The sequence below is a fragment of the Lepisosteus platostomus genome, chromosome 5, assembly GCF_059453375.1.
Source record: "Lepisosteus platostomus isolate fLepPlt1 chromosome 5, fLepPlt1.hap1, whole genome shotgun sequence".
In the NCBI taxonomy this organism is placed as follows: Eukaryota; Metazoa; Chordata; class Actinopteri; order Semionotiformes; family Lepisosteidae; genus Lepisosteus; species Lepisosteus platostomus.
This window is the reverse complement of record NC_142615.1, coordinates 6,080,716-6,150,049: the sequence shown is the minus strand read 5'-3', so window position 1 is coordinate 6,150,049 and position 69,334 is coordinate 6,080,716. Positions and strand designations below refer to the sequence as shown.

At 42.8% G+C, this 69,334-nt stretch overlaps 1 protein-coding gene, 5 non-coding genes and 1 pseudogene across 6 annotated transcripts; 5 read left to right on the top strand and 2 right to left on the bottom strand.

Annotated features, from left to right (window-relative positions):
- Positions 1 to 8,743: 8,743 nt before the first annotated feature.
- Positions 8,744 to 8,815, top strand: trnaa-cgc (transfer RNA alanine (anticodon CGC)). The gene has a single exon. It is a non-coding gene; the product is annotated as a tRNA-Ala (tRNA).
- Positions 8,816 to 19,416: 10,601 nt separating this feature from the next.
- On the bottom strand, positions 19,417 to 19,489 carry trnak-uuu (transfer RNA lysine (anticodon UUU)). Its single transcript has one exon. It is a non-coding gene; the product is annotated as a tRNA-Lys (tRNA).
- A 1,317-nt stretch (positions 19,490 to 20,806) lies between these two features.
- On the bottom strand, positions 20,807 to 20,878 carry trnaa-cgc (transfer RNA alanine (anticodon CGC)). Its single transcript has one exon. It is a non-coding gene; the product is annotated as a tRNA-Ala (tRNA).
- Positions 20,879 to 51,209: 30,331 nt separating this feature from the next.
- LOC148662714 (uncharacterized) lies at positions 51,210 to 57,550 on the top strand. The gene is made up of 2 exons (XM_088632205.1): positions 51,210 to 51,652; positions 55,313 to 57,550. The coding sequence occupies exons 1-2, from the start codon at positions 51,265 to 51,267 to the stop codon at positions 57,307 to 57,309; spliced, it is 2,385 nt and encodes a 794-aa protein (XP_088488331.1). The 5' UTR covers positions 51,210 to 51,264; the 3' UTR covers positions 57,310 to 57,550.
- A 4,280-nt stretch (positions 57,551 to 61,830) lies between these two features.
- Positions 61,831 to 61,903, top strand: trnaf-gaa (transfer RNA phenylalanine (anticodon GAA)). Its single transcript has one exon. It is a non-coding gene; the product is annotated as a tRNA-Phe (tRNA).
- A 109-nt stretch (positions 61,904 to 62,012) lies between these two features.
- On the top strand, positions 62,013 to 62,085 carry trnav-uac (transfer RNA valine (anticodon UAC)). Its single transcript has one exon. It is a non-coding gene; the product is annotated as a tRNA-Val (tRNA).
- Positions 62,086 to 67,554: 5,469 nt separating this feature from the next.
- On the top strand, positions 67,555 to 67,673 carry LOC148662711 (5S ribosomal RNA; annotated as a pseudogene).
- Positions 67,674 to 69,334: the final 1,661 nt, after the last annotated feature.

Here is a 69,334-nt window from a genome sequence, read left to right as displayed (position 1 = left end):
CAGGTGATGTCACCGCCCTTCCCTGTGATAGCAGGACTACAGCTACTGGGCTAAAGAGAGATCTTTAGCTCACGGGGCTGGGTCGCTGCAGAGAGACGCGGGAGTCCCGGGTTCGAGCCTCAGTCAGGATGGGGCCGACCTAATGCGGCAAGGGCGCCTGCCTGAGCCCCCGTTGCGTTACAATATCGTTTTCCTTGCGGTTTCCCCTGTATTTCATTAAATGTGGCATTGTGAAATCAGCCTGTAGCCCTACGGAATGCAGCCACTCTCTCGGTGACAGCGGCAGGAGCCGAGAGGATTAAATCAGAGCTCGAACCGAGAGTTAAAAAAATATGGGCAACTAGAACATAGATCATAGAACATTTTTATTAAACTTTCCTATCTGCTCGGCCTTACTGAAGTATTTTAGCTGCATTTTAGCTTCTATTTATATACTTTACAGTAGATAGTGTTTAGTAAGAGAAGAGAGATACAAGCGCTAAACCCCCACAATAACCAAACCTTAACTAAAGCAGGAAGATCAGTTTCTGCTCGAGACAGCCGTTTTCTGAACTGTAAACCTTCAACACTGGCTGGAGACGCTGTGTGTCCGGACTCAGAGGTTGTATAAGAAAAGACTAGGAGAGCTGCAGTCGCGGCTCATTGCTCTGCGCTCCCCGTGCGGATTGCGCGTGTCCTCCCTCCTTCATTACCTTCATACACTCCTCTCAAACCACAGCTAACTCCTGAAATATTTCGGTGAACAGATACTGGGTCTTTCTTTCCGAGATATCATAGGCAGAAACAATAAACACGGTGAAAACAGGAAGGTATTCTGATCGTATAGAGAAATGCGCAAAAATAAATTTCCTAAAATCCAATAAAATCTAGTTACATTCTGATGCTATTCTGATGTATCTGAATAGTTTTGGCACAGTTGTTACAGCAAAGAGGCAAATAAACTTTTTTTTTTAAATTTCATTCGAGCTGTAGTTTTGAAAATGTTTTTTTCAATTCTCTAAATAATACAAACACCCGTTGTAAGCGTCTGACCATTGATATTCTTGAATTACAGTATAAGCCCGTACACACGCTGGCAGGCAGTTCAGCGAATATGATGCCCCTGCAGGGGCCGAATATTAGACAGACGTATACATACAGTCATCGTGTGGAGTTTATTCCTCTTCTGCCGCAGTCTTTGCCTCTTGTCACATTTGCGCTTAATTGTCGATTTTTTGTATAGAACACCGAATATCTTGAGGAAGCCTGTCAAGCGAAGACTGATGGATTATTGAGGTGCAAACACTGGTTCAAAATCAACACCCTCTGCTATTGCCGTTGTTTCTTTGATAATTTCTTCAAATTCATCATCTGACCTTCAGATCGAGGGATATTGAGCATAATACCATACAAATTGTAACTTTCTTTTGATTGCCAGTTTTATTAAAATGCCATCCCCTTTTACAGTTATTTTAGATGTTTGGCAAGGCGTAATATCCCCCCTCTCACCCTCAGCTAAAATATTTTAAAAGTACAACAACATTACATTATATTGAACAGCACTTCGGTTAACATTTATATTCAAATTAAGGTAAATATAAGAAAATATTAAAATAGAACTCCAGCGATCTGTTGTTTTTGCTTGTCAAGTTCTCGAACAATTTTGCATTGTTTTTTAAATTACTTTAGCTGAAGATGCAACGGGAGCATAAGTGAATTCTCCCGCCACTCACTGGAACATATAATTCCATGCGTGAATACTAACTGCTTGCAAGTTGCCGATGTCGGTAATTATTGGAAATTGCCGGTAATGTTGACTCTGGTACTCAATTGTTTACTACTGCAAATATCAAAATAGTTCAGGTTTTGCGGAACAATTAAATTTTTGCGGTGATGATGTTTACTATAGGAAGAAGTGCGTCCCTGGGTGGGATCAAAAAACCCACCTGGGGGTTAAAAGCCGAAAACGCTAACCGATGGCACACAGAAATGCTTGTACCTTGCTTTTTGTCATTTACATACTTTTGGTGAACAAAAAAATTCGCTCGCATTTCATCTTTCGCAAGCTGTATGATTTAAAAAAAAACAAGTTGTTCTGCAAAGGAAATGAATAAACGCATTAAACCAAATCAAGACCTCTTTGAGTGTCCCAAATTACATGTTCTGTAAAACAAGACAGGAAAAAAGAAGGTACCGCTGGAATTCGGATCCAGTATTTCCTCTTTATGAAACAGGTCTTTAACCAGCTTTACCACAGCACTGGCAGAATACTATTCTTATATAGGTGGGTACCCACCCTCAAACCTTTGTTCTCTCGCTATTTTACCTTTGCCTACTGCCCTGTCTCTCTCACACCTGAAGAAGGCTCCACGGGCGAAACGTTGTGTTCTCGTTCTTCTTTTTTTCAGCATGGAATAAACCTATTACCTATTCTTATACAGCCTCTTGGACACACCGCTCTGAGACATCTGAGGTCGATGTGCGCTGAGCCTGGTCGCCGAGCAAAATCATGCTCAAGGGGGGTCGCTTTTATGACGAGGTGGCCGAGTGGTTAAGGCGATGGATTGCTAATCCATTAATCCACGCGTGGGTTCGAATCCCATCCTCGTCGGTTTATGTTTTCGACTTGTGATCCGTTTCTAAGTCGGACTTGCTTTCTTTAGCTACTGTAGTAGAGCAGTAATATTTCTAGCGTTGGCTGAACATGGCTTACAGCAGTAGCTGACAGATATAGTCTCTTAATATTTAGGTTAAATTTATGCTTTGTACTGCTTTCACCTGATATTAATAGTAGTCCTGATGAACAATGTAGGGACATGGCGCATCTTGAAAATGTTCTTGTTAATTTCAGTTTGGAAAAGATGCACTCACCAGAAGCAGAAACTGGTCGTATCTGCAAAATGCGCAATGCAATAGCAATGTCTTGCTATGAGTCCTTACCTGTTACAGGAGGCGCTGTAGGACTTTTTTAGTTTAGAAAAAGCTATCAATTCATCTTACATTTCTACTCCATCAATATTAGCAATGCTATCTTTACTAAGCTCTAAATATAGCTCTAAATAAATGCAAATTTTAAAATACATTTTAAAATAAATGCTATTCCATATGTTGTAACTTTGTGGTATTTAGAAATTTTATCTGTGGATGCAAGGGAAAGTATTATACAACTGTGAAAGAGGCTTGTATTTTAATACAATTTTTGATCAAAAGAAAACCAAAGTCCCTATGATATTACCGTCAATATCCCTTGATATCAACGTTCAGTTGAAAGATTTGAAGAAACTCTCAAACAAGCAACTGCAGTAGCAGAGAGTTTTGATTTAAACCGATGCTTGCAGCTAAATACTCCATTCATCCTTGAAAGAAGCAAAGACAGGGATGTTTTGAGTGTCTCCATGATCCTCTTCTCAATCCAAAAGAAAGGTTTTATATGATCCTGATCCCACTAGAAAAAGGGTCAATTTCAGCCTGCACTGATGTCCCTTCAAACGTTTTATAAGAACTCTGGACGTTTATACAGTGGAAGCCTGGTCCATTTCTTCTTCTGAACGAGACTATGGGAGTGAGTATTTTGATGTCGAACTGGGATTTAAATAGAGGAACACTACACTACATTGGGCTACACGTGTGACAAAGCGTTTACTTTCTGACTTCTCGATAGCTCAATTGCTAGATCTTAAGATTGTAGATAAAAACAGTGGGCATTTCTTATGTCCCTGGTTTGAATCCAGCTCGAAGGATGGTGTTTTCGTGTTCCTTAATCAAAAAGTGAAAATTGCGAATTTGTCTTTCACTTTGATGTTCACCCGAAAGCTCAGTATACAAAGAAGTAAAGGCTCCTGTTCTGGATAAACCTCACGTCTGATTGTTTTGCTTAGACCTTTAAAATGTACACTGTGGACTGTTTGCTCTTCCTAACACAATTAAAAAGCCGCCGACAAACTTAACGATCGGGAGTTTAGTTCAGTGATAGCGCGCACTTAAGACGCTCCGTTATCTATCGCCGGCATCTATTCTTTTTAAACGCGATATTTTTTATTCTTCGTGTGTGAATTTCAGGGAGACTCATAAACCCTTTGTCTGTTTTAAAGATACATTATTTTAAACCAGACATAATGAAAGACGTAGTAATTAGACACACGTACAAAACACATGAATCTAATTGAGAAAATTTTGACCGGGGCGATGTATTTCTAGTAGCGGCTCTGAACTCAATGTGGTGCTGTATAGGATTGCAATACAAAGCCAATGGCACATTGGATAACGTGTCTGATTACGGATCAGAAGACTTTAGATTTCTACTCCTTCCTGGTTCGTGAAGAAGCTTTTAAACCACACTACTCAACACTGACATCGAAGTGTGTGCGGTCCTACACAACCTTACTATCGACTGGATGAGTCTTCTGTTCAATCTCCGATTCTTTCCGCACATTCCTGCTATTTCACCACCGTTATTGTAGGATAACAGCCACAGACACGAGAAGATATACTATTCCGAACAAATGTCTTAAAAAATCACGTTGAAAAAGGTGACAATACGTTTTTGTTTCTTTAACGTAACCTAACTTTTGCCTGTAAAGTTCACATTATTTTCTGTAGCCGCAAATCCCCAATATTTCAGCTGTCTCCTGAGAAACACAAGCGTGGAGACAAATCATATTAAATAACACAACACATCTATTAATTTAACACCCAGATGTGACAGAACACATGTAAGACTTACACACAGCTTTTAATATGCTCTAGTGAATTTGCAGGTGTCCTGGGGAGGGAAGAGAACTGATATTAAGGAAATACATATTTAAAGGGGATGTAAGTCTTAAATGTGTTTTGTCACATCTGGGTGTTAACTGAATAATTTTTTAGCATTATTTATTGTGTTTTGACTCTATACTTGCGTTTCTCAGGAGACAGCAGAAATATTGATGTTTACATTTCAATTCACATTCCCGGTGATATTGACTGAGGTAATGCAGAAGCATGTTCTCTATAACAATAAACGGTGCGAGAAGACAGGAAGAAAGGCACCGCTATGATTTGAACCCAGGATCTCCTGTTTACTAGACAGGCGCTTTAACCAACTAAGCCACGGCGCCGGCAGAATCCACCTCTTTTACTGCGACTTGGACACACCGCTCTGAGACACCTGCGTTCAGTAAGCGCTGAGTCGGCTGGCTGAGCACGTTGCCTCATTTACATTCAATAGGAGCCCCGACACCAAGAGAAACGTATAGAAATGGGTTTTATCCGGCACTTTTCATGTCCAATGCGCTTGACATCTCCCACGGGCGACAAAGTTCATTTACGACACCTTTCTTTCTTTCTTCTTTCAGCAGGAGTACAATAATGGCAAAAACATGTTTGGAGTTCGGCATTTCATTTAGTCTGCGGAAACATCGTATCGGAATGAACTGCCTGAGATAAAAGAGTAATTGCGGCTTCAGATCGTTTTTACAGAGCATTGCGTTGTTCTGCTCATGCTGACTACACGCTTTAGATATGTCATTTACTGCAAGCGTTGCTTTTCCAGGTTTTTCTGAAATTCCTCGCATTTGAGCCAGCACTAAAACATTTCATTCCCGTCGCTGAATACATCGTGGAAACGGTATTTGCAACGGAATGCTGTCACACATGAAACCTTTTCGTTATTCGGTTCTGAAGTTTGAAAATGAAAATAAAACGGGGTCACTTCATAGGCTTGAAAGAAGTCCAAGCAGCATAAAAACCCGCAAATTCTTACAAAGGCTGCACCTTTCTTCTGCTGCTTTTATAAATCAGCCTTAAACATTTGAATGCATACCTTACTGCTGCTAACCACATTCACGTGTTTACGAAGCTTTTTTCTGTCCGTTATGTTTTTGCTAAGCAGTTTCTCAGTTTTCCTCGTACTGTGATTGTCAGCGAGCACAACAAGACTGAAACAGTGTAAAGGCAGGTAAAAAAGTCAGGGTAAAACGCCTGATTGTCGGGAGTGTGATTTGAACCCGTGCCTCTATTTGGAGAGCGAAACACAAAGCTTATAAGACACGAATCTGTAAATTTGCTGTTTTAAACCGCTCAACTATCCTGAAGAAATGGGGGCGGATTGTATCAGTCACATCCGATTTTCCGTAAATTTAGGACGATTGATACAACTGGACGAACAATTTGTGGCGTTTAGCATGACATGGAAAACGGCACCGGAGCGTTCGGGTCCGGACTACAAGACTCAGAAACAGTTTTTACCCCCGCACTATCAAACTATTAAACTCCCAGCCTCTCTCACTCTCTCCTCACCTCTCACCTATGATCTGAACCTCACAGTGCCTTCTTTCTTACCAAAAACCCAAACACACATTGAAAATCTACCTCTACCATACATGTCAAAAGCTCACTCCCCATCATTTCTATCCCTTTATTTCATTCTTTTGATGCATGTTTTTGCACATAACCTGTTACCTTTTTGTTGTTTTGCACACTGCCCGTTGTTGTTTTTTGCACATCGGCTGTTGTCTTTCTTTTGTTATACAATTGTATTGTTGTTGTGTTTTTTTCTTTGTACTACTTATGTCCGAGAGCTAGCTAAATAGCATTTCGTTATACCATATACCTGCGTATGAGTATAATGACAATAAACTTGAACTTGAACTTGACATAGTCTTGCAGGCAGTATATTATTTTATATTATTTTATTTACTTGTTTAAAAAAACACGGTCTTCTCGTTCCTAAGTCAGATTCTTAGTGCTTTAGTTACTTCCAACCTGGACCGACAGCTCACCGGATCTGTTTGTGATCAGACCATGGAGTGGGGGGCTGTACCAAGTGCACGTTCCTTCCCAATGCTGAGGCGATCATTCGGAAGATGGGTGTGAAGAGAGACAAGCTTTGTTGACTAAAAATCAAGGCAGGATATGCACTAATCACTGGCAACAGTTATGTTCTCTTACTATTGAGACTCACACACTGCTAGTTTTTTTGAAGACTTTGAAACAGGCACAGGTGGGGTTTGAAACCACAGCCTTTGGTTTACAAGGCCGACACCTTACCACTTGGCCAAGGCACCTTAAAGCAAATGTAGGAATAATGTTGTTCAAATTATTTTTTTTCTGAATCTGGTTTACATCGCCTGGAGGCAGCAACAACAATAAAAGGGATACTTAACAAGGAGATACGCTGTAGCAGTGTGACTCCAACAGATGCTCCTGAAGAGGCTCAAGGTTTAAGCCAGCTCCTAAGAGCGCTCGGCCGTGTTACTTTCAACAGCGGCTCTTCAGCTCTCTTTTGACCTAGTGGTTTTATAACGTGTGGAAACGACCGCAACTTCGTTTTCTGAGATGCTTTCTCTCACGTGGTGAAATCTCGACCTCTTTGGCATCTCTGGCTTTTGTTCTTCTGTAGAGCAGGCTTTCACACCTCTGCTTATAGTGCCCTTGAAGTCATTTTATTTTGAAGACGCATTCCCTAACGATCTCTCCTGTTTTAGAAATGTTTCATAAGGCGTGTTTGATTCAATGGACAAACAGTATACTAATTGTACAATGCAGATCTATGCGGCATTCGTACTGTCTTTGACTGGGATTCTGAAATACTTCTTGAAAAGGTATTCAGATTTTCTTGAACCTATAATAAAAACACAGACCTGAAACTCCCTAGCTTCCAATCTCTGATGTTGCTGTCCTTAAACTCGGACGTGATGTTCTGCAGACGTGCAGTGTGCCTTTACTCTCGTTGTTTTCAAAACGACCTCCATTGTCGGGCGCAGTTAAAGTGGAACTGGCCTGACTGCACAGGAAAGTACGGAATGATAAAATGTTTCTACGGCTCAAAATGTCCCCGTAGACCCTCGTCATGTCTCTGTGAGGAACGGGCAGGTAGAGAGGTTTAACAGATGCTCATGATGTTTCACACGGGTGTTACCTGTTGTAGTGTTTCAAAAGATGTGTTAGCGGACCACAGATTATCTTGAAAAGATTTGGGTTTGCACTGGCTGGGATTCAAACCTGACTCAATTATTTGGAAGGCGCCTGTACCACCAACGCACTTCCGAGAAGCACCTGCAAATTATCACACTCCTCTCTCTCACCTACAAAGTTATGGAGACACAGACGTCCAATGAAAGCTCAAGGCTCCACTCAAGGCTTTATTCACTCAAGGCTCCACTCTTTTGTTGTGATGTCATTTTAATTAATATTAGCTTTGATAGGGTGTCATTTTTGCCTCTAAAAAGGTAAAGTCTGCTCCTTTCTTCCTGGTATAGAAAGAACGTGTTCCATCTTTGTTTAAAAACACCACTAAAAGTAAATTATTCAGCTCTACCGCCTGTGTGCATTGACAAGACACCTCAAAAGGACATATTAAATAAGAACACGATCCTTCCTGTTACCATTCCTGTGGTTGGGGCGTCGTTTCACCCTTTTACATTAAATCATCAGCACTGCTGTTTTTCTATGCATAGTTTAATCAAGAGCACTTAAAAGATGCAAAAAGCTTACAAATAAAATAGAATTGAAAGACAGTCGAGTAAGGAGGTAGAAAAAAAGCACTCCCCCGTCTGGGAATCAACCACCGTCGCCCATGTAACTGGATGTAAAAATAACAGATTAATTTGTGCACAGTCTCTTGAAGCTTCGATGCCATTATTTTTCCTTCCTTATTTTTTCATTCCTATGAATTTACTCTGTAGTAGAAGAAACGCGAAAGTGGGAAACTGCAGGCATTCTTCATGAGTGGTGTGATCAGTGAGCATTAGCACATCTCTTAGTCTGTTCCGTAAACTTTTTCATCGGGGATGTAGCTCAGTGGTAGAGCGCATGCTTCGCATGTATGAGGTCCCGGGTTCAATCCCTGGCATCTCCAGGTGCTTTATATTACAGTACTCACATCGCAATCTTCTGGTGAGTGAGAACTCTTTGCTTGTGTTCAGAGAGAGCCAGGTTTACACAAATAAATGCAGGCACACTCGACGTGCTGCAGAGTTGCGCTGCTGTTTTAAATGTACCTCTTTTAGTTCTGTTAAATCCTAAATTATTTGAACTAATAATTTAGTTCAAATTCAGGAAATCCTGAGATTGCTTCACACTTGTCATGGCTGTTGCAGAAAACACCTGTTGAATCTCACCCGGGATTTCCTGAGAGATCATTCAGCGAGCGAAAACTCCTTCTGAACTCCGCATTAAACTGAAAGCTTCAGGAACTCCTCACTGCGTGTCCTGTACTGTTACGGAGTAAAATGAAAACGGAGAAACCGGCTTGCGGGCACATGAGGGGCAGGGAAAGGCTTCGTGAACACTTCAATGTGATTAGCAGAAAGTCAAATAGGCTTCGATTTCTCCCTTAAGAACTGTTTGGGGTGCCTGTAATCGAGTAAAGATTTACGGTCAAGGTATGCATTCAAAGGTGAAAGACCGAAATATAAATCCAGAAGAAGATGTATTAAAACATATTGTAACGCTTACGGCCGACAGGCACTGTGTAAGAGCCGGCGTACCAGAGCAGGTGATGTCACCGCCCTTCCCTGTGATAGCAGGACTACAGCTACTGGGCTAAAGAGAGATCTTTAGCTCACGGGGCTGGGTCGCTGCAGAGAGACGCGGGAGTCCCGGGTTCGAGCCTCAGTCAGGATGGGGCCGACCTAATGCGGCAAGGGCGCCTGCCTGAGCCCCCGTTGCGTTACAATATCGTTTTCCTTGCGGTTTCCCCTGTATTTCATTAAATGTGGCATTGTGAAATCAGCCTGTAGCCCTACGGAATGCAGCCACTCTCTCGGTGACAGCGGCAGGAGCCGAGAGGATTAAATCAGAGCTCGAACCGAGAGTTAAAAAAATATGGGCAACTAGAACATAGATCATAGAACATTTTTATTAAACTTTCCTATCTGCTCGGCCTTACTGAAGTATTTTAGCTGCATTTTAGCTTCTATTTATATACTTTACAGTAGATAGTGTTTAGTAAGAGAAGAGAGATACAAGCGCTAAACCCCCACAATAACCAAACCTTAACTAAAGCAGGAAGATCAGTTTCTGCTCGAGACAGCCGTTTTCTGAACTGTAAACCTTCAACACTGGCTGGAGACGCTGTGTGTCCGGACTCAGAGGTTGTATAAGAAAAGACTAGGAGAGCTGCAGTCGCGGCTCATTGCTCTGCGCTCCCCGTGCGGATTGCGCGTGTCCTCCCTCCTTCATTACCTTCATACACTCCTCTCAAACCACAGCTAACTCCTGAAATATTTCGGTGAACAGATACTGGGTCTTTCTTTCCGAGATATCATAGGCAGAAACAATAAACACGGTGAAAACAGGAAGGTATTCTGATCGTATAGAGAAATGCGCAAAAATAAATTTCCTAAAATCCAATAAAATCTAGTTACATTCTGATGCTATTCTGATGTATCTGAATAGTTTTGGCACAGTTGTTACAGCAAAGAGGCAAATAAACTTTTTTTTTTAAATTTCATTCGAGCTGTAGTTTTGAAAATGTTTTTTTCAATTCTCTAAATAATACAAACACCCGTTGTAAGCGTCTGACCATTGATATTCTTGAATTACAGTATAAGCCCGTACACACGCTGGCAGGCAGTTCAGCGAATATGATGCCCCTGCAGGGGCCGAATATTAGACAGACGTATACATACAGTCATCGTGTGGAGTTTATTCCTCTTCTGCCGCAGTCTTTGCCTCTTGTCACATTTGCGCTTAATTGTCGATTTTTTGTATAGAACACCGAATATCTTGAGGAAGCCTGTCAAGCGAAGACTGATGGATTATTGAGGTGCAAACACTGGTTCAAAATCAACACCCTCTGCTATTGCCGTTGTTTCTTTGATAATTTCTTCAAATTCATCATCTGACCTTCAGATCGAGGGATATTGAGCATAATACCATACAAATTGTAACTTTCTTTTGATTGCCAGTTTTATTAAAATGCCATCCCCTTTTACAGTTATTTTAGATGTTTGGCAAGGCGTAATATCCCCCCTCTCACCCTCAGCTAAAATATTTTAAAAGTACAACAACATTACATTATATTGAACAGCACTTCGGTTAACATTTATATTCAAATTAAGGTAAATATAAGAAAATATTAAAATAGAACTCCAGCGATCTGTTGTTTTTGCTTGTCAAGTTCTCGAACAATTTTGCATTGTTTTTTAAATTACTTTAGCTGAAGATGCAACGGGAGCATAAGTGAATTCTCCCGCCACTCACTGGAACATATAATTCCATGCGTGAATACTAACTGCTTGCAAGTTGCCGATGTCGGTAATTATTGGAAATTGCCGGTAATGTTGACTCTGGTACTCAATTGTTTACTACTGCAAATATCAAAATAGTTCAGGTTTTGCGGAACAATTAAATTTTTGCGGTGATGATGTTTACTATAGGAAGAAGTGCGTCCCTGGGTGGGATCAAAAAACCCACCTGGGGGTTAAAAGCCGAAAACGCTAACCGATGGCACACAGAAATGCTTGTACCTTGCTTTTTGTCATTTACATACTTTTGGTGAACAAAAAAATTCGCTCGCATTTCATCTTTCGCAAGCTGTATGATTTAAAAAAAAACAAGTTGTTCTGCAAAGGAAATGAATAAACGCATTAAACCAAATCAAGACCTCTTTGAGTGTCCCAAATTACATGTTCTGTAAAACAAGACAGGAAAAAAGAAGGTACCGCTGGAATTCGGATCCAGTATTTCCTCTTTATGAAACAGGTCTTTAACCAGCTTTACCACAGCACTGGCAGAATACTATTCTTATATAGGTGGGTACCCACCCTCAAACCTTTGTTCTCTCGCTATTTTACCTTTGCCTACTGCCCTGTCTCTCTCACACCTGAAGAAGGCTCCACGGGCGAAACGTTGTGTTCTCGTTCTTCTTTTTTTCAGCATGGAATAAACCTATTACCTATTCTTATACAGCCTCTTGGACACACCGCTCTGAGACATCTGAGGTCGATGTGCGCTGAGCCTGGTCGCCGAGCAAAATCATGCTCAAGGGGGGTCGCTTTTATGACGAGGTGGCCGAGTGGTTAAGGCGATGGATTGCTAATCCATTAATCCACGCGTGGGTTCGAATCCCATCCTCGTCGGTTTATGTTTTCGACTTGTGATCCGTTTCTAAGTCGGACTTGCTTTCTTTAGCTACTGTAGTAGAGCAGTAATATTTCTAGCGTTGGCTGAACATGGCTTACAGCAGTAGCTGACAGATATAGTCTCTTAATATTTAGGTTAAATTTATGCTTTGTACTGCTTTCACCTGATATTAATAGTAGTCCTGATGAACAATGTAGGGACATGGCGCATCTTGAAAATGTTCTTGTTAATTTCAGTTTGGAAAAGATGCACTCACCAGAAGCAGAAACTGGTCGTATCTGCAAAATGCGCAATGCAATAGCAATGTCTTGCTATGAGTCCTTACCTGTTACAGGAGGCGCTGTAGGACTTTTTTAGTTTAGAAAAAGCTATCAATTCATCTTACATTTCTACTCCATCAATATTAGCAATGCTATCTTTACTAAGCTCTAAATATAGCTCTAAATAAATGCAAATTTTAAAATACATTTTAAAATAAATGCTATTCCATATGTTGTAACTTTGTGGTATTTAGAAATTTTATCTGTGGATGCAAGGGAAAGTATTATACAACTGTGAAAGAGGCTTGTATTTTAATACAATTTTTGATCAAAAGAAAACCAAAGTCCCTATGATATTACCGTCAATATCCCTTGATATCAACGTTCAGTTGAAAGATTTGAAGAAACTCTCAAACAAGCAACTGCAGTAGCAGAGAGTTTTGATTTAAACCGATGCTTGCAGCTAAATACTCCATTCATCCTTGAAAGAAGCAAAGACAGGGATGTTTTGAGTGTCTCCATGATCCTCTTCTCAATCCAAAAGAAAGGTTTTATATGATCCTGATCCCACTAGAAAAAGGGTCAATTTCAGCCTGCACTGATGTCCCTTCAAACGTTTTATAAGAACTCTGGACGTTTATACAGTGGAAGCCTGGTCCATTTCTTCTTCTGAACGAGACTATGGGAGTGAGTATTTTGATGTCGAACTGGGATTTAAATAGAGGAACACTACACTACATTGGGCTACACGTGTGACAAAGCGTTTACTTTCTGACTTCTCGATAGCTCAATTGCTAGATCTTAAGATTGTAGATAAAAACAGTGGGCATTTCTTATGTCCCTGGTTTGAATCCAGCTCGAAGGATGGTGTTTTCGTGTTCCTTAATCAAAAAGTGAAAATTGCGAATTTGTCTTTCACTTTGATGTTCACCCGAAAGCTCAGTATACAAAGAAGTAAAGGCTCCTGTTCTGGATAAACCTCACGTCTGATTGTTTTGCTTAGACCTTTAAAATGTACACTGTGGACTGTTTGCTCTTCCTAACACAATTAAAAAGCCGCCGACAAACTTAACGATCGGGAGTTTAGTTCAGTGATAGCGCGCACTTAAGACGCTCCGTTATCTATCGCCGGCATCTATTCTTTTTAAACGCGATATTTTTTATTCTTCGTGTGTGAATTTCAGGGAGACTCATAAACCCTTTGTCTGTTTTAAAGATACATTATTTTAAACCAGACATAATGAAAGACGTAGTAATTAGACACACGTACAAAACACATGAATCTAATTGAGAAAATTTTGACCGGGGCGATGTATTTCTAGTAGCGGCTCTGAACTCAATGTGGTGCTGTATAGGATTGCAATACAAAGCCAATGGCACATTGGATAACGTGTCTGATTACGGATCAGAAGACTTTAGATTTCTACTCCTTCCTGGTTCGTGAAGAAGCTTTTAAACCACACTACTCAACACTGACATCGAAGTGTGTGCGGTCCTACACAACCTTACTATCGACTGGATGAGTCTTCTGTTCAATCTCCGATTCTTTCCGCACATTCCTGCTATTTCACCACCGTTATTGTAGGATAACAGCCACAGACACGAGAAGATATACTATTCCGAACAAATGTCTTAAAAAATCACGTTGAAAAAGGTGACAATACGTTTTTGTTTCTTTAACGTAACCTAACTTTTGCCTGTAAAGTTCACATTATTTTCTGTAGCCGCAAATCCCCAATATTTCAGCTGTCTCCTGAGAAACACAAGCGTGGAGACAAATCATATTAAATAACACAACACATCTATTAATTTAACACCCAGATGTGACAGAACACATGTAAGACTTACACACAGCTTTTAATATGCTCTAGTGAATTTGCAGGTGTCCTGGGGAGGGAAGAGAACTGATATTAAGGAAATACATATTTAAAGGGGATGTAAGTCTTAAATGTGTTTTGTCACATCTGGGTGTTAACTGAATAATTTTTTAGCATTATTTATTGTGTTTTGACTCTATACTTGCGTTTCTCAGGAGACAGCAGAAATATTGATGTTTACATTTCAATTCACATTCCCGGTGATATTGACTGAGGTAATGCAGAAGCATGTTCTCTATAACAATAAACGGTGCGAGAAGACAGGAAGAAAGGCACCGCTATGATTTGAACCCAGGATCTCCTGTTTACTAGACAGGCGCTTTAACCAACTAAGCCACGGCGCCGGCAGAATCCACCTCTTTTACTGCGACTTGGACACACCGCTCTGAGACACCTGCGTTCAGTAAGCGCTGAGTCGGCTGGCTGAGCACGTTGCCTCATTTACATTCAATAGGAGCCCCGACACCAAGAGAAACGTATAGAAATGGGTTTTATCCGGCACTTTTCATGTCCAATGCGCTTGACATCTCCCACGGGCGACAAAGTTCATTTACGACACCTTTCTTTCTTTCTTCTTTCAGCAGGAGTACAATAATGGCAAAAACATGTTTGGAGTTCGGCATTTCATTTAGTCTGCGGAAACATCGTATCGGAATGAACTGCCTGAGATAAAAGAGTAATTGCGGCTTCAGATCGTTTTTACAGAGCATTGCGTTGTTCTGCTCATGCTGACTACACGCTTTAGATATGTCATTTACTGCAAGCGTTGCTTTTCCAGGTTTTTCTGAAATTCCTCGCATTTGAGCCAGCACTAAAACATTTCATTCCCGTCGCTGAATACATCGTGGAAACGGTATTTGCAACGGAATGCTGTCACACATGAAACCTTTTCGTTATTCGGTTCTGAAGTTTGAAAATGAAAATAAAACGGGGTCACTTCATAGGCTTGAAAGAAGTCCAAGCAGCATAAAAACCCGCAAATTCTTACAAAGGCTGCACCTTTCTTCTGCTGCTTTTATAAATCAGCCTTAAACATTTGAATGCATACCTTACTGCTGCTAACCACATTCACGTGTTTACGAAGCTTTTTTCTGTCCGTTATGTTTTTGCTAAGCAGTTTCTCAGTTTTCCTCGTACTGTGATTGTCAGCGAGCACAACAAGACTGAAACAGTGTAAAGGCAGGTAAAAAAGTCAGGGTAAAACGCCTGATTGTCGGGAGTGTGATTTGAACCCGTGCCTCTATTTGGAGAGCGAAACACAAAGCTTATAAGACACGAATCTGTAAATTTGCTGTTTTAAACCGCTCAACTATCCTGAAGAAATGGGGGCGGATTGTATCAGTCACATCCGATTTTCCGTAAATTTAGGACGATTGATACAACTGGACGAACAATTTGTGGCGTTTAGCATGACATGGAAAACGGCACCGGAGCGTTCGGGTCCGGACTACAAGACTCAGAAACAGTTTTTACCCCCGCACTATCAAACTATTAAACTCCCAGCCTCTCTCACTCTCTCCTCACCTCTCACCTATGATCTGAACCTCACAGTGCCTTCTTTCTTACCAAAAACCCAAACACACATTGAAAATCTACCTCTACCATACATGTCAAAAGCTCACTCCCCATCATTTCTATCCCTTTATTTCATTCTTTTGATGCATGTTTTTGCACATAACCTGTTACCTTTTTGTTGTTTTGCACACTGCCCGTTGTTGTTTTTTGCACATCGGCTGTTGTCTTTCTTTTGTTATACAATTGTATTGTTGTTGTGTTTTTTTCTTGTACTACTTATGTCCGAGAGCTAGCTAAATAGCATTTCGTTATACCATATACCTGCGTATGAGTATAATGACAATAAACTTGAACTTGAACTTGACATAGTCTTGCAGGCAGTATATTATTTTATCGTTTACTCGTTTAAAAAAACACGGTCTTCTCGTTCCTAAGTCAGATTTTTAGTGCTTTCGAACGTTACTTCCAGCCTGGACTGACAGCTCACCAGATCTGTTTGTGATCAGACCATGGAGTCGGGGGCTGTACCAAGCGCACGTTCCTTCCCAACGCTTAGGCGATCATTCAGAAGATGGGTGTGAAGAGAGACAAGCTTTGTCGACTAAAAAACAAGGCAGGATATGCACGGATACTAATCACTGGCGATAGTTATGTTCTCTTACTATTGAGACTCCTACATTGCAAGTTTTTTTGAAGACTTCGAAACAGGCACGGGTGGGGTTTGATAAAACGATAGTCGATTTACGAGACTGACGCCTTACCACTTGGCCACCGCACCTTCGAAAAAACGTGGGAATAATGTTGTTCAAATTATTTTTTTTCTGAATCTGGTTTACATCGCCTGGAGGTAGCAACAACAATAAAAGGGATACTTAACAAGGCGATACACTGTAGCAGTGTGACTCCAACAGATGCTCCTGAAGAGGCTGGAGGTTTAAGCCAGCTCCTTAGAGCGCTCGGCCGTGTTACTCTCAACAGCGGCTCTTCAGCTCTTGTTGTTTGACCTAGTGGTTTTATGAGGCGTGGAAATGACCGCAACTTCGTTTTCTGAGATGCTTTCTCTCACGTGGTGAAATCTCGACCTCTTTGGCATCTCTGGCTATAGTTCTTCTGTAGAGCAGGCTTTCACACCTCTGCTTTTAGTGCCCTTGAAGTCATTTTATTTTTACAGGAAGACGCATTCCCTAACGATCTCTCCTGTTTTAGAAATGCTTCATAAGGCGTGTTTGATTCAGGACAAACAGTATACTAATTGTACAATGCAGATTTATGCGGCATTCGTACTGGATTTGAGTGGGATTCTGAAATACTTCTTGCAAAGGTATTCAGACTTTCTTGAACCTATAATAAAAAAACAGACCTGAAACTCCCTAACTTCCAATCTCTGATGTTGCTGTCCTTAAACTCGGGCGTGATGGTCTGCAGACGTGTGCATAATGTCCTGTTTTCTTACAGTGTAGACATTTTGCTGTTCACGCTCCGCATTCATCTGCGTTGTGCATTGTTAGTCCGCACCTGTAACATGTAATGTCAGCCGTCCCCTGTTCTTCTATATCTCTAGCATGACTGCGTCCGGCTGCACGGCTTTTGTTTGTAAAGTTTGAGCGAGCGCCCCGTTCAGTGTCACTTTGTCACTGTGGTCAGAAAGCATTCTTGATTCTGCTTGAGCTGCTTCATGAATTCTAGCGACTGTAAGAGCTCAGCCCTGTCAGCCCTTCCTCCTGCAGCAATTTATAGTCTCTTATGTGCACATTTTTCCACAAGTTGATATCTTAACATGTCAGTTTCCAATACTCCAAAGTCACAAGATTTAGCCAGTTCTCTTAGTGCAGTCACAAAAGCAACAACAGATTCGTCCTGAGACTAAGTTCTCTGCCTAAATGTATGCCGTTCCAAAACCACATTTCTCCGCGGTGTAAAGTAAGCGTCTAAGGCAGCTACAGTCTGTTCATATGTACCTTTTTCTCCAGGGAGGTTGGCGAAAATCCGCTGCACGGGAGCCCCGATACAGTGCAGTAGTGTAGCCCGTCTCACGGCATCCTGAGCTTCTGTAGATCCACTGGCTATCTGTACGACTCCATCCATATCTTGTATTCCGTATACAAATACGGAGGTCCGAGGTTCAGTAGAAATGGTGGAAAAAGCTGAGCATAAGCAAAGCTTCTCGGCGCGGCTACCATATCTTCCATGGCGAAAGCTAAACGAAAAGTCCGAAAATTCAGAAGTTCGTTTCTACCAGCAAGAGAACTAAAATCAGCAGTGTTCCGCTCGCTTTGAGTCCGTCAAGCACTCATCTTTCGTCGCCTTCAATGTTGTGTATCTTAATAAAGAGACGTTTTTATATTATTTTAACTATTTTATTAACTACACAGATCACGCCCTTACACCATATATCCCTGCCTTCTACTCTCTCGTTCTGTTGTCTGGCGATGTCTACTCACTATACTACATTTAGCATGACTTCTTGTTGCAGTTGAGCTCAAAGCTGGAGATGATCTCCATATTCTACCGCCGTAACTAGTCCGAAACGTAGTACACAGTACACACTTTTTAAGTGAACTCAGGTTGTTAAAAAATTAAACCAGCGCCCTGTCACAGAAACGTACCCCAGTCTCCCGCGCAACAAGCGGGGGTACTCAGCACTATGCTAACGAGGAGCGCTTGTCTGCAGCTGAGCGTCAGCTCTGTTTACTGTCAGCTGTCATTTCCTCATTTCCAAATACTTTTTCACCTGCTTTCAGCTTTTAAACTAAACGCTCAAGAAGTAATTAATGTCAGTTGGAAGTCTGTTTCTGTTGTCTCAGCTCTTGATAAAGAAAAGCCGTGCATGGGAGACTCCCTCTCTGAAGAAGTTTGCCGTCACCCTGCGAGGGAGAAGAGCCATCAATCACCGAGGCAACTACTGAGACAGTTAACATTAAACACGTGAAATGCGAGATGTTGTGATTTTTTTCCCGCTTAAGGCTTCTATCGTTTCTACTCTAACGAGAAAGACCTCTTTATTAGAAGTGAGATTTTAACAAACGTCTCCAGGGTTAACTGCGACCTGAACGCAACGCCTTAGACCACCAGCCATCTGGCCTGTGGTACTTAGAGCAGTGCTCAATAAAAATGATCATAAACCGAAAGCGCTTCTTATGCGGATCAGTATAATCCGATACCACTGGTTCTGCAGAAGAAATAAGAAAAGCCGAACTCAAAGCAGTGTGTTGCCATTACGGGTACTCTGCAGCTGCTTTAAGATCTACTCACACCGTGTTGCCATTAAGGCTACCTAGTTAAAAAAAAAACTTATCGTCATCTTTTTGAACGTGATTATTAGACACCCGTTAAATCTCCACCGAAGTTTCTTGAGAGATCGTTCAGCGAGCGAGTATTAAAAAACTACGTCGCTTCCAATCTCTGCTCTCACTGTAAACTCGGACGTGATGTTCTGCAGATGTGCAGTGTGCCTTTCCTCTTGTCGTATTCAAGAGTACTCACTGTGTGAGCTCCTCACTGCGTGTTCTGTACGCTACTGTGATTTAATTTAGATGATTACGTGGAGTAGAGTGACAAGATCTACTTGAACATTTTCGGTTTGTGAAATGAAACACTAAATACACTACTGTAAATACAAGTAATGGACATTTAAAATAACCACAGTACAGCTAGAAGAGTGAAAGATAAAAGACTATTTAGAATGACATTCACAATAGACACAATAAGAACAGCACAACCGCCTGAACAGGGACTTGAACCCTGGGCCCTCAGATCAAAAGTCTGATGCTCTACCGACTGAGCTATCCGGGCTCTGAAAGAAGGTCAACACTGTCGGGATCCTCGCAAGTCACGTGTCTCTTGTTCCGAAGAGCAGTCATACCTGACCCGTCTGGAATGACCACTGACAGACTTTATCCAGAAGCGATGGCACCACTCTCAGTAGAATGAGTGAGAAATACAGCATGAAATGGTAGTTAAGGGGCTCCCACAATCCATCTTTCCTCACATTACTGATTTTTTTCAGTAGCATTTTGACCTTTTTTCACATTCAGATTTTTTTCTCATTTAATAAAATCTTTTAATCAACAACATTAAAAAGAAAATAAATGGAACGTTTTTTGGAACAATAATTAAAAAAAAATATTTCAATGCCGTGGTTGTATACGTATGCACACCCTTTATAAAGGGAGTTGCAACAGTGCTGAAATTTAAAGAGCATTTCTGTAGAGAAAACAGCCTTGATGTTCAGCTTAGGGAGCTTGTCTTTTCGAAATTCTATTTCTTAACACCTTGCACAGCCTCCCGACAGACTAACAAATATTTTTTGGAGAAATTGGCTCACACACCGGAAGACACTAACGTTTATTTACGTTAGAGTAAGTGAATAACAGTTTAACCGAAAAAGTTTGTAATTGTGATTTTGTTAAAATTCAATAAATCGTCTATCAACAGTTAGAATTTATTAAGAAATTGTTTTATTTCATAAACTATAAGACAATTCAGAGAGTTTATAGGTCATATCCGTCGCTTATGTTCTTTTAACTCTAGCGTTCAGGATCCAAACCCAGGTGCGGACGGTTGTGTTTCTTGAATCTCTTGTAATCATCAAAAGTCGATGTGTAGTCCTTCAGTACTTTCTCCAGTTGTGCCATGGATATTTTATACGTTCAATACTTGTCATGCTCTTTTGCATTTTCCTTAACAAACGGAAAAAGTTCAAAGTGTGTTTATGGCTGTGCTTCACATCTACACGACAGCACTTGTAACAGTACAGGACACGCAGTGAGGAGTTCCTGAAGCTTTCAGTTTAATGCGGAGTTCAGAAGGAGTTTTCGCTCGCTGAATGATCTCTCAGGAAATCCCGGGTGAGATTCAACAGGTGTTTTCTGCAACAGCCATGACAAGTGTGAAGCAATCTCAGGATTTCCTGAATTTGAACTAAATTATTAGTTCAAATAATTTAGGATTTAACAGAACTAAAAGAGGTACATTTAAAACAGCAGCGCAACTCTGCAGCACGTCGAGTGTGCCTGCATTTATTTGTGTAAACCTGGCTCTCTCTGAACACAAGCAAAGAGTTCTCACTCACCAGAAGATTGCGATGTGAGTACTGTAATATAAAGCACCTGGAGATGCCAGGGATTGAACCCGGGACCTCATACATGCGAAGCATGCGCTCTACCACTGAGCTACATCCCCGATGAAAAAGTTTACGGAACAGACTAAGAGATGTGCTAATGCTCACTGATCACACCACTCATGAAGAATGCCTGCAGTTTCCCACTTTCGCGTTTCTTCTACTACAGAGTAAATTCATAGGAATGAAAAAATAAGGAAGGAAAAATAATGGCATCGAAGCTTCAAGAGACTGTGCACAAATTAATCTGTTATTTTTACATCCAGTTACATGGGCGACGGTGGTTGATTCCCAGACGGGGGAGTGCTTTTTTTCTACCTCCTTACTCGACTGTCTTTCAATTCTATTTTATTTGTAAGCTTTTTGCATCTTTTAAGTGCTCTTGATTAAACTATGCATAGAAAAACAGCAGTGCTGATGATTTAATGTAAAAGGGTGAAACGACGCCCCAACCACAGGAATGGTAACAGGAAGGATCGTGTTCTTATTTAATATGTCCTTTTGAGGTGTCTTGTCAATGCACACAGGCGGTAGAGCTGAATAATTTACTTTTAGTGGTGTTTTTAAACAAAGATGGAACACGTTCTTTCTATACCAGGAAGAAAGGAGCAGACTTTACCTTTTTAGAGGCAAAAATGACACCCTATCAAAGCTAATATTAATTAAAATGACATCACAACAAAAGAGTGGAGCCTTGAGTGAATAAAGCCTTGAGTGGAGCCTTGAGCTTTCATTGGACGTCTGTGTCTCCATAACTTTGTAGGTGAGAGAGAGGAGTGTGATAATTTGCAGGTGCTTCTCGGAAGTGCGTTGGTGGTACAGGCGCCTTCCAAATAATTGAGTCAGGTTTGAATCCCAGCCAGTGCAAACCCAAATCTTTTCAAGATAATCTGTGGTCCGCTAACACATCTTTTGAAACACTACAACAGGTAACACCCGTGTGAAACATCATGAGCATCTGTTAAACCTCTCTACCTGCCCGTTCCTCACAGAGACATGACGAGGGTCTACGGGGACATTTTGAGCCGTAGAAACATTTTATCATTCCGTACTTTCCTGTGCAGTCAGGCCAGTTCCACTTTAACTGCGCCCGACAATGGAGGTCGTTTTGAAAACAACGAGAGTAAAGGCACACTGCACGTCTGCAGAACATCACGTCCGAGTTTAAGGACAGCAACATCAGAGATTGGAAGCTAGGGAGTTTCAGGTCTGTGTTTTTATTATAGGTTCAAGAAAATCTGAATACCTTTTCAAGAAGTATTTCAGAATCCCAGTCAAAGACAGTACGAATGCCGCATAGATCTGCATTGTACAATTAGTATACTGTTTGTCCATTGAATCAAACACGCCTTATGAAACATTTCTAAAACAGGAGAGATCGTTAGGGAATGCGTCTTCAAAATAAAATGACTTCAAGGGCACTATAAGCAGAGGTGTGAAAGCCTGCTCTACAGAAGAACAAAAGCCAGAGATGCCAAAGAGGTCGAGATTTCACCACGTGAGAGAAAGCATCTCAGAAAACGAAGTTGCGGTCGTTTCCACACGTTATAAAACCACTAGGTCAAAAGAGAGCTGAAGAGCCGCTGTTGAAAGTAACACGGCCGAGCGCTCTTAGGAGCTGGCTTAAACCTTGAGCCTCTTCAGGAGCATCTGTTGGAGTCACACTGCTACAGCGTATCTCCTTGTTAAGTATCCCTTTTATTGTTGTTGCTGCCTCCAGGCGATGTAAACCAGATTCAGAAAAAAAATAATTTGAACAACATTATTCCTACATTTGCTTTAAGGTGCCTTGGCCAAGTGGTAAGGTGTCGGCCTTGTAAACCAAAGGCTGTGGTTTCAAACCCCACCTGTGCCTGTTTCAAAGTCTTCAAAAAAACTAGCAGTGTGTGAGTCTCAATAGTAAGAGAACATAACTGTTGCCAGTGATTAGTGCATATCCTGCCTTGATTTTTAGTCAACAAAGCTTGTCTCTCTTCACACCCATCTTCCGAATGATCGCCTCAGCATTGGGAAGGAACGTGCACTTGGTACAGCCCCCCACTCCATGGTCTGATCACAAACAGATCCGGTGAGCTGTCGGTCCAGGTTGGAAGTAACTAAAGCACTAAGAATCTGACTTAGGAACGAGAAGACCGTGTTTTTTTAAACAAGTAAATAAAATAATATAAAATAATATACTGCCTGCAAGACTATGTCAAGTTCAAGTTCAAGTTTATTGTCATTATACTCATACGCAGGTATATGGTATAACGAAATGCTATTTAGCTAGCTCTCGGACATAAGTAGTACAAAGAAAAAAACACAACAACAATACAATTGTATAACAAAAGAAAGACAGAGAACAGCTGATGTGCAAAAAACAACAACAGGCAGTGTGCAAAACAACAAAAAGGTAACAGGTTATGTGCAAAAACATGCATCAAAAGAATGAAATAAAGGGATAGAAATGATGGGGAGTGAGCTTTTGACATGTATGGTAGAGGTAGATTTTCAATGTGTGTTTGGGTTTTTGGTAAGAAAGAAGGCACTGTGAGGTTCAGATCATAGGTGAGAGGTGAGGAGAGAGTGAGAGAGGCTGGGAATTTAATAGTTTGATAGTGCGGGGATAAAAACTGTTTCTGAGTCTGGTAGTCCGGACCCGAATGCTCCGGTACCGTTTTCCATGTCATGCTAAACGCCACAAATTGTTCGTCCAGTCGTATCTATCGTCCTAAAGTTACGGAAAATCGGATGCGACTGGTGCAATCAGCATCCAGCTTTTCAGGATAGTCGAGTGGTTTAAAACAGCAAATTCACAGCTTCGTGTCTTTTAAGCTTTGTGTTTCACTCTCCAAATAGAGGCACGGGTTCAAATCCCACTCCCGACAGTCAGGTGTTTTACCCTGTCTTTTTTACCTGCCTTTACACTGTTTCAGTCTTGTTGTGCTCACTGACAATCACAGTACGAGGGAAACGGAGAAACTGCTTAGCAAAAACATAACGGACAGAAAAAAGCTTCGTAAACACGTGAATGTGATTAGCAGCAGTAAGGTATGCATTCAAATGTTTAAGGCTTATTTATAACAGCAGCAGAAGAAAGGTGCAGCACAATGCAATTTGTGAGAATTCGCGGGTTTTTATGCTGCTTGGACTTCTTTCAAGCCTATGAAGTGACCCCCATTTTATTTTCATTTTCAAACTTCAGAACCGAATAACAAAGAGGTTTCATGTGTGACAGCATTCCGTTGCAAATACCGTTTCCACGATGTATTCAGCGACGGGAATGAAATATTTTAGTGCTGGCTCAAATGCGAGGAATTTCAGAAAAACCTGGAAAAGCAACGCTTGCAGTAAATGACAAATCTAAAGCGTGTAGTCAGCATGAACAGAACAACGCAATGCTCTGTAAAAACGATCTGAAGCCGCAATTACTCTTTTATCTCGGGCAGTTCATTCCGATACGATGTTTCCGCAGAATAAATGAAATGCCGAACTTGCCAAGCAAGTTTAATACTTGCTTGTGAGCCCTAGATAATTTGGCTGCTGCAATTTCAGCAAGCGGAGTTCTGCTCAGCTGCCTGTAGTACACATTGCTGATTCCTTTTGTGAGGGCACGGGCAATCTTTCAACGATAAGGCTGACGTGCCTGTCGAAATTGTGTTTCCCTTTCACTGTGTTGTATTTGCCCTACTAGTACAACATCAATTGTGATGTCATCATTGCCCATTGGTTTGTCTTGTTGTCATTGTGTATTTTACATTACAGGAACTGAAAGTACTGAACTGAAGGTACTGAAGGTAGGAACTGAAAGTACAGACTGCTTTAATTATAAGAAAGTTTTTTTTCTGCTGCTCTCTTTCCTGATGTATTGGTATTTGAAGGCTATTGGGCAGCAAGGATTTATCTTCCTGAACTCTCTATATAAGATATGGGTCCATGATCATCTTAGTTTAGATGTACCTTTTAAAGGTGGTATTATTCTCCATTGTTCAGCCTTCAGACATACTTGGAAAGTTTTAGGCACAGACATAATCTTTCTTAATCCCCTTTTATCCTGAGGTGACGTCCCAGACGAGCTTGCCCCCTGGGAATATTCACTGTGCTCTTCAGGCTTTTTTTCTGATTCTACACAGATTTTTCCCCCTTCAAACATGTCACCACTGTCTGTGCTGCCGTGTGCAGCCCATGCATCTTCTGTATCTTCTGATGAACTTCTGAGCTCTGTGTTGCCTTCCAAACTATGTCCCTCACTTTGACTTGAAATATTGACTATAGATTGTGTACGGTCATCTGGTTTGGAATCCTTACCAATACTCACCTCCTTCTGCGGCCTAAGCACTTGGATTCTTACTTTTTTTCTATCTTCATGCCAAATCACTGATAACCATTTCCTGTTGCTGGAGCAATCCTCTCCAAGGACTCTGTTTGACAGTGTTGACCACATATTGTCATGCCACCTAATTTTTTTTCTAGCTTAGAAAACTTCAGAAATTCTTTGATCTCATTCCCTACTTCACCAGCCCTTGACCACAGGTCTGGCCTCCTACTCCTCTGTCCTCCTTTAACATGTGGCATTGCCAAAAATCTGAAAAATAGGGAACACATCTGAATGAAGAGGAAACATAATTGAAATTCAACTCCCAATGGATGTTAATAGTGTAGGAGTGCAACAGATGTACAAGCCATTAAATGTTCTTATTTCTGTGTTTAATTTTTGAGGGACCCTATATTTTGATATAGCATCAATCACAAAACAGCATTCTGTCACTGTCACGACCACCAGCCAGGGGAGATCAACTCACAAAAGAACTAACCAGTACCAGCAGCGGGTTAATAATAACATTTGTTAATCCACCAGCAAAGCACTGTTTTAACCATTCAAACCCGCTTCCCGCTACTCGGTATTGAGTCTTCTCTTTGAGAGCTCTACCTCGCGTTTACTCTGAATCTCGCTTACTGGTTACTGAACTCCCTTTTGCCTCTCAACCTTGGACCTTACCTTCTGTTTTGAATTGTTTGCTTCTCTCTGTACTTCCAGTATTTCGATCTACCTTTCACCTAACAATCTCGGTCTGGATTCTTCGCCTGTCTCAATAACTACTTGCTCCTGCATCTGCACAGGATCTGCATACCTTTTCACTGAGGATTTCTGACAGTCACAGCCACATAAAAAACTAGAAAAGAAGTATGTGTTTCTTAAAAAAAATACCCCAAATTGTTTTTGTTTTTTAAAAGTCAACATATCTGGGTTGTGTTTGCAAGATTTTTAAAAATTGCAAAGTTTGTGTGGGTATGATTGTAAAAAATCAAATCATAACTGAAGAAGGCTCCATGGTCAAAACATTGTGTTTTCTTCTTCTCTTTTCAGCATGGAATAAACCTATTACTTGTTCCTTGGAGATTACCATGTGCCAATACGATAAGATCACTGTATTGACCATATACAATTTCTTGCATTAGAAATTCCTATTTTGCATATCCCAGCTTGCTCTCCTTGAGACACACATACAGGGAGAGAAGCTGGGGGTCAGAGCGCAGGGTCAGCCATTTATACGGCACCCCTGCAGCAGTTGGGGTTAAGGGCCTTGTTCAGGAGCCCAATGGAGTAGGATTCCTCTGCCGACCGTGGGATGTTAACCAGCAACCTTCCAGCCACAGGTGCAGATCCTTAGCCACAGAGCCGCCGCTCTGCCAAATGTGCCAATTCTTTAAAAGCAGTCCAAAAAAATGCAAATTTATTTTTAAAAATAGCTGTTGTACAGAACATCAGTGGCTATTGAAGAGTACATACAAGCACAGAGACAAGTTAATAAACTTGGAATGACTACTTACAGCTCTGGAAAGACCGAAGATATTGTTTCCGGTTGTTAAGGAACAAGTAATAGGTTTATTCCATGCTGAAAAAAAGAAGAGAGAAAACAATGTTTCGGCTGTGGAGCCTTCTTCAGGTGTGAGAGAGAGAAGGTAGTAGGCAAAGGTAATGTAGTGGGAGAACAAAGGCTGGGAGGGAGGAGGGGTGAGAGGCGGGAGCAGGGGACAGAAAGAGAGGCCAATCAAGAGGTGTGAAGTCAGAAAAGGTGTTGAGAGGTGTGAAATGAAACTTCCAATGAATGGAGAAAAACTTAGTAGAATAGTAGTCTGTCGTTTAGAGAAGGGGGAAGGTGTGATCCTAGCTGCAGGATATGTTTGGTTTTGGTAGGCTTTCTAATGTATGAGTTCAGAAAACCATCTTTGAGAACACAGATGGAGAGCTTAGAGTGGTCATGGCCATCAGAGGTGAAATGAGAAACAGTGGTTTTTGGAGAGATCTTTAATCTTCATAGCCCTGACATGTTCTCTGAAGCGGTCTCCAAGTCTCCTTCCTGTTTCTCCAATATAGAGAGAAACTGGGCATTTATGCAAGAGATACAGTAAATAAGGTTGCTGGAGGTACAAGATGCCATCTGGGTGATCCAGAATTGTCCTGAGGGGCCTTGAATGAGTGTGGTGTTGGATGTGTACTTGCAGGCGATACAGCGAGCTCTGTTGCAAGGGAAAGTACCTGGTGTGGATGGTTGCTGAGGGCGGTCAAGGGAGCTGTGAACAAGAAGGTTGTGCAGATTAGGTGATTGGTGATATGAGATGATGGAGCGGTCAGAAAAGAGGGCCCCAACAGAGGGATCATCCTGTAGGATGGAAAAGTTGTCGTTAACAGTCCTGGGGATAGGAAGTGTGTTAGGGAAGCACCAAAGGAATGCGGTTGTTATGGTGGGAGTTCCTGATTGGGTTGATGGTCCGAGGGGTGTTTTTGGCTCGGGCAAGGGCCCTGTCAATAACACTGCTGGGGTATCCTCTGTTGATGAAAAAGGAGTTCATTTTGAGGGTTTGGTTCTGGAATTCGATGTCGTCGCTGCATATTTGTTGTAGCCGAAGGAACTGTGAAAAAGGGAGAGATTTTTAGTATGTTTGGGGTGAAATGAGCTATACAAGAGATAGCTGTGTGAATCTGTGGGTTTGTAATAAACAGAAGTGGAGAGTCTGTGGTAGTTGATGGAGAAGTTGATGTCCAGAAACTCAAGAGTAGTGGAAGATATGTTAACTATATATTTGAGGGACAGGTGGAAGTTGGTGAAATGGTGCAAGAAGCACTTAAGCTGATCGTTGGAGCATGTGGCGGCACTGACGCAGTCATCAATATATCGCTTGTAGAGGTCAGGGACATAGCCAGTGTAGGAAGCGAAGAAGCGTTCTTCTACCCAGCCAACAAAGATATTGGCATAGCTGGGTCCCATTCTGGTGCCCATGGCAACTCCACTCACCTGTTGGTAAAAAAAGATTATTGAAGGAGAATGCGTTCAGTCTGAGAACCAGTGTTTCTGGTTGTTGTCCTTTAATTGATCTGGCACCAAAACATTAATCCTAAACAGTCAAACAAGTCCATGTGATGAAAACCCTTATGCTCTTTAATGTTTTTTTACGCACTAATTTCCCCCCCTCCCACTCATCAGCTTTTGGATGAGAGATTCTGACCACTATATAAGATCAGAAGCAGTAGAAGAAACAGGCTTCTTTTCTGCTTATTTAACACACTCCTAATGCAAACAACACATTACGAGTACAACGGAAAGGTTGCACCAAATGGGATCAAGCAATTTAAAACATATGTTCAGGGTACAGGAAAGTTGTTATAGAGATGAATGGTATTCATGAAACAAATAATGTTGCAAAAAACTTTGCCAAAAGTCACAACCCATTTAACATTCATCAGACAGGTTAATCAGTTGGATATCTCTTAGGTTCTAAATGCACTTAACGGCTGTATAATGCATGCAAAAGAGTAAAAAGAACAGTAGTGAACTACAGTTCTTACAATAATAAACAGCCATTTGATCTTGTGAATGATCTATCATACACCCTTGAAATGATGTTAAAGATTTGGAAGTTTGCACAGCTTGTAGTCTTTCTAACTCCATGAGACACACAGACAGGGAGAGAAGCTGGGGGTCAGAGCGGGTTGGCCACTGTGCTCTTGTGCCAAACAGGTCATACAAAGACTGCCATTCCTTATATCTTTCCCTGAACCTGTGCGTCACTTCCTCACCTTCCAGAAGCAAAATATCGAGCTTCCACACACCCTTCCCCACAATAACAGCTGTTGGAATAGAAATTGTACATGACAGCAGACAATGGTCAGAGAAAAAAAAAACAGGGGTTAGGCCTGCGGTCGTGCAAGTAAAATCACGTATCAAACAAAATGCGTGAGGCTTGGGTCCCATTAGACTAGTCCCATGTGAAACCTGCCCTCCCCTGACTATGAAGTTTGAAGCCATCTTTCAGTTTAAAATCTTTACATAATGTTCTCTAAGGAGGTGAACTCCTGTAACAACACAATATCAGCATTTACCTTCCTCACAAATGATAGTATATTCCTTGCCCTTAACTTGGAGCGAATGCTTCTCACATTTATGGACACAATATTAATAGCCATACTTAAGTGACACCTACTATACAGGCCTCACCCCCCCTTTTGCTTTAATTGTCTCCTCCTCCACCACCCCCACAATCCATAGGATATATCTCCACCTGCCTTCCTTGAGTCTCTGGTTCTAAAGCTTGGTCAGTAAGATCACATATATTAGAGACATCTAAACCCATGGGAGAACCTACCTGAGGACTCAGAAAATGATCTTCCCTCACTCTTCTACTCGGAGTTCAATCATTTTCTAAATCCAATGTCTCTTTTAGACTGCACCCTCTGTTCTGTACATTTCATTTGAGCACTTTCAGTCTCCTCAGGTGGCAGGCTATTGGAAGAGCATTGGTCTTCCCAGTTTTGTTCTATTTGCAAAGGAATTTGGACAGTCTTTAAACACATGACCTTCACACTCACAGAGATTACATTTCCTCACGCTTGTACATTCAGTATATGCATGTCCAATTTCCTTGCACTTACCACACACCACCTTTGTACAGGCATCCACAAAGTGACCCATCTCCCCACATCTCCTGCATGGTTTTGGCTGCCCTTGGTAGAACACAAGGCCTCTATTTTCACCTAATTCAATCAAAGAAGGAATGTGTTTAAATCCACCATAACCATTTTTTGTCTTCATGCAATGAAACAGGTACTCTCCATGCACAGTTCCAGATGCCATCATCATCCAAGACTTTCTGAAGCTCACCTTTCACTAAACAATACTTAGACAACCATGTAACAACATCTTCCTTCATCACCATCTCATTAAACATGCAAACAATCACAGTTCTATTAATTAATAATAATTGCTAACACTTATATAGCACTTTTCTGGACAGTCAAAGCGCTTTACAGGTAATGGGGACTCCCCTCCACCACCACCAACAATGTGCAGCATCCACCTGGATGATGCGACGGCAGCCATAGTGCACCAGAATGCTCACCACACATCAGCTATCAGTGGGGAGGAGAGCAGAGTAATGTAGCCAATTCATAGAGGGGGATTATTAGGAGGCCATGATTGGTAAGGGCCAATGGGAAATTTGGTCAGGATGCTGGGGTTACACCCCTACTCTTTTCGAGAAACGCCCTGGGATTTTTAATGACCACAGAGAGTCAGGACCTCGGTTTTACATCTCATCCGAAGGACGGCACCTGTTTACAGTATAGTGTCCCCGTCACTATACTGGGGCATTAGGACCCACACAGACCACAGGTTGAGGGCCCCCTGCTGGCCCCACTAACACCTCTTCCAGCAGCAACCTTGGTTTTTCCCAGGAGGTCTCCCATCCAGGTACTGACCAGGCTCACACCACATTAGAAAGATCCATCAGCTTCTGCCATTCAAACATTCTAATCAGGCCCACATCTTTTTTTCTCCTCTATTTTCATCCAAAATTCTTCCAGTAACTTCACCAATTGAAACTAATTTCAAAACCAATTCCCTTCAGCAAAGTGATTAAGCATTTGACATCTAATGCCTTAATCCTTTCTGTAACACCTTCCTTGAAAAGCCCAACCGTGAAATATCACCCGAGTGAGCCGAACCCTCACCACCCTTATACACCAAACTTGAGCAAAAGTAACGGCGGATGCCGACTTTACAGGTCGCCATGGCCGTTACAAATGTATCAAAAGCAAACTAAACCTAAACCGAAACCTCTGCTGTGCACCAAACCCCCCAAAACCCTATTCCCTTAATCTTACACTTATACAAAAACTCCACTCCCGACTTCTGGGTTTAACCCTTTACATCTCCAACACTGGTTAGAGACTCAGTGTGTCCCAGGCTCAGCAGTTATATAGGACAGGACTCGGCGAGCTGCAGGTGAAACTCGTTGTTCTGCGCTGCCCGTGCGGAATGCGCGTCTCCTCCCTCCAGACTCATCAAACCGCCTTCATCAAAACTCCCTTTACTGTCTTCATACAGTACATCCCTCTTAAATCCCAGAAACACAGAAACTCCGGGGCGTTTCTGTGAGTCAGTACTGGGTTTCTCTGTTCGAGGTTACAAGCAGAAACAATAAAAGCGCTGAAAGCAGGAAGTTATTTCTGCTCGTAGGCATAAACATATAAAAATAAATTTTCTGATTCTTAAAACCCAATAAAATCCATGTAAGTCTCCTTTTCGTCCCCAATGCACATAACTGAATATAAACCAGTCAAGTTCAGGTACTTTTCTAATGTATATGAATACACTAGTTCTGGCGCAGCTGTTACAACAAAGATACTTAAGAACTTTTTTTTCATACGAGCTCTTGCCGTTTTTAAATTGAATGTTTTTTTCATTTCGCTAAATCACACGAAACACCAGCAACACTCATCATAAGCATCTGACCAATCACATTCCTGAATTTTAAACCCATTTAGTATTTATTTTTAACTTGTCTTATTTTTTTTTTAATTTTACACACCTGTTTTAAGTATTCTTGCTATTTTTAGCATATTGTAAGTGGATTTTTTCAAACATTTTATTTTTTAAATCATATCAACCCATTGTAACTTCTCATTGATAATTCCTGAGCTTTATAACTGTGTATTATTTCTTTTTACCTTGTTTTATTTATTTTTTTTTATTTTACAGAGCTTTTTAATATATTGTGAGCATTTTAGTGTCATTTTAAAATAGCACTATCAATGCTCCTGACTTTTAAACCTGTATTTATTCTGACATTATTCTCTCCACCTGCAGATGAGGGAGGTATTTGATTTTAAATTTGTTGATTTTGGGGGAAAATGTACATTCATTTCCTTGTATTTATCACCAGTGGGAAACTTTTTTTGGATGAATTGTATTTTTGGATGAATTGCAATCTTTACTTCAAGGCCTTCAGACTGATATAGAAATGCCGGGAGATTTAAATGACACATTTGACAAATCAGACAGGAACAGCATAACATCTAAAATGGCAGAACCCTCTAAAGTACTGAAAAATTTCAGGCACATTCATAATAAATAAAATGTATTTAATTTGAAGCATAAAATTTGCTTTTATTTTTTACCTCACCTCACCTAATGCTATTGCATTAATGAGGCTGAAGTTGGCTTCTTATTCTCCAGCTTCTTCGCCTTTTTTGTTCCATCTTAAATGCTGCTGTTGTGATGTTATGCCGCCTTTCGCCTTTAGATGGCTCTCTACAGTCATTTTTAAAAATACTTATCCGGATGTATTACTGTACATATCCTCAGTAAAGGGGAATATGTAAGTAGAGACTGTCCAAATTGCATTTTTGTATGAAACACATTTCAGAAACACAACTCACAATAAAACAATCTGGCATGTTATACAACGAGTAAATAAGACAAAGGCAAAACATAAGTTCACTGGCACTTTCTGGATATTTTCCACGACCTTGCCTTCTGATCATAAAAAGTCTCAAACAGTCTCAAAAATTTTGCAAGAAATTTTAATGTAGCAGTTTTAAATGGGACATTTAGAACATGGCATATGAGAATATATGGTTAACTGAGGATGAGCAGGTCGTGATCGCACTTTCTGCTTATTGCTGTGAACCTACCTCCTGGTTATAAAAATGTCTAAAAATTCTGACACAGATGTGTGAGAGACAATGGAAAAGACTATCAAAATCCTGAACTTCAGGACATTTTGCTGTACCGTTTTTAAATATGACCCTCTGAACATGGCATGAGAGAATACATTGTCAAATGGTAAATGCAATGTTTGCTATATTGCTAGGGCCCTCCCTCCTGATTTTAAAATCGTCTCATATTTCTAACATCAAGCTGTGTGAGACACAATTTAACAGACTGTCACAATCCTGAACTTCAGGACATTTTACTGTACCATTTTAAAAATATGACCCTCTGAACATGGCATATGAGAAAATGGCATGTGAGAATGCATTGGGAAAAGGTGAATGCAATTTCTGCTGATTACAAAATCATCTCTCAATTCTGACACTGAGGTGTGAGACACAATGTAACAGGCACTCATAATCGTGAAGTACAAGAGATTTTACTGTTACGTTTTTTTTTAATAATGACCCTCTGAACACAGCATGTGGGGATTTATAGTTAACAAAATAGCACACATTCTGCCAATTTGCTTTGTCCCTCCTTCCTCGTTACCAAAACATCTTAGTATACCGACACTAAGGTAAATATCGGAGTCAACCGATACTGGTCAGGTTCTGCTGCTGCTGAGCCCTCACCCTTCACCATAAGGTCCAGTTCCCCAAGCCTGCTGACCATATATGTCCATCCCTTCTCGTCAAAACTCGTATTTTCACAGGGTAACCTTCAGAAATCACAGTATAGAATGAAAAAAAAACTCCAGTAGATCTCGGCCAATAGATCTGTTGGTGATTTTCCTTTAAAAACAAATGAATGTCAGGAAATTTTACGGAGTGTATCACTTTCACCGAGACCGAGAAGTCTCCACGACTAGTCTTGTACCGCAATGAAATGCAGAGCCCGTAGGGGGCAGTAGGCTCGCAAATATAGCTCACTGTGTATATAATGAAGAAGCAGAGATTAGTTCCTCATCTGGATGTTGCAGAGCCTTACGCTACTCGTACCAGCAGCTGGGGTTTGATCCCTGCACGGGCGATTAGTTGAAAGACCATTTAGCCAGCTGGCTTTTTTTTTATCTCACTAAATTGAGATCTTGAAACCAAAATAGTTAGAAATATGGAACACAACCATTGTTCCCCAAGAAGGAAAGCTGTTTTGTACTGACGTCACTCCTTTTTATTTAACCCAGATTGTGAAGACAACTCCGTCCTATCAAAGAAAAATGTTACTCAAAAGTTGGAAAGCACACTCTGAACCCATCTGTATATTTGATTCCCGCAATCCGTTCAAAGCTGCTTAGTGTTTCGCAAGCAAATCATTTCAGGGAAGAAACTCAGTTTAGTGAACTACTTTTGTATTTTCACTCATTGAATTTGATATTTGTACTCTCTTTGCATTCTCAGCAATAATATTTCAAAATTACAGTTCGGATTTATTGGAAAACTTCACAAGCATTATTAGGTTAGGACTTTAAAATTGGATTTTAATATCTTGGTATATTTACCTTCATTTTAATATAGATATAACCATAAATGTTGTTAAGCATATTGTACTTTTGTCGTACTTTTTAAAACATTTTAGCTGAGGACGCAGGGCGACTATTATACCTTGTGATACATGCAAGACATCTGTAAACGAAGATGTAACTACAATAAAATTGGCAATTCACAGAAAAACACAATTTGTATAATATTATTCCTTGATATCGATGATCAGTTGAAGGATTTGAAGAAATTATCAAAGAAACAGCAGCAAAAGCAGATGATTGGTTTTGAACCCATCTTTCCACCTCAATAATCCATTTGTCCTCAAAAAAAGAAAAGACAGGAATGTTTTGAGTCTCATAATTATCCTCTTCTCGATCCAAAAGAAACGTATACCTTTGATTGGTTCTGTAGTATTTTGGATTTTCTTTCGAAGATCTCATGAAGTATTGCCAGGATCTATATTTAGCATTCAGTAGCGATAACACTGCTGATATTGATTCAATATCTATGATGTATTGACAGCTTTATCTGAAGTGAGGAGTCCTTGAACGCCGCTAATGAAGCGTTGGGATTCATACCAAGAAATGCTCTTTGTTTTTCCACCCAAAATACTGCTATTGCATTACACATTATATGAACATTACCAGTATTGGTAGCTTCTGGGTGCGATTTTCCAAAACTGAAACTAATTACAAAATTATTTAAGATGAACCTTGTCCAAAAATTGTAAATCATGACTAATATTAATATCAACCGAAATTACTACAGAAAAAAAGATTTAACCAAACTATTCATAAGGCTATGCAAGCCTAAAAAGTAGAACAATTAATTTCATATAACTTTTGTTTTTTAGAAATGGGCTCACACACCTCAAGACACTACCGTTTCTCTCCGTTAGAGTATGTGAATAACAGTTCAACCCAAAATGTTTGTAATTGTGATTTTGTTAAAATGCAATAAATCATCTATCAGCAGTAAGAAATTATATAGAAAGTAAGAAATTGTTTTATTTCATAAACTGTAAGACGTGAAGAGAGTTTACAGTTCGTATCTTTCGCTTTGTCTTTTAACTTAAGCGTTCAGGATCCAAGCCCGTGTGTGGACTGTTGTGTTTCTTGAATCTCTTGTAATCATCAAAAGTCGTTGTTTAGTCCTTCAGTTTTTTCTCGAGTTGTATCATGGATATTTTATACGATCCATACTTTTCATGCTCTTTTGAATTTTCCTTCACTTATAGAAAAAGTTCAAGGTGTTCTTGTCGCTGTGCTCCACATCTATTGACTCTTAAATAGCACAGCCCTATCCCCATGTACCGCCTGTCTAATGGTGCCATTTTGAAAAAATCATAAAACAATAAAGAAAGGGGCCACAGCCACAGCAAGGTTGTCTAAGGTTAGGGGGGCTGCCTGGTGTATAAAACACTTGGTTTCAAGTGTGGCTGTTGTGCCTGAAATGCTATTGAGCCACGAAGAAGACCCACCTATCCCAGTGTATAACCTGTAGTATTATCTTTGAAAATCATTTAAAAAATAAAGAAAGGTTCCACAGCCCAAAACAAAGCTGGGAAAAGTCAGAGGACCTGCTTAGTGTGCAAAACACTTACTTGCAGCATTGTGGGTGCTGTGGTTTAAATGCTATTGGTTTGTGAACAGAATACCCCTATCCCAGTGCATTGTGCCACATTAAATAAAAGCACGAGAAAAATTGATTCAGAACACAAAGCTGTGTCAGTGTTCTGTGTAAAAAGTTGGTTTGAACATCATGGGAGCTGTTTTTAATAAGCCGCTTAGTAAAGAATATTTTAATCTTCCTGCTGTCAGTAGTATTGTGAATATAGTTGACCCTTACCTGAATGAAAACAGGACGTAAAGTAAAGGTTTCAGAAATCAAACAAAGCTTTATTCCCGTGCTTACAGTCTGGGTAATTGGAGACTGCACTGTTCTGCTTCCTAAGGTCATATACGGGTTTTTCGCATGAAGCCGTATTGAACAGTATTTCTCGCATTGTGAACATGTGCACACAGCGGTCCCCCGGGTTCCAGTTAGTGCGTAATTACGCATAGATGAAAAACCGGAGGTTTAAAAAACGAAATTAGGTCACTGAAATTTTGATGTAGAGACTGTGGACATTTCCACAAGTTGTGGTCTTATAATGCATTTGGTTTGAAGGAGTTATGTGCTTCCATTGTGAAGATATGGACAAAACAATATTCGAGCGTGGTAAAACAAATGTCATAAAAACGACAAAGTGAAGGCTGAGAAAGCATTCACAATGTATTTTATACACAAAGCAAGTGTTTTTGTAACTCTAAGGGATTTCTCGAAAACGCTACTGGCGTGCCAAAATCGTTTTAGAACTTCAAGCTAACTTTACCCCGGTCTTAGCGAAAGGACTGCCTTTCACTTCTCTGTGTTTTCGTTCACAGAGCCGCGCACCTTTTCATTGCTCTCGCTTTCAGAGCCTCTGCACGGCACATGACTCGACATCAGGACACGCATTAAAGTGAAAGCAGGAAGCGCTGCAACATGCACTGTGCAGATCCCGCCACACTAAGAGGTGAGTGGGTCTGTTCGATCACAGCGCTAGGCGAATCCCCAAACAGTGTGCGTGGCGACAAAAAAAGCCACCCTGTTTTGAACCGGGGACCTTTCACGTGTGAGGCAAACGTGATAACCACTACACTATGGAAACAGTGAGAAGCTGTGCCCAGTGGCCCAGTGCTGAGCTTCGCCAATGCTATTCAGGGGCCAATGCTATTCGATGTGAATTGAATGCTATTCAACTCGCCAATGCTATTCAGGGGCGGAAAAGGGTGGAGCCGTGTGTGTCTCGGTAATTCGCCGTGATCATATAGTGGTCAGTATTTTGCGTTGTGGCCGCAACAACCCCGTTTTGAATCAGGTCACGGCAGAATAGGGGCATCTGCTTTTACTACATGCACGAATGAAGGCAAAAAAAAGCCAATCGATGTGAACGAACGGCGCTTTACAGAGGAGTACTGCCTGACTGGATCGTTGATGAACGACAGAGGCCACTCCGACCTCTTCTCGGTTTCCTTCAATGACTTACTAAGGATCTTCTTCACATTCGCCCATGCAGGGGAAGCCAGTTACACCAAAGCAAATGGAGGAAAGTGCAATTCAAGCAGAGACCAGGAGGGACCTGTTTACACCGAGAGTGGTCGGAGTATGGAACAATGCGCCCAGCCCTGTTGCTGGAGTCGATTCTTGAGATCTTGGGCTCACTAAGAGGCCCCCGCTGGATGCTAATCTTTCTGTTGTTCTTGCAGGTGTTGTGCTGCTTTTGAGCCAACAGAACTCATCCTGGTCTGTCGGCACAGCCCAATTGCAAATGATCGGCTCCGCGTACAGAAGGAACGTGCGTTTGGTGCATGAAGGTACCGGAAACACATCAGGAACAAATAACCGGTGGTTCAAGACCTCTGTTAAGTGCAAGAGCGTGCAAGAAGAGGCTATTTTCACCCGGTCTCAAACCGGGGACCTTTCGCGTGTTAGACAAACGTGATAACAGCTACACTACGGAAACCTGCAGGGACCGCTGCTGGTGTTTCGCTTGCGTTTCGGGCTGAGAAAGGGAAGCGTCACTTTAGGCAGGGGGCGCTGGAGAGAGGAACAAAGGGCGCGAAGAAACAAAATCTCGAAACCCGGGAGCCAGGTGCTCACCTTTACCCTCTGCGACTTCTGACAGGTGCTCCTCCGTTGCGGAGAGAATGTCCTTCAGTTGTCGAGCATTGAAGGGCCACACCTCCTTCCCAACCTCAGTCTGCACTGAGTGCTTCTCCAGCATTTTCTCGTCCAATTTATCAGCTTAGCAAGTGAAAAGTATATCCAAGTGAAAACAGTGCTGATAATACTCTCACGAATTGTTAGAAGACGTGCTTTTGATCATCGATTGCTTAACAATCACATTCATTCAACTTGAGCCATCAAGCTCGTAGTTTTCCTTCAAATCTTGAAAGCTGTGGGAGTGGGAGGTTGCTGTTTTGAGACGGAGGCATTGGGATGGTGGGCCGAGATCTATTCTTCTTAAGGAATTCTTCATCGTGAAAGATCGGTCCACAGGTCATCTAAAGAATTTACAAATTTTTTGGACTCAGGGAATCGCGTGCTACCTGAAGGAAGTGAAGTGCTGAAACACATGACATGCCCCCTTGATCTCACTTGCACAATTCTGCTGCAACCAGGCAGTGGGGATTCAGCAGAATTTGCTACGCCACCTGCAAATACATATCCAGCTGCACACATATACATGGCCCCTCTGTCCTTTTCAGGATCTCAAAAAAAAGCGTAGCGTGGTATTACTGCAACCAGATTGACCGGATCTCCCTCAGAATGTGACCCACCACATTCATTGCTGAAGCAGGACGGAGGCTAACGGACATGCCAGAACAGTTAGGTTCAGTGATCTCTCCAAAACATTGTGGTTGCAGTGGAAGAAATATGGTTTAAATTGTACCTTGGTATTTCAAACTCTCTCTAGAATGTTATCCATTTCTATTTTATTTTGACAGGAACTGTTAAAAGGCTAATGACACTAGATGAAAAGAGAAAAAAGAAAACACGTTTCTGCCGTGGAGCCTTCTTCAGGTGTGAGGGCTCCACGGCTGAAATGTTGTGTTTTCTTTCTTCTCTTTTAAGCATGGTATAGACCTATTACTTGTTCCTTTGCAACCTACACATGCTGACGCAGCTCCCCACCTGAACTGCTAATGATACTAGATGCCTGGTAGTTTGTGGTACTTGGTTATTGTCTTATGTTTGCTCAAACTGCATATGTGTGATTGCATATTTTTGTGTATTTTCATATGTCAGTATTTAATTCACTGACATTCCTGTATGCTTGGAAGGAAGGCAGATTGGATTTGACACAGGACGCCTGCTCATATACGTTGATCTTTGTTGGGCTAGAAAAACAATGATAAAAAGTGCATGTAAAAACATTTCTCCAACATTTCCCTTCTCTTGGCCATGGTTGCACTGCCCTTTCTTTCCGTCTTTTGTCCTTCTACAAAGATTCCAGGGCTCTTTATCCACCATAATATCAGAAGCCAAAAATAACCATCTAATGTGTAAACAGCATTTGTAATGTTGGTAGCTGGAAGAGGTTAAGTATGTTTGCAAGACCTAGTTGATTACACCACAGACTTACCTTGTTGTCAGTTTTTTTTCTCTTTTAAAGGCTGTGCTGGACTGTACCACTATCATAGAAGATTTTTTTCAAGACACATCGCAGTTCCATAGTAGAATTTATCAATAGTAAAATTCCATAGGACATTATTTATCAACATCTAACATTACCCAGTGTGAGACTCTGCCAGTAAACCTCAGAGCATTGAGTTCTCCACTGGGGAAGATGGCTTTCTGAAGTCATGAAATCCACTGCTGGGATGCCTGAGAGACAGTGATTGAATCCTGGCTGGAATAAGGCTCTCTGTTAGTGTTGATCTGTGGGAATTATGTGGTAAAAAGGGAAAACTCCTTTACTTTAGTCACTTTGAAAGTTCAAATGTACAGATCTTCAGAAACCCCAGTCTGTAGGATGAAGCAGGTTCTGCTCAAGGAGTTGCCTATGTTTTGCTCCATTCAATCCAAGCAGATAGTCCAACATTTGGCTTCTCTTGGCCATGATTACACTGCTCTTTCTTTCATCTTTGTACTTCTACAAAGATTCCAGGACTCTTAATCCACCATAATATCAGAAGCCAAAATTAACCTTCTAACATGTACAAATCATTTGCAATGAAAGGAGGTGGAAGGGTTTAAGAATGTTTGTAAGACCTGGTTGATTACCACACATAGACATACTTTGTTGTCAGTTTTTTTTTTCTCTTTGAAAGGCTATAGGAGGGGTGTGATGGACTGTACCACTATCATAGAAGATGTTTTTCTTCTAAGGACACTTCTGTAGCGGCAAGGCGTATTTAAAATACAGGAATTAAGTTTGCTGCTCCCTTGCCAGTCCCTCTCTCCCTCATCTCAGTGCAGCTGGATACAGAGAGGCCATTCCATCTGGTTCACGTTTAAGGTGTTTTTCTAGCTGATAGAGTTTCCTGATAAGGAAAAGCTCCCAAGGCTGAGATTCACCAGCCATCCTAATAAGTGGTTATCTCTGGCGCCTTACTGTCTGGGAGATTCCATGGGAGAGTCTCATTCCAAGGTTTACAACCCTAAGGTCAGAGGTCACTGTTACTCATCCTCCACCTCAATCAGCCAATCAGGAACTGGTAGGGCAGGGTAACCCCACGTGGGTCTCCAATGCCCGTGGAACTTTAAGCCAATGAACTACTGTAGTTCCTCCAGATAAAACAGGCAGCACAACACCCCGAAGAGGCCCCTCCAGGATGCTCTCAGACTCAGCTCGGACAATCACGTGACGGCCAGTGTGTCCGAGTGCCAGGACTTGACTTTGTTCTAAGAGTCGAGAATGGAGGTTGCCCGGGCGTAACAAAAGGATCCGCCCGAGGTTAGCCCAGCAGCAAGACTCGTGAACAGCTGGTACTCCACCTCCAAAGCTTGCCTGATCAACGAGTGAACTACGGTCGGAACTGTCGACAGCTGAATCACAGGATTCAGGACTAGCGCTACATCAGGAACGAACTGGTCTCCTTCCCGTCTAAAGAGTGTGACTTGCTTGGACCCGCAGTCACTTTCCATGTGCACAAGCTCTGCTAGTTCAGCCGGGACTAACTAGGTCTTTAGAGAGCCCACTGCCTGTGCACAGCAGCAAGAATCTCTCCTTCCTTCTCCCACACTGAACAGGACTGGATGGCACCAGGCAGGAGGGCACCAATCTGATGCAGCAACAGCCTGTCGCTGTTCCCTTGTGTCCGTGGGAGATCTGAATCCACACAGATTTGATGAGTATTCAACATTCTGCATTACAGCTTGAGAATTCAATTGTTACCTCAACCTGAGTTTATATCAATTGAATTCCTATCAGTGATGTACTTGCTTGCGAGTATCTAGTGTAGAAGTTGTAATCAAAGCTCATTTACAAAACGGTACACATGAATGGTATACTGAATGTATGTCCCTATTGGTTTGTAACTCTTCGTTATTGAATATATACCTTTTGTATTCTGCTAACCCTCACTACAAGATCTGTTATGTTTATATGCACATTTTATGTATTAATAAATGTATTGTCGTGTATTAGTATTCATGCTGTCACGATTGTAGTCCCTCCCCCTTAAGGGTGTTCCGGTTCTTTCATGTCGGACTTGATTTTGTGCACCTGCCCCCTGTTTCAGCTTCCTTCCAGCCCCCCTTAAAAGTCAGATGCCCACTCAGTTTGGGTCTCTGCATTGATTCCTGCATCGTGCGAGCCCGGGACCTGGATGCGCCAATGAATTGAGTTATCTACTAGTGAAAATGATTTGCTGAAGTAGTGAAATCCACTGCTGGGATGCCTTGCTGAGTTGCTGATGATTTGCTGAAGAAATGAAATCCATTGCTGGTGGAAACAATGAGGGAGCATGTCTGGGAGACAGTGACTGAATCCTGGCTGGAATCAGGCTGGCTGCTAGTATTGATCTGTGGGGATCAAATGGGACACTTTAGAGTCACTTTGAAAGTGAAAATGAACAGCAACTGGTCGCCTTGATAGTCAGTTAGGGGGGATTCAGCTCTCTCATTATAACTTAGCCAATAATTTCTGCTGTTATATAACAATATAGAGATTTTCAGTTTTCTTCTCATCTGTCTCCAGAAAGAATTTTGATAGTGCTAATAACCTTGGATTAGTCTGTTTTCACTTTGTTAAATCTTCCTTCTGTAAGAGGACTAATTGCAACCTGTAACCTGTAAATAAAGACCTTTTCACTCCAGTTCATTTTGTTCTCAGAATATTGCTGACAACACATTGCTTACAGGAAATGGAAAGTGAAATTTAAATTCCCCTTTGCTGCTAATTGTCTATCATTTGCGATAGGAGACCTGTGTACTGAGAGTTGTTTTACAAAGGACTGAAAAAATGTACTGTAGCAGACATTTATTTAGGTTGTGTAGGAAATTTTGTGAATATGGTGCCTTGCAAAACTATTTGGACATTTAATATTAATATTCCAAAATTTTATTAAACTTAATATCTGAGGTTAAGATATGCTATAGAAAATGTCTGCAAAAAGTAAAGAGAAAAAACATTAAATATGATGATTGACATGTATTCGGGCAGACCAGGCTACCCAGAGAACACAGAACCAGTGACCACAGCCTAGCCATGGAAACTGGACACACACAAACCTGACTGCTCAGACAGGACAGGCTCAGTGACCACAGTCTGGACACAGAAACTGGTCACAGACAGACCTGACTGTCCAGAGAGCACAAATTGTGCTCCCACTGCTAGCAGGGAGAAGCAGAGACAGAGATGCACTTTCTGCAGTACTGATGAAACACTGTACAATTGTTCCACATTGCTATCACACAGGTGTTATTCCAGTCTTTCTTAGCTGTAAAACAAATGTTATGTAAATTTTTGTTTTTCCAGATATACACTGTCTATTATCTAAAGGGGTTGTTTCCCATTGTTATTGTCTATGAAATGGTCACTTCTTGTGCCCTAAATGTTCCCTGAGATTCAGAGATTTTCTCATTCCTGGATTGAGCAGTGAGAATTTTTTTTCCAAATACAAAACAAACACATACAGTATAAACCTTTACAGCATTATATATCTAAAATGGTAAATATGCACGCATGAGCAAAACAAAACCAAAAGAGAAAATACATTTTGCTCTGGTCAATAAAAACAACATTTTCAGCTGGAAGCTTTTCACAAGCATGTTTTTCTTCCTTTTTTTTCTAATTGTTTTCTCGCGCAACATTTAAGGGAAAGAGAGATGTAGTTGTTTAATAGAGCAGTTGTATCTTTCTTTCTCCTATTATGAGTGGCCCTGCCATCTTTCTGCTCCGATTACTTCTTGCTATTTATGCGGCAATGGCGATTTAACAGCTCAGGCAGACTGAGTGGAGAAGAGGATCTGTGTCTTCGTAACATCTAATAGAAATTTCTCCTGGAATGTCTCTTAAGTGGTTTAATCCCATTATTTCTTACCTGAGAAAAAAAGGATTCTGTCAGGAAAACACTTGAGTTAGAGAAGAGGTATTCACCCATTTTTCATATATTTTAAAGATTTTTTTTTAAAATGATATGGGATGAAATGTGTGACTTTGTCAAGAAAGTCACACATTTCATCCCATGTCATTTTAAAAAAAAATCTTTAAAATATATGAAAAATGGGTGAATACCTCACACACCACAGGGAACCACCACAGGATATAGTTTCCCACAGGAAATAAGATTTTATAACTGAATCCTACAAAAACTATAAAACAGAGGCCTATTGGACATTACTGTAGTTAAAGCTCACCTTAAAATTGTTGGTGATTGGACAGCAGTCCCGAAAGTCTATTAGCTAAACTGAGACAGAATATGCAGGGTTTTCTTTTGTGTTTTTGTTGATGTTTGTTGTTCTTGTCAACAGCAGTACAGTATGCTACTTAAAATGACCGTTAGATTGATTATCTTAAAAAGCAAAATACAGTCTGTATCATGTTATTTGAGGATGGATACATGACAAATAGAAAGTGAAACCGACAACCGGAAACTGAGAAACTCATGAATTATTCATCTGTTGGAATGTCCCATGTTTTATACTGTGCAGAGTAGGGCAGATAAAAACAAACTGAAAGAAAGAAGAAAGAAGAGGCGGATGTAATGCCAATGCTAACCAAAAAAGTGTATTTAATCTCACTAAAACTGATTGGATGATGTGCTAGTGGGCAGTGAGCAGGTGTTTATTAGGAGGAAATAAAAGGATGTTAATTTTTTTATCTGCTGTAAGTGAACGGAACAAGCTCACTTAGAAACAACGATAAAACATCCTAAAGTTAACACTCTGAACTGGGTGGATGAAGAGTCAACTAAATTTAAGGACACAATTGCAGAAATAAACATTGTCCAAAATGGATTTAGACACCTTTAAAACAGAAGATCCGCTTACATGTTTAAGTGATCTCTCCAGTGAAGGTTTTAATGAACTTAATGAAAACCCAACTGCTTCGGATTTGAAAAATAAAGTGGAGCCTGGTAAGTTATTAACATTGAAGAGTATTTACAGAAAGTTAAATTTGAGATTGCCATAAAAGGTTATTAGCTGAGGTAAGACAATTGACAAGTATCAGTAATCATAGCTGTTTTTGATCCATGATGGAAAAATAAACAGTGCTGTGCTAGTTCATTAGCACTGTATATTTAACATTTTTACCACAGAATTTAAGCATTTAATCCATGTGCAGTTAACATGGACAGGGGTGGTGTACCAGGACACTTTGTGAGCCTCATTTTAACAAGTGAATCATATTGAAGGGTTAAGGGTTAAAAGTGCTACTATATTAACTAGATGAGGATAGGAAAATAGATTTGTTTGGAACTTTGTGTGGGAATGATTAAAAATAAGCAATTCTTTTTCTTTGTCTGTGGTCTGGTAGATTTGTGCCAATGTATGCCTTGGTAGCAAAATGTCATTGTAACTGTGCTAGAAAATTATTTCTTATTTGCAGCAGTCCTTTGATTATGAAAGTTAGACAGTAACCAGAAATGATCAATTTACAGAACAGTCATTGCTGTTGTACTAATGAGAAAGGTACTGTACTCGGATTACTCAGATATTGGAAGTTGCTTTAGATGAAAAGTTTTTTGAATTTTAGAAGCAGCAATCTGTTTGTCTGCTAGTCTAAGTCTCTCAGTAAGTAAGTTTGGAGCACAGAAACAAAGTGCAGGAAGTGAATGGTTCAAAATAAATCTAGAACAATTTCACAGGCAAATTGACTCCAAATTAGGTTGTTCGAGAAAAAAACAAAAATTATTAACCAAACATGTAAAGTTTTATTCCATACTCAAAAGAAAACAAACACAATGCCAGCTGTGGAAACACAACGTTTTGGCTGACTGCCCTATCTTTCTTACACCCGAAGAAGGCTCCACAGCTGAAACTTTGTGTTTAGTTTCTTCTCTTTTCAGCATTGAAATAAACCTTTACTTGTTCCTTTGCAGCCTACACATGCTGACTAATTGTATTATTAAATGAAGTTTGAGAGGAATAACAGTAAAATTTTAGTCTCACCCAGCTGTTTCTAAACATATTTGTTATTTAAATTAACTATTGTCACAGAAGTCAGAAGGGACAAACCGTGGAGAGGCAGGAGAGCGAAAAAGGCCCCATGCAAAGCAGCGGAATGGGGGTTAGCCCGGGCTCAGCCGTGCAAAGAGTGACGTAAAGAAACCTATGCCTTCAGGTCATGGACGGAGCGGCGACCTGGTGCTAGGCGGGTCTCAGAACATCCGAACGTCAATGCTGAGCGAAGCAGAATAAGTGACTGGGAAATATATAGCCCCAGAGAGAGAGACACTGGAAGGAAAGCAAAGCACAGGAAACTAGGGACAGGACAGAGAAGCTACAGAGGGCATGACAGTACCCCCCCCCTCATGGGCGGCTCCTGATGCCCAGCGAATAAATGAGCAGCACAGCACTGGGGGGAGGAAAAACCTCATTTAACTGAAAGGAAACCGCCGGGAGTCCACGGCTGAGAGCTGCCCTCTCCTCCAGGGTAAACCTTTATTGGGTAGAGGAAGCGGGGGGGTCAGGTAGAGCTCCAGAGGCTTAAAACAAAAAAAAAGACAAGTACACAAGCACAAACCACAACAAACATAAACCTGGGAGACCAGGGTGACAACAAAAAACAGGTAGGAACCAAAAGGGGGACCAAATAGGAGGGGAAACCAGGAAATGAAAAATCAAAACAAAAAAAACAAAAAATAAAAAGACAAAAACCTGGGGAAAATACCACAAACTGGGCAAAACACGTTCAACATTCTATCACTGATATCGGAATGAACAACCCGAGGAGAGCCAGGCACGAAACCCGTTCACAGACATGGATGCTCAGAGTGATATCCAGCAATTAGAACAGGAAAGCAGGAAAAAAGCTCAACATTATATCACTGATATCGAAGTGATCTACCTGAGGAGAGCCAGGCACAGGGCCCACTCACAGGCATGGAAGAATGGAGTGATATCCAGCGATGATGATAGGAGGGAAAGCTCAACATTCAATCACGGATGCCAGGAGAGACAACCCGAGGAAAGCCAGGTATTCAGGAGTGTATGTCGGAACGGCATAACACAGAATGACCCGCTCACAGACACGGAAGTCAGGAGTAGCATCCCAAGATTAGAATAGGAGAACTGAAAAAAAAGCCCAGATAAAAAGAAAAAACTGCGGCAAGACAAAAAAGCGCCGCTCGCGGGGTCGTAGATGGGTCAGCATTCTGTCACGGATGTCAGAAGGGACATACCGTGGAGAGGCAGGAGAGCGAAAAGACCCTATGCGAAGCAACAGGAACGGGGGTTAGCCCGGGCTCAGCAGTACAAAGAGTTCTGGAGTTCTGAACACCTATGATTTTAGCAGGAATTGCGAGTGCTTTGCACATGTCGAACTACAAGTACAAACTACTACAACAGTTGTAGACATAATTCAATATCACCGGCAAAGCCGGCAAAACCGGCAACGTCAGAGAAAATCATGTTCGCCCAAGGAATTTATTCTTTGAATGGCTGGCAGGAAAATTCATTTATACTCCCGTTACACTGTCAGCTAAAACATGTTAAAATAACAACACAGATTTGATGGAGAACCTGACAAGAATAATGGTATATTTACTTTAATTTTAATATAAATGTAAACAAACATGTTGTATAATCCATTGAAATTTTGTTGCAATTTTAAAATATGTTAGCTGAGGATGCGAGGGGGGCTATTATACCTTGTGAAACATGCAAGACAACTGTAAAAAAGGCTGGTATTTGAATAAAATTGGCGATCAAAAGAAAACCACAATTCACGTGGTATTATCATCAATATCCTTCTAAATCGATGGTCAAATGAAGGATTTGAAGAAACTATGAAAAAAGCAACAGTAATAGCAGAGGAGTTTGGTTGTTGCTTTTCAATTCATTCGATTTCCGTGGAGTCGCTCTGCTACAAACAGCACAAAGGATGAAACAGCTCCCTCGTTATTGATACGTTTATGCCGGTTTGTGCTGTTGAAAGCATCACAGAAGATGAAGTTGCAGTCACTTCCGCATGTCATGATACCATTAGATCTGATGACAAGAGCTGAAGCCCCCGGCATTTTCCAAGCCAGCAACGTGAGGAAGATCGGCCCTGCGGAAGGTAGTGTGACCAAGCTGTCTAAGATGCTGGATTTAGGCTACAGTCTTTTTTGGGCATGGGTTTGAATCCCACCGCTGCCAAATGACACTGTTTTAAGACTTTGTTTCCTCTGATTTGCAAGACGATCAGTAAAAGAGTCTGTTGAGATGCTGCCCAAGGTGTTTAGAGATAGACTTTCTAAAAGACATGCTGTCAGCTTAACATCAAGGATAAGAGATCACTTATGAGCCAGTGTACATGGTAGTGTGCCGGCAAGTACATTTATGTGGCTGTGGTGGCGAACTGCTTTTCTGTGAAACTGTCTGTGAAACTTTTACTTCTTCACGCCGAATCATCAGCAGGGGTAAAGCTTATTAAATCTTTGCGCATAGCGCTCCATCAGAAATACTTTGTCCATGTTCAAAAGCAATCTGGGGGTTTACTTCATGCTTTCACAAAGCACACCTTACAGGAAAGATTTAAATGGGGAATTGATTGTGCTTCTTGATGTTGTTCCTGTGGTTGCCTTGGTTACAATGGTGAACGTTCTTTGACGTTAAGTTCGACATGTGCAAAACACTTACAATTCCCGCAAATATCATAGGTGTTTACGTTTCACTGAGTCTAATCGACGGAATTGAAGCCGTTTTGTTATTCGGTTGTAAAACCCAAAACAGTAGTAGCAGTTAGAAGTTTGCTGTGCTTCCAGGATCATTTTCAGCTTTGTAAATTGGTTATCAAGCTGCTGATCACTATATTAAGCAGTTAGTAGCCTGGAGCTGTTTAGACTGCTCTTGTAATTTCTTTTAATAAGAATCACCGAACAATTTTAGAAAGCTTTTCAAGTTCTGACATAAATTTGTTTATTTCTGGCCATCAAATGAGAGACTCCAGAATATTAAAAAGTGCTTCGACCTTTAAGTCATGGTTTTACAAACCAGGGTACTGAGGGAGTGCCCATACATGCTCTGCAATGGGGAAGAAATCGAAATTCTCATCTGTGCTGTGAAGGAGATTCTCAAATGCTTCCATCATATTGCTTTCATGCTAGGATACAAGTGTGTATAAGTGTTTGGTTTTCACTGATTCTTGTTGAAGAATTGGGGATTTACGGTGAAAGAATCAGTATCCTCGGAATGCAGAAGCTTTGTTTCTCAGCAATCGTAAGGATCCCGAAGACAGGTCTATGTAGAGCAGTGTGATGATTTGTATTAAAAAGACAATGTCAGCAATTCAAAGCATGTAGGCAGCATGAATAAAACAATGCAGAGCTCAGTAAAAACAATCTGAAGCCGTAATTCCCTTCATATCCCGAGCAGTGCATTGAGAGCTATAGAACCACACATTGGGTCAATTGCAACAAACTTTCGAAAGGAGCACAGAGCTGCGGACTAGTTTACACGGTTCTATCTAGAGATCATCTCCAGCTCTGAGCTCAATTGCAACAAAAAACCATGTGGAACAAACCTGGAGAGCAGCTGAATTTATGCTCAGGTTTCAGCACTGTTGTTTTTCTAATTAACACTAACTGCAGGGGTTCAGAACCAAAGGTTTTTAATTATTCTGGTCAGTATGTTAATATGTAGGATATGAAGTATGTGGGTATATGTAATATCATAATCATTTTTTTTGTCTGTTCAAGTATATAACTGGATATTGTCGATAATTTAGTTATTTCCAATTAATTATTCCATATATTTTAAAATATTGCAGATGTGGGTAAGTTTGCTCACAAAAGTAAGAAACTTAGAACGGGACTTAATCCGACACTACTGATTCTTTAACCGTAAATCACCAATTCTTCAACAAGAATCAGCTAATTGAAACCCAAACACATATTCACATCAGTGTCCTACTCTAATAACATTATGATGTAAACATTAAAGAATCTGTGTGGTCTCGTGTTATTTTTTTTCTTACCATAAGAACCATAAAATTGTTTCCCAACTTGTCGGGATTGTACTGGATTTGATTGAGATTTTGAAATGTTTCTTGCAAAAATATTCAATTTTGCTTGAACTTTTAATAAAAAGGTGATCTGAAATGTCTTAGCTTAAAATTTCTAATGTTGCTGTCACTAAACTTGGACATGATGTTCCAAAGTTGTGCAGTGTGATTTTATTCTTCAAGAATTCTCGCTGTGTGAGCCTTTACTGTGACATGAGATTTCTTTTACATTATCTACATGGAGTATGTATGAGTACATATGATTATGATTAAATATAGTGAAATATAAACATATCAAATGCAGATGAACATTACAACAAGAAATCACGTTACAATCTCATGGTAAACCAAGGTTTGAGTTTTACAACTTCAAGTACAACAATTTCATTACAAAAGGAGCAGGATGAAGACATTAAACACAAAACAGACACATTAAAATACAGAATCAGGTATTTAAATTGCCACCTGGGCAGAAATGTTACTGGGTGTTAACAGGTGAGAACAGTCCTGTGACTCATCATTCATTCTGACAATGGAGCAGCAGGAGGTGAAACTCTGGACAGAAACTGCAGACAATGGAGCAGCAGGAGGTGAGACTGCAGACAAGGTGAAAAAGAGAGTGAATGAGACAGGAGTAGGTAAAGGTTTATTCCATAGTGAAAAGAAAAGAGACACAATGTTTTGGCTTTGGTGCCTCCTTCATGCATGAGGGGCAGCTGATAAATCAAACAAAAGAACAAAAGACGGTAGTGGAGAGGAGACGAACAGGAGAGAAAGAGCATCAGCACTCAGGTGGTGTGAAGTCAATGAGACGGAGCTGGAGAGCTGTTCTCACACTGACAATACCAGCTAACAGCTCTGACCTCTCAGTCACTCTGCTCCTCTGGACAACAGACAATGACAGTTTACAACTGCTCTTTCTGTCAGAATGCTGCTGGTTTGTGAGAGCTGCAAAATGTTAAATGTGGACAAAAAATGCTTCATTCAAATCAGTCTTTTAGGGACCTTTTTTTCTTATTCTATCAACATTACAGTCTTTTTTCTGAAAAAATGAAACAAAGGATTACTATAAATTATAGAAATCATAAATTATAATAAAACCAACCTTTATTATGAATAGAGATATAAAACTATCTATTGTAATCAGAAATGTAATTTGTCTAACTAATTAAATCCCATAAAGCCCATAAAACTAATGGATGCACAGAACATGTAGTATGGTGTACTTAGATTATCAGAAGGCTTTTGACCTACTTTCCATTTCACATTTTCTGTTTAAAAAATGATTTTCAATACCTGATCTCTTGGAGTTATCCAACCAATTGGCAACAGGAATTGTTCACATTACCGTCTATTAATAAACATTGTTCAGATATGGATCAATTACATTGAAAGTTTGATCCCTTTATTTCAATACACGTTTAAGTACTGTTATTTATTTCAATACAGGCGAAAGATCTGGAAATATATGAAAAAACAACATATATACTTGTATGTGTATATATATACAGATGTGTATATTTTACGTACATATATTTGTAAACAATGCTACATTATTTTTCATCGTATATTCAACAAGATACAACATACTAAAAATGTCCTTCACGTGAAGTGCATAGCAACAATCACTAAGGAAGTGCGTCATGTGCCAGGATGTAGGAGGAGTGATCGCTCAGTTCCTGTTCCTGCTTCAGGTGTGAATTAAAACCTTTGCAGTAATATAGACTCGTAGGGGTGTAGGACTTTTAGTGTTTGTCATTTTAATATCAGCACAGCACACTCTCTGTATTTGTGTTCAATTTTGGTTAAATATGGCAATTTTGCTGTTCAATCTGGAAACTGAGCTTCGCTCTTTCATGGAGGTTTTGCTCAAATCGATCGTGTATGAAGTTTCACATGTGTTCCGAAACAGGATGTCTGACTCTGAGGATGAGATTGAAAACAAACTCCGCAGCGTCTCCCAGACTCTGTTGAGACGGTCTGTGTTTAAAATCACACAGTTTGTGGAAGAGAGTTTCGGGAGTGAAATGGCGCAGCTGAAGAATGAAAACGAAAGCCTGAAGTGGAGATTGCAGCTGTGGGAGAAGGAGTCGAGAGCAGGAGGAGATCGGAGACAGACAGATCGTGTTGGACACCCGCTTCCCTGTGAAGTGACTGCAGAAATAAAAGAAGAATTGAACACGAAACTGGAGCTGTCAGGTCAGTGTGGTGACTTGTATGTAGTCAGAGTGTGTGTGTTTAAAACCAGTATCTTTAACGTCCTCACTGGTGAGAATATAGTGGAGAGATGCAGAGTGAAGTGGGAAAGACCTGTGTGACGTAGCAACGGGATTCTTTACTGGAAACTGAACTGTTGGCCGGTTATAAAAACAACTCGTTCATATCCAGCATTTGTTTCTCTAAATCAGTGTAATCCGACGTTATTATGAAATATATATATATATCCACGGTATATAATACTGTATTTGTATTATAATATAATTCTTTCACCGAATCAGTGCACAATCCGACGTCATTCGGGAAATTAAAAATATTGTATTTGTATTATAATTATTGTGTTATATCTTTAATATTTTATATTTGTATAGAAAGGTTTAAACATTCCAGTCCACCAGGGTCTGTCTGTACTGACTCCTTTGGACTATTATGTCAGTCACTTTGTCTATATTAACCCCTCTCTCTCAGTGCAGTGTTCATGTACTGGAGTGTCCAGTCAGTGTGTCTGTATGAACCCCTCTCTCTCAGTGCAGTGTTAATGTACTGGAGTGTCCAGTCAGTGTGTCTGTATGAACCCCTCTCTCTCTCAGTGCAGTGTTAATGTACTGGAGTGTCCAGTCAGTGTGTCTGTATGAACCCCTCTCTCTCTCAGTGCAGTGTTAATGTACTGGAGTGTCCAGTCAGTGTGTCTGTATGAACCCCTCTCTCTCAGTGCAGTGTTCATGTACTGGAGTGTCTATTCAGTGTGTCTGTATGAACCCGTCTCTCTCTCAGTGCAGTGTTCATGTCCTGGAGTGTCTAGTCAGTGTGTTTGTATGAACCCCTCTCTCTCTCAGTGCAGTGTTTATGTACTGGAGTGTCCAGTCGTGTGTCTGTATGAACCCCTCTCTCTCTCAGTGCAGTGTTTATGTACTGGAGTGTCCAGTCAGTGTGTCTGTATGAACCCCTCTCTCTCTCAGTGCAGTGTTCATGTACTGGAGTGTCCAGTCAGTGTGTCTGTACTAACCCCTCATTCTCAGTACAGTACTGAACTGTTGTTTTCCCAATGATGGTGCTGAAAACATCTTTATTTCAGAAACAGGGCTTAGAACACATAATTTAGACTGACTCCATATCATTCAATGACTCAGATAAAAAAAATGATAAGCTACTGTATTTACGTAATCATTACGGAAAAACGTGGGTATCTTACTTGTTTAGTTTTGTTTAAAAAAAATTGGAACATCTTCCTTATTTTTAACATTCTTGGCCAAACGTGTTTTAGGATTTACAAACGCAAATAAAATCTGGAAATAACCGTGAAATTGTAAACAGGATAAAAATGGCCGATCAGTCGACGGCTGTATGCATTCTTATGTTTTCCAGCGGTCAGGGGTTTGAGGTGCAGGAGCAAGTGAATATTGGATTGTCTCTGGTGAGGTGCAGTGTATTGGGGTGTTTGAAGTTTGGGGATTCTTCTGTGTTGATTGATCTTGGAGGAGAAGGAGTGTTGTGGATTTGGAAGGAATTAAAAGTACAAACTCTGTTATCTGGGGTTTTCTCATGGTGTTTTTGTGCTGACTGTCTGGCCAGTGTTGTCTGCTCTTACTGTTGAGTACCAGCACTGCAAGGTCCACTGTTCTCTTACTGACCTCTTTGGATTAAGCACAAAGCAGAAGGTGTATGAGTCTTCTAGAGATACAGTCATTTCCTCTCAGTTGAATTCACTACTCTACCCAGTACAGGGGTACAGTAGAGCCGGAGCCTATCCCAGCATGCAAGTGGCACAGTGTGGGACACACCATGGACGGGATACCAGTTCATCACAGAAAATTGGTGACACCAGCTGTTACGTATAGGGGGTTTTGAAATTAGAGGAACAGCCTGAAATGGCCCCGAGGGTAAATCAACAATTAAACGAAAATGTCCGTATGTATCCATTAACCCCTCTCTCTCAGTGCAGTGTTAATGTGCTGTAGTGTCCAGTCATTGTGTCCGTATTCACCCTTCTCTCTCAGTGCAGTCTTTATGTCCTGTAGTGTCCAGTCATTGTGTCTGTATTAACCCGCCTCTCTCTGTGCAGTTTTAAAGTAATGTAATGTGCAGTCAGTTTGTCTGTATTAATCCTTCTCTCTGATTGCAGTGTTAATGTGCTGTATTGTCCAGTCGCAGTGCCTGTATTAAGCCCTCTCTCAATACAGTGGTAATGTACTGTATTGTGCAGTCAGTGTCTGTATTAATCCCTCTCTCTCAGTGCAGTGTTAATGTACTGGAGTGTCCAGTCAGTCAGCATGTCTGTATTAACCTCTCTTTCGGTGCAGTGTTAATGTCCTGTAGTGTGCAGTCAGTGTGTCTGTATTAATCCCTTTCTCTCAATGCAGTGTTAATGTAGTGTAGTTTCCAGAAAGTGTCTGTATTAACCCCTCTCTCAGTGCAGTGTTAATGTAAATGTAATGTAATTGTGATATTATTACAGTAGACTTACTTTTTACATGGTAGTTATGTTTCTGACAGAGCTAAATCAGAACACGCCCCTATACCCACTTATTCCACTATGTTAAAACAACCCAAATTGATTGTGAGTGTACTAGTATACGTGTGTGTAGTTTAAGGCTTTTAAGATCAAATGGCCTCAGCTATCACTACAATGCTGATGATTCTCAAATATACATCCATACCAAACCTGACGATGATGTGGCTGTCTCTATTCTATTTATTTGCATCCCCGATATAAAAACTTGGGTGACTCAGAATTTCCTTCCTTTAACTGTGACAAGACTGAAGTCATGCTTACTGGCACCACCCATCAACTTTGTACAACCAATGTGTAACCCTATCTGTAGATGGTCTTGTACTTGAGCTTCAGTCTAAATTGAAAAACTTGGGGATGATATTTGACGTTCGACCCACATGTGTAGCATGTTGTCAGAACATCTTTAATTCACCTCATAAATATTGCTCGACTACGCCCTGTGTTATCACTAACTTTGACTGAAAATTTTTGTCTTCTCCCAAATCGACTACTGTAACGCTCTACACTCTGGGGTTTCTAAATCCACATTGAACAAACTGCAGTATGTCTAAAATTCAGCAGCCAGAATCCTGACCAGGTCTAGTACAAATGATCACATTACTCCTATCCTGGAGTCCTTGCACTGGCTTCCTGTCAAGTTTCATATCGGCTTAAAAATCCTCCTGCTCACCTATAAGACTCTCCATGTCTTGGCTTGGCTTGACACCTCCATGCTGGTCTGATATTATCACCCTACTCCCTACCTTGCAATCTTCTCTCTTCTTATTCTGTTCTCCTATCTGTCCCCCAAGGCCATCTACATTGTATGGGTGACAGGGCCTTCTAATTTTATGCCCCAAGCTCTGGAACTCTCTCCCCAAGGATATCGGAGAGTCACGTTCTCTAAACTCCAAATACAGACTCAAAAACATTTTCTTCAGAAGAGCCTTTATTTAACTGTTCTGTACCCCTCTGTTCCTACTGTACTTAGTACCACTGTCTACTGTCTCCTAACTGTGTATTCTCATCGTGCTAATTTTGTGTATTTTTTGTTGTTGGCATTCTGTAAAATGCTTTGAGAAGCCACCTCTAAAGGTATAAAACTATAAAATAAAGTTTATTCTTATAAAGGTCTTGTCTTGTGTTTACAGATTCAGAGGCCAGTGCTCTTATTGAAGCTGGGGAAAGGGCTCCTCTTGAACTGCAGCACAGTGTGGAGGAGTGGGGCTCCAGTCTGAAGCAGGAGACAGAGCTCACTGCCGCAGAAGGGAAAGAGGCACTTAGTGAGCAGCACACAGAAAGTAGACAGAGTGTCAAGGATCTGGACTCTGTGCCCATGATGAAGACAGAGCCTGAGATTGAGACACCTGGGCTCTTAGTATGTGATGATTTTACAGAGAAGATTAATAATCTGGACACAATCAATATTACACAAGGTTGTAATGAACTGGGCTGCATCTCTATACAAGAGCACGGTGAAAAACTGGATGTTTTAAATCTTACAGAGCAGGACATGGAGCCCAAGTTGATTGACCCTGCAGAGCAGCAGACTGATGTACCTGGTGAAGAGAACAGTACTGAGTCACAGCACACTGAGAAGAGTCAGTACAGGGAGGAGCAACAGAAGCTCCTACAGGGCTTGATAATAATTAGGCCTTGTTCTGTTCAAGTGGAGAGACTGTCATTGCAGAGTCTCAAACAATCATGTAATCCCTTAGTATCTGATGACTTTACACACAGGTTTAATAATCTGGTTACTGAGAAAATCGTTGAAAGTTTTAATGAACTGGAGAGTATGTCTGTTCTTGAGGAAAGAGAGGAACAACTGAATGAACTGGACGGTTTTAGTCTCAGAGAGCTGGAGAAGGAGCCCCAGATGATTCATAGTGCTGTGCAGCACACTGAGGGACATAATGACGAAAACAAATCTCAGTTTCAGCACACCGAGCAAGGCCATTCCATGGAGCATTTTCAGAATAAGAGACCCCAGCACGATCAGGGGATGAAGAAGAATCACTCAAGGCCTTGCTCAGATGGAGTGGACAAACTGCCATTATGGTACAGGGAGGAGCAGCGTTTCTGTCAGTCTAGCATTTCAAAACCCTATCAGCACCTTCACACAGGAGAGAGACCTTTCAGCTGTAGTCAGTGTGGGAGGAGTTTTAGTCAGTCAAGTCACTTAAAAACCCACCAGCGCATTCACACAGGAGAGAGACCGTTCAGCTGCAGTCAGTGTGGGAAGAGTTTTAATCAGAAAAACCACTTACAGTCACACCAGCGCATACACACAGGAGAGAGACCTTTCAGCTGTAGTCAGTGTGGGAAGAGTTTTAGTCACTCGCACCTCTTAAAACGACATCAGCACATTCACACAGGAGAGAGACCATTCAGCTGCAGTGAGTGTGGGAAGAATTTTAGTCAGTCAAGTAACTTAATTATCCACCAGCGCATTCACACAGGAGAGAGACCGTTCAGCTGCAGTCAGTGTGGGAAGAGTTTTAGTCAGATAAGCCACTTAAAATCACACCAGCGCATTCACACAGGAGAGAGACCGTTCAGCTGCAGTGAGTGTGGGAAGAGTTTTAGTCAGATAAGCCAATTACAATCACACCGGTGCATTCACACAGGAGAGGGACCTTTCAGCTGTAGTCAGTGTGGGAAGAGTTTTAGTCACTCGCACCTCTTAAAACGACATCAGCGCATTCACACAGGAGAAAGACCGTTCAGCTGCAATCGGTGTGGGAAGAGTTTTAGTAAGTCAAGTCACTTAAAAAGCCACCAGCGCATTCACACAGGAGAGAGACCATTCAGCTGCAATCAGTGTGGGAAGAGTTTTAGTAAGTCAAGTCACTTAAAAACCCACCAGCGCATTCACACAGGAGAAAGACCGTTCAGCTGCAATCAGTGTGGGAAGAGTTTTAGTAAGTCAAGTCACTTAAAAAGCCACCAGCGCATTCACACAGGAGAGAGACCGTTCAGCTGCAATCAGTGTGGGAAGAGTTTTAGTCAGTCAAGTAACTTAAAAACCCACCAGCGCATTCACACAGGAGAGAGACCTTTCAGCTGTAGTCAGTGTGGGAAGAGTTTTAGTCAGTCAAGTAGATTAATAGTCCACCAGCGCATTCACACAGGACAGAGACCGTTGTAGCTTGAGTTTGCTGCTCCTTTGCCAGTCTCTCTGAACTTGAACTTGAATTTAATTGCCATATGTAACCGGTACTGGTACAATGGAATTCTTACTTACAGAAAGTCTCTCGATTGTAAAACAAGTGTAAAAAACAAGACAAAGTGAAAACAGTGCATCAAGACAATGTACAAATAAACAATAGACAATGTGCAAGTAAACATGTAGACAGTTTGAATGTAAACAATACAGATGTGTAAACGGAGAAGAGCAACCAAAGCAGCTGACCCCAGGACAGTCTGGGACTAAGGCTGTGAAAAAGAAGAAGAAGAAGAATACAGATGTGTAAACAATGACTGGAGATGTGCAATAGATAAGAAATCATAAAGAGGTAGATGGTGATGGTGTAGGTGTGGTCCGAGGGGGATGGCTAAATGTGTTCGCCAGTCTCACTGCTTGTATTGAAGGTATTGAAGAATCTAGTGGTAAGTGTCCGTATGCTCTTATATCTCTTGCCTGAGGGCAGTGGGGTGAAGAGCTCATGCCCGGGGTGGTGACTGTCCTCTGTGATGGCCAGAATTCTACCACGGCAGCGGTGAGACCTTAGCTGATGATCTTCTGGGCCATATTGACCATTCTCTGCAGTGCCTTTCTTTCTCGTGAAGAGGTGTTGCCATACCACACGGTGATCCCGTTGGTGAGGACGCTCTCGATGGTGCAGCGGGAGAAGTTCACCAACACATGTATTGGCATCCCCCATCGACTGAGGCACCTCAAGAAATAAAGGCGCTGCTGAGCCTTCTTCATGATAGAGTCAGTGTTCACAGTCCAGGTTAGATCTTTAGAGATGTGAATTCCCAAAAACCTAAAGCTGGTGACTGTTTCCACTTCCGTTCCATCAATACTGAGTGGGCTGTGAGTGTATGGCCTGTGTCTCCGAAAGTCCACTATTATCTCTTTCGTTTTCTTTATGTTCAAGTCCAGGTTATTGCTATGACACCACCTAAGCAGCTGTACAACTTCATCCATGTAAGTGGACTCGTCATCATCACTGATCAGTCCTATTATAGTGGTGTCATCGGCAAACTTAATGATGCGGTTGTTGCTGTGTCTTGCTGTGCAGTCGTGAGTAAATAGGGAGTACAACCTTGGACTCAGACAGCAGCCTTGTGGGGTTCAAGTGCTCAGGGTGAGTGGTGTTGATGTTTTATTGCCTATCCGCACCACCTGTGGTCTCTCGATAAGAAAGTCCAGCAGCCAGTTGCAGACAGAGTTGCACAGACCTAATCCCCTGAGCTTTGTCACCAGTTGACTGGGTATGATGGAATTGAATCCTGAACTGTAGTCCACAAACAGCATTCTCACATACGAGTTCTTAGTGTCCAGGTGTTCCAAGGCTGTATGCAGAGCCAGGGAGACAGCATCATCCACTGATCTGTTGTTCTGGTAGGCGAACTGCAAGGGGTCCAGGGACTCTGTGATGGAGGAGTTGATGTGTGACAACACCAGCTTCTCCAGGCATTTCATCACCACAGATATTAATGCTACTGGGCAGTAATCATTCAGGCATGTCACTTTTGTCTTTTTGTGGGTTGGAACAATAGTGGTTTTTTTAAAGCAGGTGGGGACCATGGACTGTGACAGAGAGGAGTTAAAGATGTCCGTAAACACTGTGGTCAGCTGGGCTGCACATGTCCTTAGGACTCGAGGTGGTATCCCATCAGGCCCTGCAGCCTTAAGGATTTTCACCCTGCTCAGAGTCTTCTGCATGTCCTGCTCTGAGAGTTTCAGAACAAACTCGCCCTGCACACTTGGGGTCTTCTCAGCATTGCCCGTGTTCAGAGCATCAAAGCGGGCATAGAAGTGGTTCAGCTCGTCAGGCAGGGATGCGTTGTTCGTGTCAATCTCCTGGCTGCAGCCCTTGTAGCCTGTGATTGACTGTAATCCCTGCCACAGCCTCCGGGTGTCAGCGCACTGAGTTTCAAGCCGCACTCTGTAGCTCTGTTTGGCGCGTTTTATGGCTTCCTCTAATGCATTCCGTGATTTCTTGTACAGCTCTTCGTCCCCCGATTTGAACGCGGTGGATCTATCTTTTATTTTATTGCGTATGTCGTGGTTGAACCACAGTTTCTGATTGGGAAATGACCTAATTTTCATTTCTGGTACACAAACGTCGGTGCAGTATTTAATATAGCTGGTGACCGCGTCCGTATGATCATTTAAATCTGTGTCGGGAGCTCTGAATGCGTCCCAGTCTGTACTATCAAAGCAGTCTATTAACCTGCTTTCCGCCTCCTCAGACCAACAACGCACTGACCTATTCGCAATGGGGGAGGTCTTCAGCTTCTGTTTGTACTCAGGAAGCAACAGGAGAGCGATGTGGTCCGACTTACCGAAACTCGGTTTGGGAAGCGCTTTGTATGCTCCTTTTATTGTTGTGTAGCAGTGGTCTAAAATTTTGCCTCCTCTTGTCGGTACAGTGACATGCTGAATGTATTTTTGCAGAACTTTCCTCAGATTGCAGTGGTTGAAGTCCCCAACTACAATTGAGATGGCTTCTGGGTGGGAGTTTTCGTGCTTGTTGATAATGTCGTGGAGTTCGCTATGTGCTGCTTCCACGCAGGCTTGAGGTTGAATGTAAACGGTTGTGATAATAGTGGCGGAAAACTCCCTCGGCAAATAAAAGGGTCGACATTTTATTGTCAGGTGTTCTAGATTCGGCGAGCAGGATTCAGAGATTACCTTCACGTCGGTGCACCACTTGCTGTTAACCAGGAAGCAAACGCCTCCGCCTTTGTGTTTGCCGGTTGCTTGGTGGTTTCTGTCCATGCGGTAAACGGTGAACCCCTTTGGCTGGATGGAGGTGTCTGGGACGCACACATTCAGCCAGGTTTCAGTGAAGGCATAAACACAGCAATCCCTCAGGTCCCTTTCCGTGTTGATCCGACAATGTAGCTCATCTATCTTATTGTCCAGTGACTGAACATTAGCTAACAAAATAGACGGCAGCGGTGGTCTGTGTGGACGCCTTCGTAGTCGCGCTAGCACGCCGCCTCGTCTTCCCCGGCGTCTGCTGCCCACCTGTTGTTGTTCGCCGCATCTTTGTCCGATCCAGCAGGTGGAGTCCGGTACGTGAAAAAAGTTGTTTGATGACATTAAGGAGTCTGTCCTCAGGTTTAAAAGCGTTTGTCTATCATAAGTAATGACAGACATTGAGCGTCCAACACAAAACAAGAGTATTAACATATAAATAAACATTAAAACAGACACACAACGCCTCACACGCGAAAGGTCCCCGGTTCGAAAGCAGGCGGAAACAGACTTCGTTTGTTGCCAGGCACAAAAGGGGATTGGGGATTCGCCTAGCGCTGTGATCGAACAGACCCACTCACCTCTTAGTGTGGCGGGATCTGCACAGTGCATGTCGCAGCGCATCCTGCTTTCACTTCAATGCGCGTCCTGATGTACCCCGGTCTCCCGCGTGACAGGTGGGGACAGGTGACAGGTCCTATACTAACGAGGAAGACCTCGCATGCGCCGACCCCCGGCATCGTGTCCCGACCCAGCGTGCTGGAAGCTGACGCGTGCTGTGATCCCTTTACGGAGCAGAAATGACAACCGAGGAGCCGAGAGATCATTTCAGCATTTCGCGTCTGAACGGAAAACACAAACGACCAACTCGGAATGACTTGCCTTTGACGCTTTTCAAAGCGTTCTTTGTGCACGACGACTGCGCCGCCTAGCAGATACAAATGGGTTGTACAACTTTGAACTAGCAAATGGAAGAGGGCTAAGCCACCTCTCATTTAGCCCAGGTTCGATCTGTCTCCCAGAATCACCAGGGCGCACACACACACACCCGTGCCGTTGAAGTGCTCTGCTTCATTTCTAAGGGCAACTCAACATTCACTCCTACCCCGAGTGCAGAAAAGACAGCGTCCGCAGCAACAACAGCTCAGGTCTCTGCACAGGAGCTAAGCTGCCCCCATCTCCTCTGCTCTGCGGCTCCTGTAGAGCGGAGTCCTGCCTGGAGCCATGTTTGCAGGCGGCGGCTCCCCGCGCCCTGCCTGTGCGTCGTGTCCAAGAGCTCCTGGGAGGAAGAGAGAGCCCTCCCACTCGGGGGCTTTTCCACGGTCTGTGTGAGGAGGGGCGGGTGTGTCCAGTAGCTTATCGAGCGGAAGCCTGGGGCGGCGGAGAGCTGTGATCGTGCAGACCTTGAGGTGTCACCTCTTTGTCTGCTTTCCCGCCCCCCCTCCGCCCAAGCTCTGCTCCAAAGTAGCCCGGCAACCCCTCACACCTGCACGTGTCACAACCTAAGGTGTGGTCATGAGACACCCATGGGGTGTCGTTCTGTTCTTGCTAACTGTTTCCTGCCCATCACAGGCAGAAGTCCATGCGAGGAAGATGCGCTGGACAGAGCTCAGAGGGCGCACCTGGGTGGCTTTCCTTCTGAGTGACGTTACTGCAACACTCTCCCGTTACTCTTGGTGCGCTCATGCTGCAACACAGGAAGGCTAGAGCAGTTAGGTGTGGGCTTGGCGCACCGCCAAAATAGCTCAGTTGGGAGAGCGTTAGACTGAAGATCTAAAGGTCCCTGGTTCGATCCCGGGTTTCGGCATTTTGTTTCATCGCGCCCTTTGTTCCTCTCTCCAGCGCCCCCTGCCTAAAGTGACGCGTCCCTTTCTCACCCCGAAACGCAAGCGTGACACCAGCAGCGGTCCCTGCAGGTTTCCGTAGTGTAGCGGCTATCATGTTCGCCTTACGCGCGAAAGGTCCCCGGTTCGAGACCGGGTGGAAACAGCCTCGTTTTGCACGCTCCTGTACTTCACAGAGGTCTTGAGCGACCGGTCATTTGTTCTCAATGTATTTCCGGTGCCTTTGTGCACTCTTGTACCAAACGCAAGTTCCTTCTGTACGCGGAGCCGATCAATTGCAATTGGGCTGTGCTGACAGACCAGCACGAGCTCTGTCGGCTCAAAAGCAGCGCAGGACCTGCAAGAACAACAGAAAGATTAGCATCCAGCGGGGGCCTCTTAGTGAGCCCAAGAGCTCATCAAGAATCGGCTCCAGCAACAGGGCTGGGCGCATTGTTCCATTCTCCGCCCACTCTCGGTGTAAACAAGTCCCTCCTGGTCTCTGCTTGAAATGCACATTCATGCGTTTGCTTTGGTGTACCTGGCTTCCCCTGCATGGTCGAATGTGAAGAAGATCCTTAGTAAGTCATTGAAGAAAACCGAGAAGAGGTCGGAGTGGCCTCTGTCGTTCATAAACGATCCAGTCAGGCAGTACTCCTCTGTAAAGCGTCGTTCGTTCACATCGATTGGCTTTTTTTTGCCTTCATTCGTGCAAGTAGTAAAAGCAGACACCCCTTTAGGGAGCCTGTCAGCACCCGGAGTTTTCCCCTTCTGAAGCTCTCCATAGCCTCTCAGCTGTTCTACTGTCAAATCCCCCTCAAGTACTTCCCTATCTTCTTCACTCAAAACGTTTTCTAGCTTTGAGGTAAAAAAATGAATTTCTTCATCCTTTACCTCTGTAGAGCTGTACAGTCTTGAGTAGAAGTGTCACGCCCTCTGCAGCCAGAGGGCGGTATTCTCTGTCCTGTCCCTAGTTTCTGGTCTGCTGTCCTTCCTGTCCCTCTCTTTCCCTTGGGCTAAATATTTCAGGGTCTTGCACTCTGTCCTCGCTCAGCACTGACGTTCGGATGTCCTGAGACCCGCCAGGCACCAGGGCGCCCCACGTCCGCTCCCTGAGGGCACAGGTTTCTATACGGCATTCCTGAACTCTTTGCACTAATGAGCCCGGGCCTTTTTCCCGTCTCGCCGCTACGCATATGGGTCTTTTTCCGCCCTCCTGCTCCCCACGGTTAGTCCCCTTGGACGTCCGTGACAAGAAGGCCTCGATGCAGGAGAGGATAGCACTCAGCTCTGTACTCTCTCTTCCCTCCTCATCAACTACACTTTCCATGACAGACTTGGAGCCTACCACTTTCCTGAAAAAGAAGCGAGTACACTTCTCATTTTCTTCCAAGAACTGCACTCAGCTTCTTAACAGCACTCCTCGACTACTTTCTTCCGCTATGCTCCGGACATCCTTTTTTAAAAGGGTGATATCCTCGAGCACATCGAAGCCACTGTCTCGTGTAGAGACGCTGCAGCTGCCTCTGTTTCCTGGCTAGCACTCTTCTCCGTCTGGCAGCAGCCTTCCTTCCCTCAGCCATGAAAAAGGCCTTTGTCCTCACCTTCACCTCCTCCCACCACTCTCCTACTGACCCGTACAGACACTGCAAGGACAGCCACTGTGATAGTTTCTCCTTGTAGCGGGATACTACCCCCTCGTTCTCTAGCAGCTTTGTGTTGAGTTTTCAGAAGCCTGGGCCAAAGACAGTCCCGCCCTGGAGTTCCACTCTACACCCTAAAGCCTGATGATCTGAGAAGAAGACAGGCTGAAGAGTGACCCCAACAACGTTCACTCTCTCTGAGACAAAGCAATAGTCAATTCTGGAGCTGCTATTCCTCCCTGACCATGTATATCCTGCTGTTGTGGGATATGTACATCTATATGTGTCTGAGAGTTTAAAGTCTTGAACTAAGTTTTGCAGGGCCAGTGAGCTGGAATCCAATTTTATCGGAGAGCTAGACTGCCTGTCTGTGTGCTCTAAGATACAATTAAAATCCCCTCCCACTATCACGTCTGTGCTACATAACAATAGGGGAGAGAGTGCTTTCAGTAGCTCCACCCTTCCTCCCACGTCAGTAGGACAATACACATTGATTAGACGCAGGTTAACGGTCCCCCATTCCACATCCACACACAGCAACCTGCCATCTATGACCCTCTGAATACTTTTCAATTTGAATGTCCATCCTTTGAAAAGAATGGCCACGCCAGAGGTTCTGTTGTTATTGTCCCCTGACCAATCAGAAGGCCCTTTATCCCACCTATCTGCAAAGCTTTTATATCTCTCTTGATTTACTTCTTTTTCTTTTTCTTCTTACCAATTTCCTGCCAGCCATCCTCTGAATGAGCCTTCATCAGGGTGGCAGCAGTAAAAGCGTTCACGGAGTCCATTTCAAGGAAGGGGGTAGAGGGAGGGGTGGAGGGGTTCCAGCTGTCCCCATCACCATGCTCTCCTTCCTCCTCGCTCTGGGAGAAAACAGAGTCATTTTTCCTTTTCCTCAAGTCCAGCTCCTGGGAGCACTGAGGGGAAAGGGGTGCAGCCGATGCACCAGTCTCCTCTTCCCCCTCACCCACCAGCTGCTGCAGATCCTCCGTGATGGACTGGATGGAGGAGAGGAGGACATCTCTAGCACTTGCAGAGTCTGAGAAAAGCAGCTCCGCTGAATCCTGGGTATCCTCGCTGGACCCGCTCCACCGGGGGGCCCCACACTGGCCCTCGTTCTGAGGAGCAGGAGTGGGGGAGGGGTCCTCGCTGTTCTCGGGGGTTTTCAAACCCTCGTGCTTGTCTGGTGCAGTCTGCAGTTGTGGGGGCGTAGTGGATTTCTCTTCCACCGGCCCCGGAGCCACAGCAGGACTGATCCTGGCTGGAGGCTGAGAGTCTTTGTCCAACAAGGGTTCTTTGTTTGACTTGTTATTTGCTTTGGATTTTCGGGCCGGTTTGGCTGAAACAAGCACTGCCTCATCCTTTCTCATTTTGAGTTTATTGGTATAGGCGTGAGGGCAGTTCTTAAAAATGTGTCCTTCCGAGCCACATAAATTGCACTTTGGCAGCATTGAGCAGTCAGGCTAAATGTCCCTGTTTGCCACAGGTCTTGCGGCATTTCACAGTGCAGGATGATGCCAGGTGTCCCACAGCACCACAGCGCCGACACACCTTTGGTTGTCCCACATAAAAAACATAGCCATTGCAGGCGCCCAGCCGGATTGTAGAGGGCAGGTGCCTTAAGCCTCCATTTACATTGTCCGGTAGCAAGCGAACCTCGAATTTCCTTGCTCCTGTTTTTATACCGTCAACATCTCTAACCTCAGTTCCATGGTGGACGGTGCAGTACTGGTTAAGCCAGGTGTGAATGTCCTCCGTCTTTGCCAGTTCCAAGAACATAACAACATGCACCATTTTCCTCTCTCTCTGTGTCAGAGGCTGCAAGTTGATCTTCTCAAGGGCAGGAACTTTCCCTCTTTTTGCCTCAAACACATCCACACATTGTTCAAACAGAGGATAGGTAGCAAATACAACCTCAAATGCTTTCTGACCTGGGAGAGCGAAGATGAAATCCAAGTGCTGAGGTTCAAAGCCAAGTTCCTTCTGCAACACTTTTCTGCTGAACTGCATACGATCCATGAAGAGGTCATCCAAAAGCTCAAAACGCACAACATTCTCGCGGGATCCAAAAGTTGCCATTTCGTAAACTGCAAAACAAACACTGCTTCCACAAAACAAGAAAACAATCCAACTACTCCACCTACAGGATGATCAAGGTATCACCCCTGCCAGGTAAGTATAAGTTGTATAAGGCCCTGCAAGCGGCCCACACCAACAGCACAAAGCGCGCAGCCTAGCCCAGCTCCTCGCCCCGCACTCCTGCTGGGCCCACTCTTTCACACACTCACACGCCACACTAACACTCAAAAGGGTGGGCAAAACGAGAAAACGAGCCACCGTTTCCTACACATCTGCAGTCACCAATGCGCAATCGCAGCATGTCCCGGGACGCAATTCGGCCTCATTTGCATAACACCAGACTGGCAGATCGCTACGCAAGCTCGCGTCGTGCGCCTGCCACACACCGAACAAACACCGGAGCCTTTTCAGCAATTTCCAAAAAACGGGCCTGCTCGCCTGCCCACAAGGCTTCGTCTCTTACCTGCTCTCCAGATCCTGCTGCCTTCTGTGCTGTTCTCTCGGCACCGCTGCAGCGCACACAACTCCTGCAGTGCGGGGAGAAAGTTTCCACGCTCCGCCGCAGGGAAGGCTCGCTCCGTGCGCACACGTCCTTTCAATGCCAGTTCAACAAGTGCTCCGCATTAGCAGCGTCAGGGCTCCGGCATGTCGCACCTCACCTCACCTCGCACAGCCCCCTCCTCGAATGTCTGGCGCTGGGCATGCCCCACTCTCCTCCACCTTATCTTATCGCGTGTGACCACCGACAATGGCCACAATGTCGGGGAATGGCACCTGTAAAGTGTTAATTGGGGCACAGGAACAGCCCGTCTCGTCCTGGGGGCCGGCTTCAAAGACAATAAAGCAAACACAGCGGGGCGGGGGAAGAAGACGACACGACACATGCAGGTACATTCAGCTCCGGCGGGAACGAGTCATTTGTCGGTCTTTTCAAGTGCTGGGAGCCGAGTAATCCTTCGCTTGTATCGTTTCTCCCCGGTGACTAGATCTCACCCTGCGACTCTCGACTGGGCTCACCCACGGCAGCCCAGCAGGTGTGAGCCTAGCCGGCACCCGGATGGGAGATTCCCCCCGGAAAAGCTCAGGTTGCTGCTGCTCCTGCAAGAGGTGTGACTGGGACCAGTAGGGAGCGCTCACCCTGCGGTTTGTGTGGCTTTCTTATGCCCCAGCATCCTGATGGCGACACTCTGCTGCACAAACAGGCGCCGTCCTTCGGGGGAGGCGTAAAACCGAGGTCCCGACCCTCCTTGGCCATTAAGAAATCCCAGGGCGTCTCTCAAAAAGAGCCGCCGGGGGTGTCACTCTGGTGTTAGTGTTCCCCTTTACCAATCAGTCGGGGTCTCCTCCTAATCCCCGTCTCATATGTAACAATCAATGACGAGGCCCCCCTGTCCCGCGATATTGTATTCGTCTCCTGGCCGCTGGCTGGCGCCGTGAGATTTAGTACTCGCGCAAGAGAGTGCGAACGCGGTCCCCTGCCCCCCACAAAGTGTGCGCTCCAGGTTCCCTCTCGGGGCTCTGCAACACAGCGGAAAGGCAGCGAGAAGGAGCCTCTTGCTCTGACGCCGCAAGGCCACAAGAGGGCGGACGGCCGACATGTTGGACTGGTGTGCTTTATGTGCTGAAATAAACATGCGACAGCCCAGAAATGTTTTGAGTGCTGTGCACTGGACGTTTTTGTCTTGTGAAGACTTGCCTTGTGCTCCTCCAAGCAGTTTGTTTGTTTTCCTCCAGTGCGGGACAAGCCAACACAAGGGAGCACATTCGCCAACATCCAGGTACGCAATGTGATTTGGAAAGCAGCTCCTTTCCAAAGAGTTGCACACGAACGATCCTTCAGTCCCGCTCAGGGGGGCACGGAGCCCCAGCCACACACAGCTTCAAGTAACGAGTCAGGCGCCATAGCTTTCGCTTGTGGCCACACCACCCTGAATGTGCCCGATTTCGTCTGATCTCTGAAGCTAAACAGGGATGGGCCTGGTTAGTACTTGGATGGGAGACCGCCTGGGAATACCAGGTGCTGTAAGCTTTTAAGCGCAGGAGGCGCCCTATCCCCGCTCGCTCGCTCATTCCCCTGTTCACACGTGCAGTGCGGCTTGTCCGTCTGTTAATTTGTCAGCTTTGGCGAGACACGGGTGCTTGTGTATTAGCGTGAGCGTTTTTTATTCTGATCATGAACAGTTTTACAAGTCCGCAAAGGATCGAGGAAAGGTTTATCGCCAGCTGAAAAGAGACACAGCGCTTCGGCTGTGGAGACTTGTTCGGCTGGCGTTCGGGGAGTCGCGTTTTTCAGAATTGTATTGAGATCGTTTTCCACAGAGCTCAGATGTCAAAGCACAGCAGCAGCTCTCCACAGCGATCCTCTATAGCGCCCTTTCAGCTCCGTCCTCATTGGAAGGAAGCAAGAGTGAAAGGCTGAAGTGAAATAGAGCGGGGACGAAGGCAGTGAAGAGAGAGAACGTGGGAAGAAGAGAAAAACGCAAGGGAAAAAAAGCAGCGTCGTAAAAGAGGTGACGGAGCTGTCCTCTCTATAAGAAGGAGAAGAAGAAGAGGATTTGTTTGTCTTTAGTAAGACTTTGTTTTTTGTGAATTTTTGTGTTTTTTTGGTGTTTTTTGTTGATTTTTGAAGCCCTCCCCTTCAGCCTAGCTCTGTTTGGGGAGGGGAGAGACTTTTGGTTTTTTTTTTGTTGCTTTTTTGTTGCTTTCTGAGTCCTGTTTGTGTTTTAATGGAAGGAAAAAACATGGAGGCAGAGAATGTTATTGTAGTGGAGGAGGAGAGTGGTGTAGGAAAGAGAAGGATGAGGAATTCGGACCGACCCCCCCGGCGGGTTTTTGCAAGGGCGCATACTGTTGTGGTGGATGTGAGCGGCGTGGAGAAACCGTCTGTGGGTGCTATTATCGCAGCTGTGCATGGCGTCTGTGGGGAGGGCTCTCTTTTTGCCTGCCACCCCCGGACGCCAAAAGAGTTTGAACTGACTCTGGACTCAAAAGAACATGCGGACGCGGTGGCTGTGGGGCTGGATGTGCAGGGCACACCCTGCTACTGACGCTGGCTGGAGCGGAAGGAGGTAGTGGTGTCCTTCCTCCATTTCCCGGCATATATCTCAAACGAGACTATCAAGGAGAAGCTGAGTAGCTGGGGGGTGAGAGTGATTTCGGACATCAGGATGCGCCACTACCCTGGGACCACCATTGCTGATGGCATGAGGTTTGTTCGGATTCGCTTTCCCGAGCATGTACAGATGCAGCCATTCAAAATGGGTGAGGTATTTCGCGGCATACCCCGGTGGGCGTGTCGCGGTATCACGCAGTTCACGTGTGTCACGTGACTAACTATCCGGCATCGCCTTGTAAAACCGCCAGGGGGAGCTTAACCTCTCATGTACAGCATTTGAGCCTTTAATTTTGAACTGTGTATTACAGCATGTTAATCATCAGTCATTAAAATGTTGGTATATTTTATGAAAGCAAGATTGCTCAGTTGGACAAAAGTACACAACCTACCTTTATCAGAAATATTTATGCATCAAAGCCTTTACTGAAGATATTACTAATAGTATTAATAATGGATGACTTTGGACAAGCTGTATACTCAAAGTATAATTTCTTTAGCACATTTGTACAAGCACTTGGAATCTGTCCAAGCCATACTTTGTCAGGCATTTTGTTTTACTTCAACGGGCATAAAAA

Excerpts from the sequence above, each read along its gene's own strand:
- LOC148662714 (XM_088632205.1), top strand. The coding sequence starts at position 51,265 with ATGGCAATTTTGCTGTTCAATCTGGAAACTGAGCTTCGCTCTTTCATG. Across the intron at positions 51,653-55,312 it reads CACGAAACTGGAGCTGTCAG|ATTCAGAGGCCAGTGCTCTT; the intron begins GTCAGTGTGGTG and ends TTGTGTTTACAG.